General features: G+C 44.4%; 1 protein-coding gene across 1 annotated transcript; it reads left to right on the top strand.

Moving 5' to 3' along the window:
• The first annotated feature begins 17,730 nt into the window (after positions 1-17,730).
• On the top strand, positions 17,731-33,471 carry B3GALNT1 (beta-1,3-N-acetylgalactosaminyltransferase 1 (Globoside blood group)). Its single transcript, XM_069620375.1, has 2 exons — positions 17,731-17,806; positions 32,101-33,471. The coding sequence occupies exon 2, from the start codon at positions 32,175-32,177 to the stop codon at positions 33,147-33,149; it is 975 nt and encodes a 324-aa protein (XP_069476476.1). The 5' UTR covers positions 17,731-17,806; positions 32,101-32,174; the 3' UTR covers positions 33,150-33,471.
• The last annotated feature ends 38,618 nt before the right edge of the window (positions 33,472-72,089 follow it).

Genomic DNA, 72,089 nt, shown 5'->3' with positions numbered 1-72,089 from the left:
ACAGTCCTTGTGGTACACCTATTGGGACTGATTTAGGATCAGCTGCCTCCTCGCCAATGGCTACTCTGGACTTGCATTTAATCCATGTGGTTGTGTTTTGTGAAAAGGGAATGTTTTCTGATAATGTTAGGCATTTGTCATGGTCCACTAAGTCGAACGCTGCGGACAGGTTGAGTAGTAGGAGGATGCATAGGTTCCCTGGGTCTCTGATGGTGTCCATCTGGTATTTTAGGTCAAGTACTGCTGTCTCCATACTATGTTTGGGTCGAAAGTCAGATTGTCTGTCGCCTAATAGGTGATTATTTTCTAGGTGTGCTTGAACTTGGATGTAAGCAACTTTGTCAATTATTTTAAGGAGGAAGGGGACTGTAGTGGTGGCAATGGTAGGGTCCAGAGTGGGTTTTTTCAGTAGGGGCGTTACCCAGGCTTCTTTCATGTCTGATGGGGTGGAGTTGGTACTGAATGATGCGTTTATGAACTTGGTGATAATAGGTGCTAGCGTAGGAGCACAAGACTTGACTAATTTGGCTGGAAAGCTGTCTCCTTTGCAATTTGATGGTTTGCGGGAGGCGATAGTCTTGAATACCTCGTCTTGGGTGACCGGGTTGAAGCTGGGTTGCTAGTACTTTGTTGTTAGTCAGGACGGAGGGACCGGTCTCAGCAGTGTGGACCAGTAGTTTTCTTTACGTTATGATTTTGTCTTGGGGGATCTTGATTTTAGTGGCTAAGGCATTCTGTATGATGGTACACCATGTCTTACTAGCGATAGCTGGGCTTGGGGGAGGAGTGGAGTAACATCAAACTGTGTGTGCCAGTATTATTTTTAAGCATTCTTCTGATATGTATATTGTGCATGTAAGTGAATTCCTGTTGTAATTAAAATAAGACAGATGTGTGCCCTTACATCTGTTCCTTGCACTTACATCCTGTTAAAAATAAGTACTTACAAATGCAAATGTTTTGGCTTTGGTACAGGTATTATGTAATTAATGTAAGTGGTCATATATAGTGCCCATCTGCCACTATTGGTGTATTCACTGCGCTTGGCTCTGTAAGAAAAAAGTGGTGTGAGGGTTCATTAGTGAGACAGTGGGAAAGGCAGATGCGAAATTTGTGGCGTTCATGGGTGCAGGTCGGAAGTGCCTGGTTCCTGAGTGCCAATTTGCTTTCTATGGTTTGTCAGCCATACCGGGGAGTATGTTACCCTTTACGGAAGAGCCCAAAAGCTGGTAGACGCAGGGCTTTGGGTCTGTAAAGCCATTCATGTGGGAGAGTGTGACAGGGATAAAGAGGAGAGCTCAGTCTTGGTTTGGTTAGTGTTGATGTGCTCACGGCTAGGCTCTGCACCCCCACCACTGGCCTCTTGCCCCTTTTCACAAGCTCACACTGCCTCTCTCTCCCCCTCTCTCCCTCTCACACACACACATACAACAATACTTTGTATCCCATGTGCAAATAAACAAGCATCTGGAAGTTGGCAGAGGAGGCAGAAGGGGCTGTCTGTAAACTCCAGTCAATTATCGTAAGCTACAAGCAAGGGTTATGGGAGGCAAGAACCTTTGCTTCAGAGAAAGCGCTTCTTGGCATTTGTGACCACAGTCCCCCATTTTTCCTTGCTTATTAAACTGGTTGGCAGGCGGAAAGATGCCTCAAACTCACTCTACCATGCTCGGGTTCTTTTCCCAAAGGCCTGCTTGGAATTCTGCCTGTCAGGGCTGGGCCTGTGTTGGGCAGCGCAAGAAGGCCTTTGTCGGACATTTGTCAGGAATTGGTCGGTGCAGAGGCTGAAATCGCTGCTCTTTTTTGGCCAGACGTCTATCCTGCTGCCTCCCTCGGGCCCCAAACTCTTTTCACACAATCCAAAATGAAAATCCCACCTCCACCGTCACCAAAGCACACAAACCCACCAGGCTCTGACATGGTACCAGGCCTTAAGTATCAGAGTGATGCTACGGCCCTGCAGAGGAGTCTTCATGATGAAGCACGGAGCAGAAAAGATGGAGGTTGGGATGTGGATTTTGCAACCAAAAAAGTACTGCACCTTGGCGTACAAAAAAGGGATGGGGAGGTGTGGCGTCTGCAGGATGGTGAAGAGAGGTGTGTTGGAAGTGACAGGCTGGGATTTTTGGGTTGGGGTAACATGATAGTCTTTCCAATAAGACTGAAATCTCAAGTCTGCAGTCTCTCTGGCTCCTTTGTAGCTAAGGCCCTCAGGGGGGTGTCCTTACTTGTCCCACAGCTAAAATGATGAGAGGAGGGCCAACAGACATGCTTTATTCATCCAGATTTTAACAAGGGCTGTCCTTCCTTTAGGTTAGGCTGTCAGGGATTAGTATATGCACAGTAAAGAATGTGTTGCAAAGCTTCGGTGTTGTTATTCCTCAATCTTATCAAATATTATGTTAGTGTTTTGATATGTTTAACTCCTTTCTTTATGTGCATTCAAATTCAACATTTGGAACACTTTTTCCAAATTTCCTTGGGGGAACAACGACCCCCTGCAATCGGCTTGCTCCCCACATTCCCACACACAGTTTAAAATACAGTGACTTTGAAAAACATCTCCAGGACCATTTTGGGTTTCCAGTCCATCCCTGGTGACAACATGACCTAGTCCCTCTGGGCTAGCCCTCAAACCACTGTTTTCAGCCTTGCTTCCGATTTCACAAGCGAAAAGGCCAAATTTCTTTAGGTAAGCCTATTTTTAGCAAGTTGTTTGTAGTTCTTAGAAAGAGGACATTATTCAAGTTCCGCATACATTCAAGACAAGAAAAAGTCCTCATCAAGTAAATATACAGTCCAGTAATTAAATGTACTATCGACGGTGTGGATGAATCTGTCAATAAGGCTATGTAAGAATACAGATTATTATAATAATTATTATTAGCATTTGGTCCTGCATATGGAATTATTGACGGGTACTTGTCAACTACGGTATATGCGAAGATCCTTGAGTTGACTGTGATTTCACTTAGAACCCTGAAGAGGAAAAACACGGAAGTTCAAAGATACCCACTCATAATTGTACGTTCTGCATTCCCCTCCCGCATTCTTTTTCATCCCCCTGTGCTGACTCTAATGGGTCAGCATAACAGGGTGCAGAGGCGTTGCTAGGGGGGGTGAGGGGGCAAGGGGGCTATAGCCCCATGTCTTTTGGCTGTAGCCCCGGATAGAATCTCAGGAGCTCCGAGCTACAACCAAAAGGCTAGCTAGCCCCCAGTCCCGACAGTTCCGACATCAGCCTAGCCCTGGGTCTTTTCCAGGCCTAGCAACACCCCTGACAGGGTGTGTAGACCCGAGGCATTGGAGAACTATGTACCACATAACAAATGCACGTTTCCCTATTTTCTCACCCCACAACAACCAAAAAAGGAAATTAAAAAAACACAGGCCGAGAAAATGACTTCCTACAGAAGCCATACACATCAAATGCTTAATGTTCATGATTCAGCGAATATATGTTTTACACTCATTTTTATGCTTTAACTTCATTAATGAAAACATACATAACCGGCAGAAACGAACATTCTGCAATAACCCCTAGTCAGGTCCCCGCCACCATGAATTCCCATTTACATGTTACAAAGCCAACATGGCGTCCTACAGGCCAGTGTTCCTCCGTGTACTCTTGGTGTTAAAAGTACCCAGTCAGTGCTGTTCATACAACTTTTGTTTATACACGTTTTGACAAGTTTTTATGGCTAGTGAAAAACCTTTCGACTACTTTGTCCATATTTATTTTGGCTGCAACTGAGAATTCTGTTCCTCAAGTCCCCAGATAAAATAACAGCTTTTTTCCTCCTACTGATTTTGTAGATGTGGCTTAATCAGGGCTTCAAGTGGGCTGAGGCTAGCCAGGGCATAGCCCTAGCAGTGTTCTAAAAGTACCCTTGAGCCAAGGCTCTGCCGGGGCTCACCCCACCAGCACTGACCCCTGCAGGCAGCCTTTTCACTGCAAACGCAAATGAGGAGTCAGCGTCTCAACTAAAGAAACAAAGGGTCAGGCGGGTGCAGCAAAATGAATACTAGCAATTCAGCCGACTTTTCCATTGACCTCTATACAAAGCCACGGTGTGACAAGAGGCGTCAGTTCCTCTTTGTAAAAGAGACAGGGTGCATTGTTAGAGTTCACTTTTCTACACTCCCCTCTTCTTTTGTTTCATAATCTGTGGTGCCGATCCCTGTAGGCAGCGCAGATAATGAACCCGTAAAAGCTGTTGAATGGGATTATTTTGACGGCATCAAAACAGTTTTCGCTCGTGTGCTACAAGTGCTTGCAGCAATTCGTTTGCCAAAAAAATGTCAATCAATACATAGAAATTGGTTTTAATGTCTTATAATTGAGTACATTTTACGATTTGGAATTTAAAGGATGGATTGATTGGAAGATCAACAGTATGTCCTATGCAAACTAAGCCACCATTACAGCCCTCCTTGCAACTTGAGGCCCTTCATGTAAGCAAAATTCACTTAGACATCTTTAAAGTTCACAGGTTTTAGAGGCTGCTTTTGCTGTACAGGTTTTAGAGGCCTCGCTGTGTGAAACCAACTTTGCCCAACACTAACATTACATTAGGAGCAAGCGGGTGTGTGTGTGTGAGTGTGCGTGTGCACGCATGAGTGTGTGCATGCATGCATATGTGTGTGTGTGAGTGCATGTGTAGACATGCATGCATATGTGTGTGCGTGCATGTGTGGGTATGTGTGCATGTGTGGGTATGTGTGCATGCATGCACACCAATGTGTGGTGCATGCTTTTGTGTGAGCGTGTGTGCATCTGTGTGTGTGTCCATGATGTATCTGAATGGGCAGAAGCTGAAACCTTCGCTTGTGATGTACTAAAGTGTGTTCCTGCTCAAAGGAGAGGATACTTGTAGCATCACCTTTTGCTAACGGTGCTCTCCCAACCCCAAGTACCTCCAAAAGGCTTTAACTTGCTTGATATGTGTTCACACAATATTTCACATTGATTGTGATAACAGTTGGCGGGAGGATCAAATAGTGTGAACAGTTGACTACTTATCACAGGGACATCACTTCTGCACTCCTGAGCTTTCTTTTGCAAATCATTGATTTCAAGTGCTTAATTCAAATGTACGGAACTGGAATGAGCAAACACTACAATTCCCAGAATGCATTTTTTCGTGAAATGTAACTACAGGTCTTGAACATTGTGCCATCTGGGCACTCTGGGTTGTAAATAAACTCCTTTTTTACGCAAGGCTTGAATAGTATTGGCTTATGTGAATTTAACAAAATTAAAAGAGGAAGACATGAGGAAGGATGTATTACTTTATCTACATTGAATCCTGTTGCACATGTAAAAAAATTAAAAGAAAGCAAACAATATATAGTGTGTTCCCAGGCAAGGGTCTTCTCTATTAGGAGAGAGTCATGGCTCACATGTAGCGGTGCCGTGAACGAGTAAGTGGAAGTTATTATTATTGCTAATAAGGGTATATTTTTTGTATTTTTACGTGCAGGAACCCTGTAGTCTATTACACTCTGTGCATGGGAGGCTTTTTATTTGGCACAGGCTAAACAGGATCACTCCAGGGAATGGCATTATTCACTGCAAGAGATCATAATTTCCCTGATGTAGAGTATTTGCCGCAGTTTCGGATGACCAAATAGGCAAAGTAGGCACCGGCCTGTGGTCCCCACTCCTTTTAGGGACCCCGTGACAATGGTTAAAAATAATATTGATTTGATCTTTAAAGAAAATTACAATCAAGCTTTCTTAAATTGTTTCCAAAAGATAAAAATAAAATGAATCAATTATCAATAATAAACCAGAGACATCAGATCCCTATTCCAGTTTGTCTCTTAAAGGCTCATCTTCTGGCAGCTGTCAGTTTGTAAAGAAATCTGATGCAAACTATTATACGTGACTATGTTTAATGTATATTAGTGATGGTCCTTTTCATCTAGCGGCTGACGTGCACACTACTTCGCTCAATGTTATCCCTCTAGAGAGCTACGTGCGCACAGGAAACCTCCAGAAATGAATCTTTCTGTGATTTAGTGTGCCACGAGAGTTCCCGCCGACTCCAGACCCTGGAGAATATTCGCGAGTAGAAGCTTCGAGAACACAGATGAGGGTTTATACCCGACATTTGCAATACTATAAGTTAGCTTTTTGGAGTTATAATGAAGTTTGATTAACTTAACTGTCTAATTTACCAGAACACATCTATCCTATTCAGGCATTTTTTGGCTGAAACTTAAGAATTCTTTTTTTTTTTAACAAAGCATAAATATTGTTTGTCGTTGTACTTTTGTAGACCCATTATGTTCGTAAAATTAAAAACGTATTAGAAGATCAGTTGCGAGGGGGCCCTACAATTTCAACTGCCTTGGGTCCTCCACAGGGTTTAATCCGGTACTGGTTTTGCACAAGATCACGCATTGGTCAAGTGGAGAAGCTGGGATTTGAGCCCAGGTTTTGTAGTTGGCATTGTTTAGAGTCTTTAGGCTTCAGGCTGCACATTCTTTGTTTCATCATCAGATGTAAGCAAAGATGCAACATATTCTGTATAGTGGTATGTCAAGCACTAAAGCACTAAACTAGAATCCTGCACGGGGGTGGCAACTTCTTTTTTATTTTTTTATGATTTAGCTAATCAAAGTTAGCCTTTCATCAAAAGTATATAATAATATATAAAAGACATTTGAATGCAAAGCATTAACAGACAAAACCCTTAGAATAATATCATCAAAAACCAGAAGAGCCAGGATACATGTTCATACATTAGACCATCCCAAATTCGTACATTGGAGCATCCCATTTCCAGCCTGATCAGTGTATCCATAAAATGACTTATGAGCAAAGCTAGAAAGGTTAATTTCTCTTTTATCAAGATTATTCCTGCAGCTCCTAAAAGTGTGAACAGTGCAATTGTAAGAGTCATTTCGTGTCCGCTTAGGACCGTGTGACAGAAGTCATACGTAATAATAATGATAATTTTGCATCTATATAGCGCTACGAACCCTCAGGCATCTGAGCGCTGCTTATTATTAGCCAAGGTGTGTGGTCCTCATTTATCGACCTCAAAAGGATGAAAGGCTGAGTTGGGCCCTGTCGGGATTTGAACCTGCGTCGGCAGGCTCTCGCATGGCTGTCAAAGTGAGCGCTCTGCTCGCTGTGCTATGTGGTAGTTAACTACTAAGGTCTGAACACATTTACTCTGTTCTTATATCCCACAGACCAAAACAAGCCAACACAATGTGCTCACTAGTGTGCAGCATGTTAGCCTCTTTGCACAATGAGCATGACTTCACTTTCACATCCTTATTGGAGCGAATGTATGCAAGCTCTCTGGGCAGTGTAAGGTTTAGCCTAAAACAGAGAAACTGCGAACCCCAGTATGGGTTGGGAAATCTAAACAGACACATTGGCAAACAACCCAGCGGTTTATCCATCATTGATAAACTGCTATATAACCCATATGTTCGCATTTTTAAGCTTTTGTTCGTCAAGTCCGAAGAGTAATTTTTTGACCTTTACTGCGTTGGGGATCAGAATTTCTGCACATACATTGCACTCCTCCAATATGGATTCGGTAAACCGACAAAAGCGACCAGCTGGAGTAACATTGTCTCTCAATACACAGTCGGCCTGCAAGTCTCTTAAAGGCAAGCCTCTGGGAGGATAAAGTACATTTTTTTGTTAAAAGATAAGATTTTCCAGCGTAACCACCCGTGTACTGAAACCACTTTCGGGACACACATAAGCAACTCTAGGGCTCTCTTCCAGAACAAAGACTCAATGGTGTCCCAGTCCACTTCTCTGGAGAGATGATTTTCCTCTAGTCTGTACAATATAAAAGGGACAATCTTGAGTCTGTAATATTCAATACAAGGTTGGATGGTGGATCTATAATAATGCTTACTGGTCCACTTCAATTGTGATGAGTTTTGGGTCAACTTACTCTTAATCCGCTGAAACAGCGCTCCTCTATTGAAATGGGAATCTATAATTATTCCTAGACATTTATCTTCGGGCAGTGGGTCAGTAGCCGTGCCTTCAATCATCCAAGCATATGGTTTCTTGTATCCATTGGTGAAATGAATGATGTTAGTCTTCTGGGGGTATATAGTTAAGTCATTTTCATTCGTGTGGATGACCATTGCATCGATTAAGCGCTTGAGACCCTTCTGTGTTCTGCCCAGCAACATAATATCATCTGACTATAACAACCATCTTGTGACCACATTTCTGATCTTCAGAGGTGCAAAGGTCACAGGAGCCAGGAAATGATCCAAGTCAGACAAGTAGAGATTGAAAAGACCGGGAGCTAACACGCATCCCTGGAGACCCCTCGAGATAGGTAGGGCCTCCGACCGTGAGCCCTGCCTATTCAACCTCACCTGAACTGTCGACCTATGTGTCTCTCTGAGCCTTTGTTTTACATCTACTTCCATAATTAGAGTCTCCCCTGTTACATCCTAATTCTGTCACACAGTCAGAGTTTAGATCATCGGCTAAAATAATATTTGTTGCAGCCATGTCAACCATAATGCACTCACACAGATCTGAGACATACATTAAAAAGACAGCTAGATCTGCATTTGAGGGGCTCCAGTATATGTTAATTAAGATGAGAGGATTACGTTCATCATCATTCTTTAAGACTACTTCTAAGGGCAGAATACCATAGATATCATTAGAGATTGTTCCCACTGATTAAATAGCGACATTTTGCAACAATATAAGTAAACCCCCCATAGGCCGACCGCCATTGCTGGCGGAGTGCCAGCTGCTGAATAGTGTGGCAACCATCAATATGTACCATGGACATTAACCACGTTTCTTGCAATATAACTATGGTATTATCTAATACTGTGTTCCTGACCACTGGATTATTGATAAAACTGTTGTACCCCCTCGATTTCCAGACCAACAATGTAAGTTGTTGTCCAATCACCTTTGGACTAAAGGCCAGTGCCTCTCTCACCAAGCTTTCCAAATCCCCTCGTTTTGCCGATGGTTTGGGTCTATTTGACCTAAAACATTTTACATAATCACATTTGATCGAATTTATTTTACCTTTTGTTTGGTCTAAAATGCAGGGGAGATCCCCTGCAAACCCCACCCCAATTCCCCTCAAACCAATCTATAGCCTTACCCACCCCATATATATATTTAATTAAATTTCACTGAAAAAAGGTCAAACAAATTCGATCAAAGGTTTTAGGTCCAATGTTTTAGGTCAATTATGCTAATACCTTTACCGATACATCTCCTATAAACAAATGGAATGTACAGTTTAAGATAATAAGCGTACAGAAATAGGTCGTATTCCATAGATCTTAATTGCTCTGTTTCTGTGATCAGCATTCTTGCCACTATTTTCGACGGAATAGTTAATTGTACTACATCAATCCAAGCGTCATCTACAAAAAAGACTCTTTCAATGTCTTTGTAGTGAGTATTCCAAGACATGGAATTCGATGCAACAAACACAGTATATCCCTAATATTTAAAATCACTGGCTCCTCTGTTCTAAGTATCAGTTCAAATAGAAATATATATGGAGGGGTCTGATTGAAAAATAAATCAAAATCTTTCCCAGTAATACTTTCAGATCGATTAGAAAAAGGCTGGTTTGAAGTAGAATCAACAGAGATCACCCCACAGCTTGACGAGCCTTGTTGGATGCTCAGATGTTCAGTAGTTACAGAGTATTGATCCTGTGGTGCTATACTGTCTGGATGTGGCCCACAAGCTAAAGAAGGCCCTAAGGGACAATTGTAACTGCCATTAGTCACCGCAGAGCGTGTTGGATTAGAAGCACTAGGAAGCGGTGCTGCCTGTTTCCATTTGGAGCGTCATTAGGAGCAAAAATGTGCAGAAAAGTCACATCTATTATCGGCGGCAATGGAAGATGTTAAAGGAGCGAGCCCACTCCCATAAATGGTTTCCATAATTTGTATTGCATTAACCCTGCCAGTACCGAACGAATAGCGCCCAAAGTACTAAGAGAGACTGAAACAGGTTAATTGGATGAAACGTCAATGTGGTCCGTTGCTGGTACAGCAGTAATGGGATTTTCAGTGTGCTCCTGTAAAAGTTCAGGGACAGTGGACTTCTTGGGCTCGGGGTTTTTACTTTTTTTGATTCGATCAGTGATGCCAGAAAGTATAGTTTTCGAAAGAAGCTTTTCCCACTCTGCTTCGCAGCTATCGCCTACCGACCATTCTTTGTTTTACACTTAGCTTTTGTTGGAGGGTCGATCTTCCTAAGACTTTGCTGGGATAGGTCTTCCGTACCATCTACAGAGTGTTTGTCGAACCTGCTAATATACCAGAAGGTTGCACACTTTGACTTTCTGTCCTGACCCTTGGCGCCATAGACATTTTGCTGGCAGTTAAAAATTGCCCCACTTTGGGGGACTCCGGAGCCGAAGAACACACCAAGTCATCAGTAGGAAGCCTACAGCCTGTTCTGGCCACTGGAAGACATGTACAACTACACTGTAAAAGTAACGCTTCGATTCCCTCCAGTTTCCAGTATTGTATGTGCCACCAATTCAAATTAGATATTATCGTAGAGCTCCGTGAATGAACATGGAGGTGGAACATTTACTGAGGTGTCAGTCATTTCCACCCTGTCTACCAGTTCACTTAGGGTATTGTGCAAAGTTTGATTAGCCCTCAGCGATTCCTGTGGCGCTTCAGCAATGCCTATCATTAAATTATGCACGGGTGAATATTGGGTCAGAATAGACAACAGTTCATCACCCGACAAGCTTACCTGAGGATTAGCCGTAGTTTGAATGGGGCCGCAAGTGAGCAATTACTCTCTCTATCAAGCATTTCTTTCTCAGAAGATTCACCCTCTACAATGGTCTTGTCGACAATGTAATTACTTTCTGCACATTCCTCGTGATCATTATTAAGCGGGTCCACTCTACTACTTTTAGGCGGAGGTCTAATCTCAGCACTCGCGCTTGTAATGGATGCAGAGAAAAATATCCACAATTTTACTTTGATTCGCTACCAAAGTTACTCTTGCTTTCTTAGCAATATCTTTCATATCACCACTATCTTCGGCGCAGTTTACCCCCTGTTTGTTATTACCAATGATTTGATTCTGTATCAAATCAGAGCAGGAAGGTGGCTAATCTAGAGCAGAAGAGCAATTTGGTGGGACAGATCTTACTTGAGCAACTACATGGTACTGAAAAGGCGTTAATTGACCTCAAGACCTAAATAGATGAACCCAAGGACAAAGGCAAAACAGCCATACTACTCCTCCTTGACCTGTTGGCAGCCTTTGACCTGGTGGACCATGCAGTTCTGTGCAAACACCTAGCATCGGCGGCCCATTTCTCAAGTAATGCAATAGCCTGGGACCAGTCCTTCTTAGCAAATAGAACAATGAGAGTCTTCTCTCCATCGGCTTCGGCCGACCCGATTGAAACTTCCTTTGGCACCCCACAGGGATCTTGTGTCTCGCCCTTTATGTGTAATATATTCACCAAGCCCTTATTTGATAAACTGGGTATAACCTACACTAATTACGCAGATGACACCCAGATCCTCATAACCCTTTCGGGCAATTTTGATAAGGACACAGCCTTGGTGAATTAAATATACCTCCTCATTCAGGCATGGATGGCATCCCATGGCTTCTGCCTGAATGATGATAAAACAGAAATCCTGATCATTGGCTCCGCAGCCAATGTAAAAAAAAATAGTCCCAACTATGCCTCTTTCAACATAGATGGCAATATAATAAAAACAGTAAATGAGGTAAAAACTCTAGGTTTTTACCTTGACTCTACCTTATCACTAAGAAAACAGGTAAACTCCTTAGCTTCCTCCAATGCCTACACAGGCAAACTCATTAGAGCCTGCCGACCTTACGTATCGGAAGCAAGCTGCGTTATCTTAGCTAATGCGCTAATGCTATCTAAGCTAGATTGCTGCAACACTCTGTATGTAGGAGCCAATAAATATATCACCAACAAATAACAAATACTTCAAAATAATGCCCTGAGAACTGCCCATAGCTTAACCAACAAAGAACATATTTCTAAGTTCAGAAGAGACCACCATTGGTTAAATTAAGTGACAGGATCCTACTTAAAACAATATCTCTCACCTTACCTTCAAATTTCTAAACAACTCCGCCCCCCCATCTCCCAGAAAGAATGATTAGAAAAACCTTGACCCGCCCAATCAGATCAACTGCCTCTCACTGTCTGGAGATACCTAGATTTAAGTTAACCAATTCAGGAGGAGGAAGCTTCCCAGTGAAAGCTGCTCAACAGTGGAATGAATTACCCCTAAACCTCAGAACTGACCAGTCCTATCTTAGCTCTAGACGTAACTCCCTAAACTGGCTACGATCCAATGGTATATGAATACCTGTAAGACTTCCTATTCACCTGATCACAAACCTGCCCTTACATTGTATCATTACCACATGTATTACATGCAGCTTTGTAACCTATTGTATACCATTTATGTAACCCACTGAACTGTATTTCCATGCCTGTACTGCACCCATTCTATGTTGTAACTAAGCCTCAAGTATTCTTATCTGTTGCGCCCGGCTTCCTGCGGGTTTGGTGCGCATTACCAAATAAACAAACAAACAACAAACAAACTGAAAGATGAATCGGCCGCTGGAAGCTCTCATCCTTGATCCGCGGCTCTCTCAGGCAACACTGAAGGCACAAGAGTTTCAAGCGCATTCTGTGCAACAAAGGGGCCGGTCCAGGCGGAGCCAATAATATATCCAGCTCCTTCAAAAACACTTCTGGTGTCATAGTGTCTAAATCCACTGCACCACTCATGGCATTAGCTGATGGAGGTGGCATGTTAAAGCGTACCTGGTCTGTAGAACAGCTCTGGTAGCCTCCCGCCTTGTGAAAGATACTATTATGCTATACAACCAACAAAGAAATAGATCCGTGTTGATGTGTTCGGAGGGAACAATCATACTTGACTCCACAATCACAATGTAAAACATCTTTATTTTAATCATTTGCAAAACAAAAACCTGGATACAAATCTACCAAAAACAATCAATCAAATAATCATGTCACACACACTCCTTCAAACATTCCCATACTCAGGATAATAAACAACACAAATAGCTAGATTTCATAGCAACATGAACACATCCTGATGGTTACAATGTATGCATGAAAATACAGGCAAACTTACTTGTTTGCATCAATGCCCAACATAACATGTCATTTTTCAGTTCAATATGCTCTACAAGCTGGCCATTCATCAGGGCATGAAATAAAGTGCTCAAATCAATTGTAGGATGGAAAACACTCTTGTTCTAGATGCTGTTACACCCACAACCCTGGTATTGACAAGGTCTACCATGCGAGCACAAATAGAGCTCAAGACCAAGGCAAGAGTGGTCCAATCGATGAGGATAGGAAGTCGAGGAGCGGCCTTAGAAGCCACAAAGAATGGACGACAGAGAAGGCAGAAGACCCAGGGAAGGTAGTCCCAAACAGAGGAGTACAAACTCTAGAAATGTTTGTTTGAGACTCAGGGACTTTTGGTTGGAGCTCAAGGCCTTTTTGGGACCTGCGGACCTTTGAGCCAAGAAACATTTTGTTTGAACCCCAGAGAATTTTATTTGAACTCCAGTGACTTTCTTTTGAACCACATATATGTGTATTTGCCCTTAGAGGCTTCCGACCATAGAGACTCCATCCGGTACAGTGTTGGGAGGCCTTTGCTCAATATATTTTTTCTCTTGAATGTGCTGGTGGGATGAGCCAGCATGGAGGGGCACTGAGAGTTGCAGCCTCTGTTGCTGCAGAGCTGGGTTATGACTGCTCCATGACTGGATGAGCTGTAGCTGTTGGGGTACTTTCCCAGGCAGGATGAGCTCCTACAGCCATTGAAAAATTATTTCTTTAAAATGGAAAGTTAATGTGGCACCAAAGGGTGCATGCCCATAATTTAGAGTGGTACATCCTGAAGAATGCGCTCAGCTGTACTTTCTTCTGCCTCATGCTTACAAAGGGCTGGATGATGATAGGTGGCTGATTTGGCATAGGTAGGTGGCGGGCCCATGCTAGTGCTATTCCAGAGGTGGCTTGGTGACAGAAGAGTCTGGAGTACACATTGGCCAACCCAAAGGAAGATGTTTTCTTTTTTTTTTAAACTGTCACCTTGTAAACTCCTCCCCTTGACCACATCCAGTGTGATGAAGGTCTGTCCATCATTTGGGTGAAGACTTTCTTGCAGGGGCCCACTTCATGCAGCCTCTGCTGGCTATCTTTCAGGAACTTTCTGGCAGCAAGTGAAGAGACTAGAGCCTAGACTGGAACCTTACACTGGAGGAAACAGAGACACCTGCTTCATTGCATTGAAAAGATAAGTGAAACAAAAAAACTGTGTGCTCTGATTTGAGTGTGTATGTGTGCACGTGCGTGTGTGTGTGCGTGTACATGTGTGTGTGTGTGGGGGTGTGTGTGTGAGAGAGAAATAGAGAGAGAGAGTTTGTGAGAGAGAGAGAGCGAGAGAGAGAGAGAGAGAGAGAGAAAGAGAGAGAGACGGGGGATCAAAAGAGTTTGGGTATGCAAGTGAGAATCATGTAGGGTTTTAGTGGGGGGCATGTGCCAAACTGAATGTGCATGGCAACCACGAAAGGCATCATCATGAAAGAGATACAGATGCATATATTACAGGGGCATTACTGGTATTATAGACAGAGTCCCAAGGAGTGTGTTCTTACATTGGCATACTGACATATATTGGAACAGGCAGTATGCTCATGTCTTCCTAGAGGACCAAGATTGGTATTAGAGCCAAAGCCAACATAAGTGTCTTTTTTTGGTTTTTTTTTTGTTGGAAGGTTTGAAGTGGCCAACACCTACTGCACAAATGGTTTGCATACTTGCAAAAAGGGCTGCAAAGCATCTTGGATATTTCACAAAAAAAGTGATTGCCAGAACCAGTAAGATGGATGCCATCTCTGCAAGAAATGTTGGTGCTCCAAAATGTAATGTTTTCGTTGTGGAAGGAGTACAAGCCAACATCTTGCAGAAAATGCGCAAACAGCCTTGTTGACATTGAGCCTGGCTTTCTCCAATTGCGGACCAACGGAAAAAAAGCGCAGCCACATCTGTCTCGGAGCAATGCGCAAAAAAATTACTCGGGTATTTGGAAACATGTCCATGGCTTTCCCAAGTGCCTCCTTCATCGCAACCTGCAGAGAGATTCTGGTAACGAGGTCTAAACTGTTCCCTCCAAATGAACAATAATAATGGCTGGATGATGCTGCGTCACCAAAGTGGCACAAAGGGGAACCACATCCAGCCACTTCATGCCATGCACTCCATACCAGTGCACATCCACATGAGGGAATCCAAGATGTGCAGCCACTACACAGTGCTCTGCATACACCTGCAACCAATGAATCCAAGAGTCCCCCAAAATCCAGACACTCTGCCTCCTAAAACACAACCATAGCCATCTGTACTCCTCTCAGCAAACAGAGCCTCTGCCACACTCTCTCCTTCAACACCACACCCAGGGAACCTTATTGGCCAATCCCCTGGCCTCCACAGTTCAATTTCCATGCCTGCCATCCTTAAAAGCCCTGGATGTGGCACGTGCGATCCACAAACTACTGCAGTGTTTGCAGATAAAGCAGCCAAATCAAGGGGTTGGGGAGAGGAATTTAACCCATGGTAGGAGATTTCCTCTATTGTGGTGGCTCTAAAAAGAGCCCTTTTTATGTATTTGTTTAGGTGCTAGTGCTAGTAAACAAACGCCTTTGGTTTCTATTTTTTGGGGATTCTCTTCTTTTCTTCCTTACTGCCTTACATCAACCTGTGCAAAGCATTCCTTAGATTGCGAAAAAAATTAGCATTTCCAAGAATGGACAACGAAACCCTGCATGGGGTAAAATAGTGCACACTAAGGCAGTCAATGTTGTTTTTAGAGAAAACATACATCTCAGCATGTTGCAAAACTACACCCATGCCTCTATTAATGAGGTGCCTTCCAGCATTTTGCTGGTGATTAAGGACATTGGGGTTGTTCCACTGTGCCTTATGTGGTATTTTCGAGAAAAAAAACACCTTTGCAGTAGGGAAAAGCAGCATCAGTTCTTCCACCAACAACTTCAGTACAGCAACCAAACTTGGAGCACTAATGTAGCCCAAATGCTCTCCTCCACAGTGCACCATGAGTACAAAAGTACCCATGTCTCTGCAAAGAGCAGGCAGTGCCTGCAAATTGCGGCCAGGCACACTGTACCAGAAAACCTGCAGGCCTCGAAACCCAAGATCACCAGAAACACCTCTTGCCAGGGCATACCTCTCCAGATCAAACACAAATGATTCTCCCAATATCCATACAATATTTCTCTTCCTCTCTCCAACACCAGCCATCTTCACTTCACAACCAACAAAGCAATAAAAAAGTATTGCCCTCCCTTCCTGTAAAGCACAGCCTGAACACCTGATTTGCTAATCCCCACAGTTCCATTTCCATGCCAGTCATGCTGAGAAGCCCTGGATGTGGCACACCCCATCCGTGAACTACTGCGGTGTCCGCGGACCCCATAATACAGGGGCAGCCCTTCTTCCCTTTCCACTTCACTCTTTGCAGCACTCCATCATTGGCTACTGTTAAGCAGTCACACAACCGCCCACCAACCACAGGCAAAACTCTATATCTAACTCTGTCATCAAAGTTCAACACTTTAGATGTACTGTTGAATGCTTAGAGTACAGATCTCCTGTAATTCAAAAGCCCCTCCATCAAAAAGTACTTAAAAACTCTCCAAGATTTGTGCTTCCAGATTCATCCACCTCTGCATCCATCAGCACAAACTACAGGTATGCATATATTTTGTAGAGTATGTTTGCGAGTACCTTTGCAACTCTGTCACAAATGCATATTAACAGGCTGCCTGCCACTTACCCTGCATAACTTACTGAATGATTGTATTCTCATGTGTTCCATCTCCTGACATCAAGTGGCAGTTACTTACAATGCTGTGTGCTTTCAAAGTTTTCTTTTAATGGCCACTTGCAGAATAGCTGCAAACCACATATTCCAATTTTATCAGCACTCTCTGTTGTAAAACAAAAAAAAGAAAACCACATTGGGAACATTTGCACAGAATATTCAAGTGGCAGATCCTATGTTCAATGCCCAGCATTCACACAGAAAAGGGAAACTGCATGTATGTTAGCAAAGCATGGCAAGTACATACATTGCAAAATTACCAAAATGCACCATTGGAAGGAAAGCAAAGAAATGCATGTGTACATTGGCAACAGTGCTATCTGTAAATTTGAATAAATAAATGCAAGAATAGCAAAGGATTTCTGCACTCATGTAGCAAGCATCTATGTGTGTGAAAGTTAATCAAATTCCACACATGGTAACATTCCCTTTCTAATCCGTACATCTTTCTGGCCCTTTTTCTCCCCCCTACTAGGACTTGCACTAATCAATTTTCAAAGCAAATAGTGCAACAGCATCTCACACACTTGCAAAGGTGCCGCCCCAATAGGGCACATTTATCACTACACCAATGGCCCCCATAGCAATGATGCTGATGCTCCCAAGTCCCCACTCCTATGCAGTGCTGTACAATTGGACACACACACTCACTCTTCCTGCCAACAAATCCTCCTACAATTTAAAATAACGTGTTCTCCAAGTGCCATTACTTTGTCATTAACACACATACCCACTAACTTCCTTGTTTCGTAATTGCAGTGAAGAACAGCCTCCTGAAAGCCAGTGACGTCTCTACTGGAAGATAAAACCCAGAAGAAACCTACTCTTCAAATCTAACAAAGTAAGTGCAGTCCTGTAGTAGTGTTCTGCCTGTTACTCAGACAGTGCAATGTTGTTGTATTGTACCTAGAAAATTCAATCCAACCCAACAGCACTTGCTTCACTCTTACTCATTGCACCTTAGCAGGTCCACTCTTTGCATTGTCATCTAGACATCAGTATGGTAATACCCACTAGTTTTGTGAAAACATTGTAATGTCCTTACTTATTCAGGCACAGTAGACTGTCATACACACTGAAGCAAACCTTTCCCACAGCAACACACACCCATACCAGTACAACCTTACCAACCAAAAGTAACAGCCATTTCCACAATCACACACTCCTCTATGTATGCCTACCCTCATATTCAGACACTCATGCACAGTGCACACAAATACAATGCACAACTTACAAACCCACACTTTCCATTTTTCTCTAACAGACACAAGAGAATGCCTATCAAAAAGCAACTCCATAGAAAACAATGCAGAAATAGAGCAGATAAAACTCAAAGCATCCAAAATAGCCATCCGCCTCCAGCAGAGTCTGTACGAAAAGTTCAAACAAAACAGCTAATACAGTCACAGAGAAAAACTGAACACAGGTAGCAGGAAAAAAAGTATGACCCCTCATCCAAAATTTAAAACTAAAAAGAAATGTATTAAGAAGAATGTAAATACCACTAGTGCTAACACTGCATCTATCTATGTAACGTAGCCACAGGTAAGCATTCCAAAATATTAATTTTACAAAAAATGTTCCACCATAGAGTCCTTCAGAACCTCATAAAAACAGGACAGAAATCACACGCAACCCTTAAAACTTACCGCAGAAAACTGATCCTGGAAGCTCTCATAGACAGTGCAATGCTCCTCAAAAGGAAAGTGTTTACATTCATTTTAAACAGAATGAAACCACTAACAAAATTAATTAGTAAACTACAAAAAGTATTTCACAACATACGCAATAACAACATAGATAACTTTGCAAACTTTTGTGCAGGTGAGTGGATTCACACAACCATCACAGAGCCATATTTCAATGAAGAGCCATACAAGCAAGAGCAAACAACCCCAATTGCCATACATAATAGTGGCTGAGGGTATGACACCACCATTATGGCAGAAGAAACGCTGATTGAAAGAATAATCCCAACAAACTTACAATCAACTCTCCATTGCACCGAACCAATCTATCCCGTCTACATATGGCGGTGCACCTCGATGTGTAACGTACAAAAACAATCCTTCAAATCTTTTTACGGCAATTCCTCAATCAGTATTTGAAAGCCAAAGACCAATTAAGAATGACAATAGTGAACAGCACTTACAAAATCCAGTAACTTTACAACAGAGTCACAACAACCTTGCAGATGACAACCTTCTATTAAACACGTACAAAAACGAAATAGCAACATTTAGAAGCACATCTGCTGAAGTACCAAACCAAGTTTGTCTGTGTTGTCGCAGAACTTTTTATACAAAGAGCACCAAAACTGTAGATATAACATACAAAATAGAAGAAAATTAGGAATCCGAATGGCTCCAATTAGCTCTCTACCTTATAGCAGAAAACAAATAAATTACTAACCCCTTAATACTTTGCTCATACTGCATGGCAAAGCTTGATAATGACCAAATGCCTTCACGGGCTATCACTAATAACCTGGAAATATTTCCACTTCCAAAACCACTCCAACAGCTTAATTTGTATGAGAGTGTTGTAATCCAAACAGTACACCCATTTCAAGCGATCATATGCCTTCAACCGAAAACAGCCAAGTTGCCTCCATCTGAATTAGTGAAAGGCATTTGTGGCAAAGCAGTTTATTTGCCATTAGATTGTAAAGAAAATGTAGAAACTCTGGGAGTGCAACGGCCAATAGATCAATCTCTAATTATCCTAGTGAACGGTGTACCTACAAAAGACAAAATAAATTGGCAGCAACTAGTAGACTTAAACAAAGTTAGGGAAGCCCTACAATATCTTAAAGAGAACAATGAATACTACAAAGAAACAAACATTGAAGAAAACCTGAGAGAAACCACCGAAATAATTCAGGATTCCTCATCAACTGGCCAATTTGAACTTGTAGACCCTACTATAGCATCTAATATTTTAGACCAGTATACAATTCACCCACTGTACTGCAAAGACAGCATAGATGATGCACTAGAAAAATATCAAAAGCGGCAAGCCACAGGATCTCCAATCAGCATATGGGGGAAAAGTGTAGAAGCACAAGCCTTTCCTCCCTCTACTCTTTCCTACTGGAAAATGTGGAAGGTATGATGAAAATGCCCAAAAATAACAGCATCAGAATACTGCTCTTTACGAATGTATTCTGAAGACCCCAGATTCAGACAAAACGTTGAATACATATTCCACCTCCTGTTTGAAAGTGAACTAGCAACTCTATGTTACAGAGTTGCACACATATTGAAAACAGGTTCCAATTTTTTAAAAATGTCTGCTACGCAGCTACTTCAAAAGGTGCAAGGCAAAGATTAAGTTTTGCAGTCAATTTCCACAAATCTCTTGGCAAACGTATGTGTTACGAAACAATACTGGTTCCAACGTCATGCAGATGTACGGTGCATGCTACGCAACCTTGGCCCACCCACATGGTTTGTCACTTTAAGTTGTGCAGAGTATGCATGGGATGATTTGCACGATTTACTATGCATAGCAGGGATAGACATGAAAACACCAGGAGAACTCTGCTCTCTTGACCCTGTAAATGTGTCAAGGTACTTCCATCACCGCTTTATTGCCATGCTGCACTTCTCCATAATAAAACAATTCCTCCCCACTGAGAAAAGAATATCAATCCAGAGGAGCACCACACATCCACATGCTTTTGTGGATAAAAGATGCTCCTAAATTTGGTCAGGACAGTGATGCCACTGTTTTGCTGTTCATTCACAAATATGTCACTTGCTAAATCCCTTCAGAAAGCGCACATAGTGAGCTACATGCACACATTTTGCGGTTTTAAAGACATAAATGTGGCAAGTATTGTCGATGCAGATATCAAACCAAAGGCAAATACTACACCAAATGCTGCTTTGATTTCCCTAGACCAGTTTCCCCAAAAAGACAAGTAAACAGCTTCATGTCTTCTGTTAGACACAGTATGAAAGGCAAATCGCCTAAGAACACATACTGCATTAAAAGAAGCGAAGCATCAAAGTACATCAATGATTACAATGCAATCATTGCCCTCTTGTGGAATGCAAAACTAGATGTGGAGTACATTGCAGACAATTCCACTACAGTTGCACGATATGTCACAGCCTACTTAACCAAAGCTGAGAAAACAGACCTGAAAGACCTTTGGGATGACATATCATCTGGCAAAACACTGTAAATAAAATGATACAGCTTTGGTATAAAAATCGTCTGCCATAGATAATGTGGTTAGTACGAAGCCGCGGACCATTTACCCAGTACAGCCTTATATGGGAAATATGAGATCATAGTCTTGCTAAGCCTTGGTCGTGCTGCATCCAGAAAAAGAGTTTGCAAATCATACCATGACATGGAAACAATAGCCAAAAACGATCACAACAGCCAGGACATTTTGAAAAACAATGTATTGGACACATACTACCCAAACAGGAGTACTGCTTTGGAAGCCATGTGTCTATACCACATAGCCCAAAATTTCTCATACAAAAATAATTTTAAACCAGATGAGAAAAAAGGTAAATACATAGTCAAAGGTTTTGAGGGCATGAGGGCAGCCTTGTTAAACTTACCAAACACAGCTTGATTAATCATATGAAGCTATCATTTAAAACTCCTCAACATAGAGAACTTTACTACATGTCCCTATAGCAACTTTTTAAACCATGGGCAAAAGAAAATGTATTGGACACCCATGGCTCCTAAGAAGATGCTTTCAATGCAAGTGAAAGCACTATAACAGATATACATTTCAAGCAGTACAAAAACACGTTGGACAATGAACGCCAACAAGTGGAAGAACTTCAAGCACAACTAAATGTAGACACTCCTGAGAGCAGTCAACCTTCTCTTGCAGGAAGCCAAGAAGCACTTGGCGAGCCACTCATAGTAAATGAAGCAGAATTAGCCACGACTGAAGTAGAAAACACCATGTGTCAATATGAGGAATCTGAAGAAAACATTGCTCTACTGAAATCACAACTGAATGATGAACAGCGTAGCATTTTCCTGGAAGTAACTAAAGAAATTGAACATGGTATGCAGCACGAAACTAAATCTTGTATCTGTCAAAACTATAAACATATGCTCCAGTATGTAAGTGAGATGTGAGCATGGTCTCCAACCTAATGTTGGCTTTGATTCACCTGAGATTGCAAGGTCCTTAAAACAAACTACAAAGAACTCTTTGAGTAAAACACATTATTGTTTTCAGAGATCTTCTTCAATTAACACCAGTGAAAGGTGAACCTATTTTTAACACCTTAGGACACAAACTGTGCCGTAACACACTTGGCAGCATAGGAAATGTAAATCTCTGGCAACATTTCCAATACAGAGAACTAACTCAAAACATGCGTCAGTCTGCAGACCTCACCTATGCTAACATTTTGAAAAGCATTTGATTGGTGTGCTTTCTAAGGAAGCACAGTCTATCTTAAATAACAGACTCATCCATGAGCTACACGGGCATAACACATCTGCTACTGATGTCATGAAACAATTAGCACACAAAAATCTAAAATATTTGTCCTTAATCCCAACCCTAGCAAGCTTTGCACAATTCAATGAAACAATGTTGAAAAAAGAAATGCATCCAATATTGCAAATTAACTCCACAGATAAACTGGAAGAGCACATTATGACAGTGCCTATGTGTCAACAAGCCACAGCACGACTAAATAGCTCAGAAAACTAAATCTCCAACACAGCTGGTTTGGAGAAAATGTTAATATTGTGTTTAAACTGTAGAGTAATACTAAAACGTAACCTTGACGTGGAGCAAGATTTAGTTAATGGAGCACTTTGTACAGTTATTGGCTTCCAGACATATCCACGTGACAACATTCAGTTTGTCAACATCCACTTTGACAAACCTTCAGAAGTTAGAAGGATAGGATGCTCAACAGCCAGATTCCTTATTTTCAAAGACATTTATGTTCGCAGAGAACTGTTTAGTTTTCTCTGTCTCTTGCATATGCAGTCACTATTCATAAATCACAACTGTGAATCCATTCCATTTCATCAGCTGGTGCAAAATGTGACCACAACCCACACACATAATCCACACACCCAAGTCCCTATCCACTTCTGTACACATACTATTACTCTTCTTGCAACCAGTGGGCAGATTGTCATGCACCACAAAAGTCTAGGAGCAGCCCACAAGCATCAAAGCATAATACATCCATGCAGTCAAGATTCTAGGGGCAGACCACAACCATCACAGCATAAGGCACCCAAGAATCTGGCCAGTGCCCACACACACAATGCAGGCACCCGAAGCCCTGCCCACTTCTGTACACATACTATTATAGTGCTTGCACCCAATGAGCAGACTCTAATGCACCCAAGAGTCTAGGGACAGGCCACAACCACCACAGCAAAATACAGCCATGCACCCAAAAATCTGCCCAGTGGCCACAATCCAAACACATAAGGCAGCCACCTGAGGCCCTGCCCACTTCAGTACACATACTATTACAGTACTTGAAACCAGTGGGCAGGCTCTTGGGTGCATGTCCTCAAGCCATGCACCCAAGAGTCTAGGGGCTTGCCACAACCACCACAGCATAATACAGCCTATACAAACATCCTCATATCATCTACATTCCACTCCTCTACCCTAATGAAGCCTGCCCATATCACCAGATAAGATGCTCGCCCGAGGACCAACGCGTGAACTGCTGTGGCGCCCGAGGCCCTATCCACTTTTGTACACATACTATTCTTGCACCCAGTGCGCAGACTCTCATACACCCAAGAATCTCGGGGCAAATTAATAAGGCAGCTGCCACAGGCCCTGTCCACTTCTGTACACATACTATTACAGTACTTGCAGCCAGTGGGCAGCCTATGGCCATGCACCTAAGAGTCTAGTGGCTGGTCACAACCACCACAGCATAATACAGCCATTCACCCAAGAATCTGATCTGCCCAGTGGCCACAACCCACACAAATAAGCCAGCTGCCTGAGGCCCTGTCCACTTCTGTACACATACTATTACAGTACCTGCAACGAGTGGGCAGACTCTTGGCCATGCATCCAACCACCACAGTCTTGCCACAACCACCACAGCATAATACAGCCCATACAAACATCCTCATTTCATCTACATTCCACTTCCTTACCCTAATGAAGCCTGCCTGCAGTCACCAGAAAAGGTTCTCACACGAGGACCTACCCGCAAACTGCCGCCGACACAAAACAGTCTTCTTCCACCTAAACAAATATATCATATGAGCCATGTATCACTCCCTCACCCTTTGCAGCACCTCTTTACAACACCAAAAGCCCCAAAACATGTCTCCCAGCCCTGTTTGCCGCCGCACTATCCACGGATATCCACAGATACAACATGGCAGGCGTTTCGAAAAATATTTGACACACATCTCGCTCCCCACCAGCCAATCAGCAGGTTCAGCGTATGTCCGTGGACATCACGCGGCCCGCCATACCAATCAGGGTCCTGTTTTTGGAGCGAACAGGGAAATGGGTCAGCGAGGCAGACCCAGATATCACTCATTCTTTGGCACCTATATTTTGCCTGTTTTAAAAAAAACATTGGACAGATTTACACCAAATTTACAAAAGCACGCTTTCGGGACCAAGCCATTGCTCCTTCCACAAATTTGGTGAAAATCCGTCCAGCGGTTTGGGCTGTAGGTGTGAGCAAAATCTTTTTCCATTGAGTCTATGGAAAAAAAAATGTCGGACCCCCCACTATAACTTTGCCTCCCTTTAATGAAACCTCACCTAATTTACCAAATAAATTCAGAGCGGGCCATATACAATTTATGCAAAGGTTGGTAAGGATTCGTCCAGAGGGAGCAAAGTTATAAGCCGCCCAAAAAGTGCTTTCCCTATGAGTTGATCAACTTAACCATAACTACACAGCCACTACACATCTATTCATCGAGAGAGAGAGAGAGAAAGGGAGAGAGAGAGAGAGAGAGAGAGAGAGAGAGGCAGAGGTATGTCATTGCCTGGCAGCCTTGAGAACTGGCAAACGTGGTTGATAAAGCTATGTATAAAATAGCACTGCCCTGTAAGACTAAGACAATTTACTGGACCAAAAGGCTTGCATTTAGGCTAATTTGCATACCAGAAATGCCTTGTTGATGTGACTCTTAACTGGAGGTGAATTTCCAGCGATGGCTACTAAGCGGCATTGTGGCATGTGTGACTTGACTCAAATGGATAATTCTGTGATATATGTATATCTAGATATATCAAATATAAAGCAGACAATACAGTATAATTGCAAAGAGCCTGCTTTGTGTTTTGTGTTTCAGGGGCTAAAGCAGTATTGCTAATTCTTTCAGTCATAGCAGGAGCCATAGACAGACTAATCTCTATTTTATTTGCATATCCTTCCTTTCTATACCAATCAATTCTTTCATCAGTAGACAAGCCCTCAGTTATGTCAACATAAATAAAGATTCTTCTAGTGTTGGAAGCTTGCACTTGAACAGAGTTGCTAAGCAGATGACATGTTTTCAGTTTAAAGATCTTCTTTATACCTGATAGGAACAATGTAATGATGCAGTTAGGTGTCTAGACTGAAAATTTGGAGAAGTGTAGCTATGATGGTTTTGTTTGAGAGTGGGAAATCTTTTCATGTGCACATCAACAGAGGAAATAAAGCAGCAATAATGCTTAGCACAGTCTAATTTCTGTAATCAAATTCAATAATTACTTGACTGGGCAGATGGTTCATTCCAACTATTGTTGCAGTGTTGTAGTGAAGAACAGGTAGAGACAGCAGGTAAGTTCTGGTCTTTATTTAGCATCCACCCAGCAGCGTTCCCTCTCTCCAATTGCCGCTCAACTCACATTCAAACTCTGATGTTTCAACATATTCCATGCCCCGAACATTCCATAAACCAACACATCCCACCTCACAACATTCCCTGAACCAAACACATACCTCTCCCAACAAACTAAACACACTGTGAATACACTCCCCTTCTTCCCTCGATGTAACACTATTTACATAATGGTTGAGTTAAATACACACTTAGTCCTCCCACTTCTTCGGTGGAGGAGAGGGTCTGGCTCTCTGTCTATGATTTCTTCCCCCCATTGAGCACTTGCAGGAAATCTAGTGGCTCCCATCCACTCAGGTGAGGCTGCAAGTGTGCATTTCCATTCCAAACATTATCTTCTGGATGCGGCTCACCTCCCTTTGTGCATATGGCTGAGCATATCTATGATCACATTTCACCCACTTCTAAAACCACTACTCCACCCCTCGCAACAGAAATATGCCTATACTATCTGCCTCAACATCTCCTTCCAGGGCAAGCTCACCTTGGGAGCCAACTGGATACCACCCTTATGGAGTCTATTTGCTCCTTCCAACAGTCCATTGACTCAGGATGATATACGGATGTTCAATACTGCTTAATGGAACTTTTTTTAGGAAAACGTCATCGCCTCAGAGGTAAATTGGGTGTCATACCTGCACAAGAGGGAAACAACAAGGTTCCTACACGTGGAGTTGGGGGAAGGTGGATGGTGGTCATTCCCAAAGCAATGCCTGTCACAAGTTTTACAGTTAAGTAAGCACATGGGGTGGTGCCTCACAGAACTATCATTTATTTCAACTATTTTCTTTTCAGAACTCAAGGCAGTAATGAAAAATATGATGGGTCAGTGTACGCTGTTAATTTATTATAAAAATGGTGTTTTATTTTAAAATATGCATTTAAAATTTCAAGAATGAATTACAAATCCATCTGAATTTCTTCTAAACACTTTGTATTTCTAAAACCACCTTTTTAATACATATACAGATACAAAAACCACACTTATTTTATAATGTGCGAAAGATGCAGAGCATACATGTGCAAATACACATATGAAAAAATAGTAGCTATTATCTTCCTGCAATGTATCACTGTATTTGTGTCAAGCTATAACAACTGTAGACTGAAAATCTATTCCATTCTTTATCACAACCGCAACTCATTTCAAGGGTAAGTCAAGTTTTACAGTGTCACAGTGAAGAACAGCAAGGAGACAGCAGGTAGGTTCCTTTCTTTATAGCCACCCGGCAACACACCCGCTCTCCAAATCCACTCAACCCACATTCCAACCCCAAAGTTCCACTGGTATTCCTTACCCCCAACATTCTATATATCTCAACACCTCCCCCTCTTCATGAACCCAACAACTATCTATAGAAGCACAGAGGAAGCACATTTTTTTTAACATGACCATGGGGCAATGTTGTGTGATTCTTTTTTATTTTATCAGTAAATGCAAAGAAATGGTTAGAAGAATCAATAAAATATTTGGCCAACTTAGTGTAATTGACATGCTTTTACAGAATAAGACTGATTGTTCAGTTGCCTGCTTGTACTATGCCTTTTATAAGTCAATTAAGTCTTGACAGATCTCGGAGTCATGGCAAAGATCACATATTAAAACCATTGAGAAACACTCAAGGGAGCATATTTTCCAAAAACATAGTTACACTCAACATCTTTTGGAGAACATTTTTGTATCTCAGAATCAATCAGGCCATTGGGTAGGTGAACAATAGCAATGCATGTTTTTCTATCCAGAATTATAGCCTATACAATTTGGAAGTCATTACTTTTTTCTGAATGTCAAAATACTTCCATGCTTACAAATTTGAGAGTCAATGGGCCTCATTCCGGGTCCGGCGGTAACCGTGCCGGTGATACCGGGCAGTTGCCACCGGACCCGTAAATACTTACTGGCGCCTGACTTGCTGGTAACACCGGGGGATTACAACCCCACTGGCTGGGATGTCAGGTGCCGGTAAAATGTTGTTCCCCATTCCCATAGCGTCCCGTTGGACTCTATGGGAATGGGTACCATGGAAACACTGGCACCGGTAATAACAGCGCTGGTGATTCTGTGAAACTCTGCGGGCGGTTGCCGGTCCACCCTAACGGGCAGGAGGGCACCCACCAGGCAGTGTTGTAGTGTGCCGGTCTAGAAATAACTGTGCCAGTAAGCTTACCGGCACCGCTGTTTCCAGAACGGCATGCTTGTTATGAGGCCCAATGACTTTCAGGACAAAAAGAATGAAAGGAAGTAGTTAGGCAGTAAGGCAAATAGAATTCTTCTGCCTTCTGCGTTTCAGGTCTGAGAAGAAAAACCTGGACAATGTATGAACTGAATATGTAAATGTCTCCATGAGGCACCTGGAAGTGGAGGGATGGACTCTTAAAGACATTCAAGGACAATACAAATATTCTCAGCATGTTTCACAATACTGCTGAGGCTCCACAACTGGAAGTCACATTTTCCTGAACCTAAAAGCATCAAAGGAGGGCTTAACTGAAGAAGTAGGTGCAAGCCCAGCTGTGACTGATCACTTGGGAGAAGACAGTAAAGTTAAATAAATCCCCACTGAAGATTGGTTGAAGGCAAGTTTTGTACAGCCACCTTCTTACCCCATTACTTAACTATGATTTGGCTGATTTGTTTTTGTGAAACAAATCAATTGAATCTTACCAAGCGTTAATTGTAAGCTATATTGAGCCTAATGTGCAGAGATGTTTTAATGATGACAGTCCAAACCAGAATCATTCTTCACAGTTCATTGTTAAAAGCTCAAAAATGCTGCCTAAAACATTGCACGGAATTCAACATATACAAATATAGTCCTTCGAAGGTGGAGGGTGGGTGCATTATGGAAGCTCCTCAAATTGAAAAAATAAAGGTGATAAATCAGTATACCTATCTAGGGATGGTGACCTTGTGATAGCTTTATTGGCTCACACATCTGAACATTTCCACACATTAGGCAAGGACTGTTGGACATGCCCTATGCAGAAACAACTGCACATTTCTGTGATGTATCATTGACCATATGAAGTAACTTGAATCTTCTAGGATTAACATAGGTTGAAGCGGCAAGACTTTAGGTAAGCATGGTTGTGAGCAGACCCGTGTTTAACATCCAAACTCTTAAGAATTTTGGTATTTTTAAGCCATTGCTAGACTGTGAATACATTTAATCTACAGCAGGTTGAAATGCTAAACTCTAGTTGTGAGATGAGAATAGTGGGCTTTTGTAACCTTAGTAATCTATTGAATAAATATGATTGTGGAATACTTTTGAAAATAAAGTTGAAAGCATAGTACATTTAGGAAGTTCACGAAATCCACAAGTGTTCAGTTTGGAATAGAATCTCATCATGATTCGGTATGATGAACATTCATGTGATTCTGTCACATATAAAGAGTTTTCCAAACAGAAATTTACCTAAATGCTACAATCAATCAATATTTATTGTGAATTTATGCAATTTAGATTCAGATAAATTCCAGACTCACTATTGGGTCATATTTCTAGCAATGACCAAAATAACAATTTGAAACAATTTTATGGTGATTTAAAGTTAACTGTTATGTCCCACCTTGAGACTTTGGGCCTTTACTTTTCCCTGTGACGAGTATTCATTTTCTTTCTTACATCATCTTAAAGTTAAAACTTTAGATTGGGATTGTGCCCAAAGTCTAGACAAATTATGTTTTAGAAAAAGATATGTTAAATACTCAGTGCAGTATTTTAGTCTTGGTTTTCCCACTCATATTTGTTGAAACCTTGCTCTATGGAGTTCAGGCATTTTCTTGTTATATTTACGCTTTTAATAGTTTGCCTACTGCTGAATATATTTGTGCATGGTGGGGCATTCCTGAAGAGCTGCGATTATGCTATCTCTGTGGAAAAGCAATTGAAACTAGTCGCCACATTGTCACTGCTTGTCCCACATTAAAGGAGAAATATTATAAAGGATTTTGTAATCTTATTAGCCATTTGAATAATCTTGAGTCTGACCAGTTTTGGGGGACTGTATTTTTAAGCTGAATCTTTGGTAATTTCATCTGTGGCTTTTTGTATTCAGAATGAGGCTCCTACTTTTTTTGATGCATTAGTTTCATTGGTTTAGTATGCACCTTGGACTATACCTCATGTTAATTCTCTATTTTATATTATTGGATTTAAACTGCTTATTGTGGATTTTAATGTATTGTTTATTTAATCATAGTAATCTGATGTTTTGCCTTAATGTAATATTATGTCATATGCTGTGTTATTTTGTTATGCTAATTTTAAACTATGAATTGTGGTTCTGAAATGTATTGTTCATCTGGACTTGAATAGTGCTAAAGGTTTTATTGATAAAGCCAAAATGTAATTAAATAAAAAAAAGATAAGTTCTTACTAAAATAGTGTAGGTGATCTGGTGGCTAACAGGAGATTGTCAGAATGTGTCGCAAATATAAACCAGTAGAGTTGTTAATGTGGGCTGTAATTAGCCCCTTTGTTATTGATACTTTTCAAAGCATACTGTAATCAATGAATAGAGCTTTACAGGAGTTACAATAGAAAGAGTCCAGGCCTGTACTTACTAACCTTTTAAGGTGCTGCTTCTTTGTCTAAAGAGAGCAAACCATGGTGCTGATCAAAAAGATGGTTGGTTAGTTGGTTGTGTTTTATTTTGTCTCTTGTTCCTGAATCTTTTGAGAAACCTGTCAATTATTCATGCTAAGGTTGCCACTTGACAGTTGTGTGACAAATTGAAATTGCTACATGGTAGTACAAAGCCAATGGAAATAAAACAAAAGAGGTTCCTTCATGCAATGACACACATGCCAACAATGCCATTGACTTCTGTTTTTAGGAGTGGGAGTGAACACAGGGTTCAATGTATTTGGTCTTTTATAATTCCTAGTTTTTTCATTTCTTTCATTTGTTCACTATGGCAATGCCAGCATACCTAACCCACTGGTACTAATGATGAAATTAAATTGCCACATGCCACAGTTGAAGCATCACAATTGGTGGGTAGATCTGTGCTCTCAGATACAGATACAGATAATAACAATATAAAGAATTAGATTTTTTCATCAATTCCTGAATGGCACCTTAGAAAAAGGTTGATACGGAGAAAAAAGAGCAGTCCGGTAGGATGGAGGTTTGGGAGGAATCTCTGTGTAAACTTTTCCTTGATCCAGATTATTGAGGTTTCAGATCCATTGAATGCCACCATTTTATATTTAGTTTGTCTAATGTGATGTTATAGTAAATGACTCAAAGGGTATTTATGTTTATAAGTCATTTATACCTATTGCCTTTGCCTGGCACTGGTGAAGTGCCTAATAATAGTCTTTAAACCTATTTTGCATAAACACACATGTTTAAATGCTATGTAATGAAGATGATCAAGTTACTAATAAGGAGTCCCTTATAATTATGATGCATGGCCGTTATTAAGAGGGGTGCCCACAGTTAGTATAAAATGTATGAGAAAAGATTGTGTCTTTTTAAGACAAGTTGATTCTCTATAGGATTATTTATAAATGTATTTTCACGGTTGTTTTCGAAAAAGGTCAATTCTGTTCTGCATTTAATAACTGTGAATATAGATGTGGTTTCAGTTTTCCAGTGGCTACATTTGGAACACTACATGGGTCATTTTAGATCTCTCCATACAAAGCGCAGAGAGGACCACGTAAAAGTGTACTTACATGCAAAAAGCCTGCTCTGTGGTATTTTGATCCGTTTTGAGAAGGGATACAAATATAACACAGACATCCGGACAGACATGGGTGTCTGTGTTATATTTAGATCTTTTACAAAATGGATCATAAATGCTGACTGCCAAGTCCATGCATGGCAGACACAATGTACATAGATTCCTATTGAATCCAGCTGCTTTGTGCAGATGCAAACACATGCTGATTCAATAGGAATCCACACCCTCAGCGCCTGCGACAACATTGCATGTAGGCAGCGATGCTGTTACATTTGAGTGGAAAGTGGATGGGGAATTATGTTCATAATGTTTGATCCGTGCCTACAGCTCACCTCACAAACTATTCAAAATTGCACAGTGTGTACTAATTATGCTTAAAAGTTTTACGCATGACTTTTATGCACTGTGCCTTTCAACAAGGCCATGAAAATGGCTCTTGTGTATTTGTACTAATTACACAAAAAAGTCTAGCCCAGCATTTAGATTATCAATTTTGTAGACTTTGTATTTCCAAAACAAATGAGGCAATTTCCTTTAAGAAATGCATTTAATCATTGTTTTCTTGGTCACAAAAATAATTTTGATTTCTCTTTCTCTTAGAACATCATGTTATTCCAAAATCAGGTGTGATCCAACTGGACATACGGTCTTCAGATTTAAATGGTTTGTTGACTATGATTACAGTGAAATATTTGAAACTCTGCTTTCTATCATGTGTCGTAATTATGTTCACAATTTTAATGTGGTTGGCAACACAGCCCTTAAATCCTTTGGTAGAGCACATAAATTGGATGTTTTTCTATGAATATGAGCCAATCTATAAGAAGAATTTTACTTTTACAATTGGAGAACATGTGAACTGTAAAGATGCAACCCCATTTTTGGTCATCCTGGTGACTTCAAGACCTAAAGATACATTAAGCCGCCAGGCTATTCGGCTATCATGGGGCTCAGTGAACAGTTGGTTGGGGCATAACGTTAAAACACTGTTTTTGCTGGGCAAGGAACCAACAATTGAAGAAGACAGAATAGTAACATCAATAATCAAAGAGGAAAGCAAGCTCTATGGTGATATTATTTCTCAAGATTTTCTGGACACTTATGATAACCTTACATTAAAAACGATAATGGCTTTCCGATGGATTTCAGAATTTTGCCCAAACACCACATTTGTCATGAAAGCTGATTCAGATGTGTTTATCAATGTTGGCAATTTGGTCACTTTTCTTCAGAAGTTCAACTCATCAGATAGTTTATTTACTGGATATCCCTTTATTGAGAATTCTTCACAGAGAGGAGATTATTTTTCAAAAGCATATATTTCTTATGAAGAATATCCATTCAGGTTCTACCCACCGTACTGTAGTGGCCTCGGATATTTACTTTCTGGAAAGTTAGCTCTGAAAATGTATGAAATGATGAGCCATGTGAAACCTATTAGGTTTGAAGATGTCTACGTTGGGATTTGTTTAAAAGTATTGAAAGTGGATGTGCATATTCCAGAAAATAGAGATTTGTTCATGTTATTAAAAATTAAGTTTAACATATGCAGGTATAAGCGTGTATGTGCTGTACATGGACTATCTTCAAATGAGATCCTAACTGTTTGGCAAGCTATACAAAAGAACCCTTCCAGTGATTGTGAATGAACAGCATATTTAATTGAAAGGAACATTACTACAAAAAGCAAAAGTTCCTTATAGAGCATCTTGCTTTAGCTACTATAGGGCATTACAATTAAACCACTTGAATGTATTTTGTATCTGATTAAAGTAGATAATACATTGTTCTTAATACAGATAACCCTTTGCTCTTCCTTGGAGCTAAAGCAAGCATTTAAGAAGCATTTCACAACGGTGGCAAAGCAATTTTTCCTTTGGAAGCTGGATTTGCATCTGTAATATGCCAGGGAGCTAAATTGAAAACTATTAACATAAGATGCATATTTTCAAGAAACAAGAAAATGGAATATGAAACATTATTTTTAATTAAATATTTCAACTTTGTAAATGATTTCTGTACTGAAAATTCGAAATGTTTATTATTTTACATAAAAATGCAAGAACAATATATTTTTCACGTTTGTTTTGTTAATCAGACTAACAACAAAAAAATGGAAACTAAAACTACTTATTTTTAATTAAATATTTCAACTTTGTAAATGATTTATGTACTGATAATTCGAAATGTTTATTATTTTACATAAAAATGCAAGAACAATATATTTTTCACATTTGTTTTGTTAATCAGACTAACAACAACAAAATGGAAACTAAAACTACTCAGACCAGTGTAAGATCAGCCACAATACAATCAATGGTGCCTTAGGAATTGAGAGTTTTATTATTATATTCATTATTATTTAAGCAAAGATTCTCAAACACGTTTGATCCTTCTACTGTTGAAGTTTGATCCTTCTACTGTTGAAGTTTGATCCTTCTACTGTTGAATTCCACATACACAGTGTTTCAATCAGATTGTATGGCAATTTCTCAGTTGATAGTAGTTAATATTGAATAGAAAATCTGGGCAAAAAAACAATATCAATCTATTCTTGTTTCCAGCTATCACCGTTGCCAGAGTTTCTCTTCAAATGCTGATGGCATGATTACATGCCATTATGATATACATCAATTAGTGCTTTTGCTTTCCATAATTTATTAAATGTACATTTAAAGGCCACTGTGCCCTTGGTTCATTGACATCATAATATGTATCTTACATTTTAAACAAGGTGTTGTTCCACAGTTGGGCCCTACAATTGAAAGTCATGCTAAGAGTCTGTAGGACTTTTGTTCTTTAAATAGGAATATTTTTTTGGGTGGACCCCATGGCACCAAAATGTTTGAAACGCTGCCCTTTATCTTGTGCCTGAATTTTCACCATAGCAATCATTTGGCTGGCAATACAATCCTCAAACCCTTGGGATGAACATAGACATTGGGTGTCTTTCTAAGCATTTGAGCCAATCAATAAGCACTATTTCACTTTAAAACTAGGTGAATAATGAAATATCATCCTCATCATCCTTGTGGTTTTGAGACTCAAAGATGATAACGAGGCTCAGAGAACCTTTGGTTGTAACAGGCCAGGACAGTAACATTAATGCTCAAAGATGAATGTACCTGTATGGTGATATCATTTTTCAGGACTTTGTAGACACTTTCTTTAACCTTACTTTTTAAAATCATAATGAGCTTCAATCGGTTTTAGAATTTTCCCCAAACACCAAATATATCACAAAAGTCTATTCAGATGTTTTAGTGATATTGGTAATTTAGTACATTTTGCTCTGCAGTTTGGATATCCAGTTATGCAGTGGACGTGCCTTTTATCACAATGTCCTACGTTCTGTATTTTTCTGAAAGCATATAATTCCTATGAAGTATAGGTTCTCAATTTGTACCCGCCATATTTCAGTGGCCTGGGGTACTTACTTTCTGGAATATTTAGCTCTGAAAATATAAGAAGTGAAGAGACATGTAAAACATTTTAGGTTTCAAGATCTCTTTGTTGGGATGTGTTTTGAAGTATTGAAAGTGGATGTGCATATTATAGAAAATAGACATGTGTCCTTTTATTAAAAGCCAATAATAATACAAGTAGCTACAAGAGTGCATGTGCTGTGCATGGCCTATGTTCAAAAGAGGGAACTGAAAAGCAGGTATCCCTTAAACCCCAGGGTATAGGAATATATATAGAATTATAAGCAGAAAAAGGGTGGTCTTGTGTTATAAATCTGTTATCAAATTATTTTCATTTTACTGTTACAAAAATTACTTTGTTTGAAAACATTTCTACAAATGACAATTATATACATAAAGACAGCACAATGGGTATTAACATTACAAATATAATGCCAATGCATTATTAAAGTGCAGATCCTAGTGACAATCACAATTCCTGAAATACATCTACTAAAACACTATAAAAGTTGCAACAAGTGTGGCAAATACATAGTTAACTAACTGTAAACTTCTACGATTGTGTACATTTGATGTGACATACGCACTGCTGACTAGTGCAAAAATCAGCCAAGGGATGACTTCATGTGATTTATTGAGATGGCTCAACATAGAAATAAATTGTGAATTATTTTATACTTCCATCTATTAGCCATGAAGGATGACCGACTGGTTTCGACATTATATGCACAATTTTGACTGTCTTCATCAGGGTACATACAAACTACATGAAAAAATAGAAAAAACAAATATAACATATGCAAATAACACCTCACCTTTCTGTGTGGGATGTCTAATTGTATAGTAACTCCTCATTTAAGTAGAATACTCACAGTCAAACTGAGCCATAAATTGATTATCTAATTTTTACACTTTTTTTACTTTTTTACTAATTGTTTAGTAGCCTGTGGTTGTATGCTACTCATCCTAAGCCTAGCAGCTCCATCTACTACCTGCTTTCTTTCACACAGGCTCAGCAGACTGGTCTAACAACCACTTTAGCATAAATTGATTGTGGCCTGAAAGTTAACCAAAGAAGAAAAAAAAGTGAATTATGTGTTCCTTGACCGCTAATCCCATCACCACCAATGAATTGGCACTCAGGATACTCACAGATGTACTGGCAGCAGAGAGATGATCAATAGCTGTGGAGCTAAACAATAAATGATGAAATAATTTTGTTTCTGTAAACAATATTTATTGAGAAATGTTGTCAATAAAAATAAATGTCCAAGACAAACTTATAAAGACAACAGGCTCCTCAAAGAGGTAAAACAAAAGTCATACCTTGGATTTAAACATGGCAAAATTAAACTGAGGCATCATTTGCTTCTGGGCAACCACAGCATAATTGTAACCTGAATAACACATGCATAAATATGTGTCATTCACACGGAAACAATGAGGACCAAAGAACTTAGATAAAACACCTTATAAGACAAAATGGCTTATGGAGAGGGCAGATGTTCATGCCCTCCCCGCGCTGGCATGCTTACTATGTTCAAATGAGATCATAAAGGTTAGGAAGGCTACTCAAAAGAACCCTCCCAATATCTTTGAGTTAACAACATATTTATCTCAAAGCAGCATTATGATGCAAACATGAAAAAGAGAGAAATTCCTCACAAACCATCTCCTTTTATTGACTTTAGGACATTAAACTTGATCAACTTAAAAAATGCTTTGAATCTGATTACATTAGATAACCCATTTAATTTTCTGTAGCACATAAAATGGTGTTTAAAGCTGGTGTAACACAAACCTTTGGTGCTCTGAGGCTTTTCATGGTATTTTGTAGGACGGGCACAGAACAAGATTTCCCTGTCACCTGCCCCCTGCTCTCGGTCTGCAAAAAAACACATGGTTTCACGCCAACATGAACCAATAAATTCCTATAGAATACCCCTGTGTTTAGCACTACTAAAAGTAAGCAAATTAAATAAAACTAGATTGGTATTGCTGATTAGCATACGTAAATGGCTGCTGGCATTTACACTTTTTGCAAAACAATGTGCAAAAGAAAAGGTGTTGAGGCTTTTCCACCTGTTTTAATACTTATTTTTTAATATATCTTAGAAATGTGTAAAATTGCATGGAGGGGACCAGTTTGCATGAAAGTGCAAGCGTAGGCAGTTCCCTCAATGCAATTTACTCCTTTTGTAAAATGAAACCCTCAGTAGTTTGTCAGTTTGTCATCTCTTACTTGGAGCTAAAACAGGCATTTACGAAGAGTTTCAGGATGGTGAAAAAACAGTTTTTCTCAACCGAACTAGCCTCTACAAAGGTCCTATTTTTATAATATGTAAAAAGGGTGACTTAAGAAATTCTGTGATACCTTTTTTAAACGGGCAAGAAAAACGTAATAAAAAGTATTTCAAGATTGTAAATGTATTCTGTACAGAAAATCATTTCTTTTTAATAAGCACCCTGGGAGGCGCCGTCAACCAAAGAGAATGCTCGGAATGCAGTCTGTATTCACTAAGGAAAGCCTGCATTCCGAGCATTTTCATTGGTGTTGGGTGCTTCTCTTCTCTCCCCCACATCACCTTCACCTTAGCACCGATGTAGCTCTTTAAACGGGTGCTAATGGTGTCTTTTCAAACAAAAAAATAAATAAACCTACCTTTGCTGCCATCTGCGAAGTCCGTTTTTCATGTTGATGACGTCACAGTCATCAACATGAAACACGGACTTCACGAACAGCAGCACTGCCGTGCACGGAAGGTAGGTTTATTTTCTTAGAAGAAAAAAAAGGCATCATTGGCACCCGTGTAGGGAACTACAGGGGTTTTAATGGCTACATGCCACTCGGAGGTGGGCCGACCCTTTCGGCATCTGAGCCACCTCCCTCGTTAATGCGCTCTCACTGCGCTCAGGCCCTTAACTTAGGTGGCGGACAGTTACCTACAGGATCGGCCTGCCACCTCAGGGCATATCGTCTCATTCTACATAAGGTAAGCTGCAATTATGTGTTTTACCTGTTTGTATAGTTAAGAGCATCAGCCGGACACTGAAAACCCAATTAAGCTGAATCTGGTCTGACAACTTTGAGAACAAGGTCTGTTCGATCCAATTGAAAGTGTCTTAAGAATTACAGAGTTTTGATTTCACTACATTAAGCAGGGATTCTGGAAGACGTGTGTATCTTCTGCCTTAGAACTCAAAATGATGTGTTCTAATCAAGAGATTCTACAGTTTTTCAGTCTGCTTCCACTGCCGGTTCCCACAATATAGCAGTTTGTTTTTCACAGTAAATTTGGAAAATAACCAAATCACTCAGTTATTGAATTCAGCTGTGACATTTTCCAGGTTCTCTTTTAAATCAGGTGCTCTGATAGAGGACAATGATGTAACATAATAATCAGTGCATTCAACAATTTATCAAATGCAAACATTACAATATTTAACAATTGGTTCACTGATTCCTTGACAACATTTGCACTTCCCTTTCTTTTTGAGCTTTTGGTCACAGAATGGGATCTCATGGGAAGAGTCAGCCTCCTTGTGGACTTTAAACAGGAGCGGAATGCTTTTGGTGAATATAATGGCATAACCTGTTTGAAACTCAACTTTTTAGCCTGTATCAGAATTGTTGACATAGTAGTCATGTGGTTGACAAAGCTTCACTCAACTACTTTGGATGAGCATATATATTGGATGTATTTTTAAAAATGCAAGCCCATTCATAAGAGGAATTTCACTTTTACGCTAGCAGATATATGTAATGTAGCAAGACACCCTGTTTTTGGCCATACTGCAGACTTTGAGACCTAAAGATAGATTAGGCAGACAGGCTGTCAGAATAACATGGGGCTCGTTGAAGAGTGGGGGTTGACATGAAAAAGCCATTCTTACTAGGTCAAGAACAAACTTACGAATAGGAGAGGACTGTGGGCCTCATTACAAGAAGGGTGGTAAGGGGTTAACGGCGCCGGTATAGGTGCTGGTCCCGTTATCCCTTTACCGCCCTATTACGAGGTCCTCTTGTGGGACCCGCTCTGGACGCCCGGTTTTACCAGACGTCCTTAGCGGGACCCACAAGCGGGCCAGCTGCTAACAACGGGCCCGTCATTAACAGGCCCGTTGTTAGCATCCTCCCCATTCTCATTGAGCCCTAGGGGGGCTCAAATGGGAATGGGGATGTACCGGGTCCAGGTTCCCTGGATGGGGAAATACCGGGCCCTACAAGGTCAGAATGGCCTGGTATTTCCCCATTCAGGGAACCCGGACCCGGACCCAGACCCGGACCTGAGTTTGGAGGCAGCCATGCCCTTATTAAGGGCATGACTGCCTCCAAACTCGTAATGAGGCGCTGTAACATTAACGATCAAAGATGAAAGTAAACTCTATGGGGATATGATTTCTCAAGATTTTCTTGACAATTAGTATACCCTTATGTTAAAAATAAAGTGCTTCTGATGGGTTTTAAAATTATGTCTGAACACAAAATATATTTTAAAAGTTGATTCCAATTTGTTTACCAACATTTGTAAATTGCTACATTTTCTTTGGAAATTTGAATCATCAGATAATGTATCCACTGGGTATTTCTTTCTTACAATTTACCACATAGAAGATTTTTTCTGGAAATATATATTCACTATGAACAATATCAGTTCACAGTGAACCCACTATGTTGCAGTGGCCTGTGGTACTTACTTTGTGGAAAGTACTTACTTTGTGGTAAATTGTCTCTGAAAGTAAAAGAATTCTGAGCCATGTAAAATCTATTACTTTTGAAGGTGTCTATTTTGAGATTAGTCTTAAAACGATGGAAAGTGGATATTCATGTTCCAGAGAATAGTGATTTGTTCTATTTTTTTTAAAACTATTTTTAATGTATGCAAATATAATAAGTTATGTGCTGTGCTTTGTCCATCATCAAATGAAATCATAAAAGTTTGGCAGACTTCATAAAAGAACATTTTGAGTGAGCGCAACAATACTACACACAAGAGCACAAATGAATAATTCCTTGTGGAACTATATATAATTGTATAATTATCTATGAATGCCTTTGCGTTGGGACCTGGTTACCCCTAACAACCCCTCCTCTTAAAAAAATCAGCTACTAGAGACGTGGGGGCAAATATGGTGGCGAGCGGCAAAGTGCTCCAAAAGTGCATTACCCAAAGAAGCAGCATTTAAACTATGCCTAAGGTGGTACATGACTCCTCAGCTTATACACTCGATCAACTCCAGGTATCCCTCACTATGTTGGCGAGGCTGTGGAGAGGTGGGTGACTTGATTCACATGTGGTGGACCTATCCGCAAGCAAAGACATATTGGAAAGAGATCCTGAGCCACATCAAAGACATAACGAAAGTACAGCTACCCATGGACCCAACCGTGATACTGCTAGGAGAGGCAGTCGGAGGTGTCTACGCAAATACTGGCAATACTGCTGCGCTCATAACCCACATGCTAAGCGCAGCGTGAATCAACCTAGCACACATGTGGAAAAACAAACAAGGACCAGTAGAGGCCATGAGGTAGGTTAAACTATGGGGAGTCATGGCCTTGGAAAAAGTGACTGCGCTGGCTCAAGGCTCTTACACGAAATACCTGAACAAGTGGATGCCGCTACACGAATTCACGAGAGACAATAAACAAAGGTATTTTAAACCCAGAGTATTACGTAAAGTTTCCATTCTGTAACCAAGGGAGCAGAAATGAACTATTTCGAAAACCACATTGATTTGTAAATGAACTGCAATATGAACTCAACCGAATACTATAGAACTGAAGATGAGCAGGGAAGGGTGGGGGGAGGGAAGGTTAGATAAAGGTTTAACTATTACACTCAAGGACTCAATGGAGGAAGGTAATGAGAATCGCAAAACATATGAGATGGAATGTCATTAAATGTACCGTTTATATACAAGTTGTAACCTGAGCTCTTGAGAAAAATATAAAATAAAGTTTGTAAAAAAAAATAAAAATCAGCTACTCTGCTGGTTTTCAAAGACATGAAAGAGAACATCCCTCAAATGGAGTTACAAGATGTTGCAGCCATTTTATCCTCACATCCAAATTCTGAAACTGGTGAATGCTTTTATGTAGTTCTCATTTACGAACACTTTAATGTTAGTTGAGTGTTCTGAAAAAGGAAATGAGCGCCAAGCTCAGTGTGCACTGTGGGCTTTAGATTCAAGGAAACAACCATTTTATCACAGATATGATCACCAAGATCTGTGATCCTTCTAATGTTCCCAAAATATTGTTTAAGTTTATGTAAAACAGCCAGGAATCCTCATTGGGGCGATTTGTCCAATTCCCCTTTCTCAGAGGGTTATTTAGAGGCATCAGGGGTATTTAAGTATGACATACTTAACATTGTTATGTAACATTTGCATTATTACTACAATTTATACTGATAGTGATCATTACAAATGAACATTTGAAAATTTAAAAAAGGAGAATGTTTATTATTTTTTAATATCTTATTTTGCTGAAAATGCACTGCATGTTCTCTTTCAAAAGGTCTTTAAATACACTAACCTAACAAGCCAATGAATAATCAGGTTCTTCTCTGATCACCAAGGCCATATTTAATTGTGTGTGCTGGCTACTGATTGGTTGGTACTGCCACTGAACTTGTGCATTTGTTACAGCATGCACAAACCCTAACAATTACCAAAAAATAGAAAATGTACTCCAGTGTAAGCATTGCAATTTGCTCCTCTGGGTCTATCAAAAGCCCAGCAACCTACGCAGAGTCTGTGCACTTCCCACTGAAATCCCCCATTTGGACAATGTGCCCTAACTGTGATGGCAACATTGCCACAGGACACACACAGTGACAATGTATGTCTTCAAATGCCAGGTTGGTCGCCACCTCTGGATTTGCTCCTATCGCTACTGCTCTAATTCTACATTAAAACATTACAAACACAGCAATGCGCACACCCTTAAAGATATCTGTGATTTGTTCTCTGTTTGCGCTGCTGTCAGCAGTGGATGGGGTGGCTGCACCAATCGGGGAACAGCGGGTGTGGAGAGGACTGGGTGCAGGAGGTCTGCTGAACCTCACCAACCTCCACAATGAGCCCTGATAAGAACTGCCACATGAAATGAATAGGGCTAGTGACTCTCTGACTGCTCATCTCCCAGAAGAACAGCTTGACGGAATTGCACATCTGCACACTTTACATTCAATTCAATGCAATAAGCTTTAGGAGCATAATTTGCAGGTGAGCCAATCGTTTTTGAATTCAGATGCCCCAATTAGCATTCCACTTATGCGATTGCTACCAAACCTATGACACCACTTAAGTGCTGGAGTGGGTGGAGCCTCCGATGATTCCTTGTGAGAATTCAAGCCAAACATAGATGCTCTTAGCAGTAAGGGGTGTCAAATCTGCCCACCCACTCTGCGACTGAAGTTTGGTGCTACTTTTTTTAGGAGCACTTGCTGAGTTGTTATTATTATGTTGGTGGCCTCTCTCAGTTTCTGAGTTTTACAATTTGGACACCCTACGTTTAGAGCCCCGGCACCCTCACGCAGCTCCTCTTTTAGAAATGTCAGCAAGCCGCCTTACCTCATATGCCACACCACAAATGATTACTGAAATACAACAAGATTCTCGTCCATTCTAGAGTACCACTCCACTGTGCAGCCACTCCTTCCCTCCCATTCCAGGATGCCTTTAGTGATAATGGACGGTGGAGGCTCTTGGATTCAATCACTCACTGCGGCCTGGAAGAGATCATCAGAGTGAGTGAGAAGGCGAAAGAGAAGGAGAGTGTTGCATTGACATATGACAACACATAAAACACTATTATCACATGCTAACACAGAAGCAAAGGTGTATCCCAATTGGTCGAGATTAAGCTACGTTCACCAGGATAACATATACATGTTTACTTACAACCACATGTTCTTTTAAAGATAGTTTTATGATTCATACGTGGGTTGGAGAAATGTCCAAATGTCCCACTGCAGGGTAGATTGGATGCAAAGACTGCAGCTCCCTGGAATGCACAACTGACCCATCATTTATCCAACAGCATACCCCGCGCCCCCTTACAAATGACATGAGCTGGTAGCAGAAGCGACCTGGACCCGGAAGTGGTAGCACCCAAAACAACAGCCACTCCCACCGAACTATGGAATCCGAGCAGTGCAAGATATCGGTTGCTGCAACTTGAGATTGATATGGGAGCTCATGCAGTCAGCAAAGTGGTGTGAGGAGAGAGTTGATGAAAGGTGGCGTGAGTGGCCCTTGAAGTGTGGTAGTCACTGGTGGTAGGACACTTGCTGCTGGTGTGTCTTTATTGCCTCATACCCTTCCACCACTAACAATACCTCCATATCATTAGGGTTGCACCACACAACTGCCAAGAAGGTGGGTGCAGATGTCAAACTTCAAGTGGTCCTGAGAATTAGGTCGAGTGGTGTATACAGGCTGCAAACGTAAGGAGACACACCTTTCGCCCCAGTGACAAGAGTATCACTGCAGCTGACTCTGAATATGCCACGGCAGAGTCGTGCAGAATGGTTGGGAGCTGAATTAATTGACACTTGGTATTAGATAAATGCCTGGGTACCTTGAACCTACTTGAAATATGGCAAGGAATAATGAGTTGCCACAAGGATGGATGTGAGGACGTAGTATTGCTACAAAGGTAGAGCATGGTGTTTTGCGGAACCTAAACTTGAACATGGGAATTTGTACTTCAGCAGGATGTGGGAGTGTGACTACAGGTGCAGAATCCAGCAGTGGCTAGGTGGTGTGAACTACTGCTGGTGTGGCAGGACTCTGATAATATGACAAATATTACAATATTACTGTATCTTTTTTTACCAAATTTCTGATGATTGTAGTAACTACAGCAGTCAAAAATAGCCAGATGTACTAACTCTCAATCTCACCCATGCAAAAAAGACCAGGCAAATCTGAGCGTAGGTCCTCATCATCATCACCAGAGATTGCGTCAGAAGATGTGGAGCTCCTTTGAAGGTTATCACCACATCCAGAAAAGCTCCAGAGTGCAAATAGGCTCGATGGTGGTAGCGATTTCTTTAATTAAACAAGATCTTCAGAATATGTCGTCTAGGGTATCTGAGGTAGGAGAGAGAGTAGTAGGAACATATGGTGTGGTACAGATACAGAAGGGTCATAGAGCTACTCCAGAACACTCTTCGACTGAAAGACCATGCAGAGAATGCAAAGGGAACATTGCAGCATAATAAGATGCACAGTCAGTGTGCAGAGCCCATAACATGAACATATTTCTTAAGAACTCATTAGGATATTTATGAACCTGAAGTCTTTTTATCGATAGGTTTTGTGATTGCAAGGGCACACCATGCACATTCTAAGAAATTACCTCAAAGTGCACCACCTCATGCCATGATGCAGGACTTAGAATTTAAACTACGGAGAAAGACATTATACTAAAAGCAACGAGAGAGATTGGACTGCTGTATCTTTCAAACCACAGTGCAAAAAGGCAGATGCTCTTTTTAAAATAAATGTCAAAAGCCAACTGCATGGACTATCCATAAAATACATGCTGATGTCTATATTGATCACCGAAATCAGACAGGGGGCTCAAATCTTGAGTGAGGTTTGTTTGGTAAATCTTTAATCGCAGCATTGTTGGGTGAACACAGGAACATACTTCACACATGTCCAGAGTAATGCCAACACTGTGTTACTCCACCTCTTACAGAGTGACTTTTATATATTTTCAAAATGTCCACTTCAATACGACTGGAAGATTCTAAGGAGGATGTCACTCTTTCCAATTAACACAATGATCTTTTATGTGGAGACAGGCAAGCCTTGCTTTCCACAGTCACTTCTGTCTTCTAGAGATATCAATACAGATGTGCATACATAATTCAATTAAGACTCACATTTCATTTGTTTGAAGCTGCTTTGATAAGTAGTACACAAGCACATTTTTGGTGGTGTAGGCACGGTTATGAATGATTGTGCAAAAGGCAGCAGAAAGAATGTGCATGAGTAAATACTGCTCTGGTGTGCCACGTTTTACATTTTAGAGGCAAGCATATAATTTCTAAAATGGAGTTCTCTAAACTACTCTAGGCCTGGTGCTTAGTAAAAGACCTAGTCCTTCTTGAGCAGTGCACTCTGTTTTCATTTGACTTCATTTAAATTACATTTCCTATCAACACTCTTCAGATATTCATTTACACATATCGTCACTCTTCCTCCACACATGTAAATTAAAAATATTTGATAACGCTTATACCTGGTTCTTTGACATCCCACAGGAAGTAATTAAGATCCGAGATTGGTTAGGAGGAAAGCAGAACAGCAAGCGAAGACTTGCAATGGAGTCGCGGAGGGAGGACACACACACACACATACATTCAGAACTACGAGGTGAAGGTGCAGCCGAATTCTAGGATGTTATGACTCCCACAAAGAGCGTACATTAGAAATGGCAGGGGGCGCAACATGCATCTATATTTAAACTCCTGCCAATTACCTTGATGATTGCTTGTACAATGATGTTGTAAAATTCACCTTTGATCCCTGTTTCCTTACCTCAATGGAGGAAGTTTTGAAAACAGGGGTTATTTTAGGTTATTTTATGTTGTATTTGTATAGGGCCTTCTGCCATTTGTTATGGCGTCAAAGCACTATAGGTACAATGCCCTTCTGTACACCGTAGTCTGATAGGACTAGAGAAAGGAGCATAACAGTGCATGCAGCAGTAATGTTAGTTTAGGAAACTCTCCCTAATTGTTTGGGAAAAGCAGAGATGACTAGTATAGATGCTTTGGAAGAAGAAGGGCGGTTAGAGAAGAGGCGCAGGTTGTATTGAAAGTGTACAGGCTAATGTGGCAGCTGGATCACAGTTCTCATGGGGTTCAGATGTATGCTATGGGACACAACACTATAGGTAGAAAAGTCGTGGGAATAAGAAGTGCATGTAGCCCTATGGCAACTATCTGCTATATTTTACATGAAGCGTACATGCATATGGTAGATATTACTTGACAGGAGGGCTGAATTTAGTCAGCTGTATGTAGCGCAGCACTGTAGGAGGAAAGGTAGGCGGGATAAAGTGTATGAACTGCTAAAGCAACTGTCTATGGTTGAGGGCTCTGCTGTATTTTACATGCAGCATACATGCAGAGCGCATACGTGTGCAAATTGAGGGAACAATTATAGAAAATCAGGAATCTAGGTGAAGCAAGTTTACTTGACTGTCATGCAGAATACATAGAGTAAACTTGGTGCTTACATCTGCTGAAAGACACAGAAATAGGGAGCTAATTTTGAGAGACCTTTATGATAGAATCAATCGAAATAGACATACCTTGTGTGTTGTGTGCATGCTTTGCTCCACTTGAAGCAAACACGAGCTCTGCCCATTTGTGGTTTTGCGGTAGTTTGTGTACTACCTCGCTTAGTAGTTGACCTGGGGGAAAAGTGTATGCAAATATCTCAGACCAGCTCATCAATAGAGCATTGCCTATGGACCACTGTTGAGTGTAGCTGGATGTGAAGGTTGATCATGTTGCATTGCTGTTGTTGAAAAGAGGTCTATCCTCGGATAGTCTGATGTCACAGAAGTGCGTCTGAGTGTGTTTGTGTTCAGCTCCCACTCATGTTCCTATATAAGGTCCCTGTTTAAGTTGCCCACGAGACAACTGCATTCCATTTGGACATGTTGTGCCTCAATGTGAATTTTTCTTTGTTGACAGCAGTGCCAAGGGTTCTGCGTGAGAAGAGACAATACTATTGAATGTGTGCCACCCCTTTGTTGATATAAAACATGGCTGCGGTATTGTCTGTTTTGAGATAGATACTTTTCCTCAAAGTAATTTATGAGAAGAGTAAAGCACCATTTTGATGGTCAAAAGTTCTGGCACATGTATGTGCTGTTGGCTTGCTGACATGACCAGTTCCCCTGAGTAGTGAGGTCTTGACAATGTGCTCCCCCACCGGCCACAGTAGCATCTGCTGTGAAGGTTATATACACTGGCAGACAGATAAAAGGTCTTCTTTTTAACATTTTCTTTTCTGCCCTCCTTTGAAGAACCTTTACCAGCTTTTGTGAGACCAGCACTGGATCGTCACATTTGCCTGCCCCTTGAGACCATTGTCCCGAAAGAAGCTGATGATTTGGGCACATGTTGAGATGCACATGGGAGTGATAATGATACATGACACCATCATGCCCAGGAGTTTCATTACCTTCCTGAATGTTATCTGGCAATCTGTTCTGCAAAAAAGGGATTTGAGCATGCAGTGCTTGGACCCCCTCCTGGGAATGGTAAGCCATTAATTTGTGAGTATCTCGGGTGGCCCCCATAAATGTTTTGTTTTGGCTTGGTACTAGACATTACTTTCTCGTTGATGGTAAACCCTAGACGACGTAGGAGATGTATTGTGTGCACCAGAGACAACTATTTGCACTCTGCACTTTGCCCTGTTATTAGCCAGCCATCAAGAAAAGGGTGATGTGGTTGTGCCGCCGCTACTGCAAGCACCTTTGTGAATGCACAAGGTGCTGAGGTATTCCCAAAAGAACGCACCTTGAACTGGAAATGTCTTTTGTCTACCTTGAAACTAAGATATTTGTGATGACCTGGCAACATTGAAATATGAAAGTATATATCTTTCATGTCCAATGTTGCCAAGTAATCTCCTTTTGTTAAAAGTGGAATGACCTGAGATTTTCTGGTTTGATATATTTGTTTGCTGGCCACAGTTCTAAGACTGTATGTTTGGGTGCAAGACAGTACAAGACAGTACAAGACAGTATAGTGAATAAATCCCCTTGTTAACCTGTTCCTGTAGTACTGTTTCAATTGCTCCTTTCTGAATGGGGCTTTCAATCTCTTCTTGAAGCAGTGTAAGATGATCCTGCATCATCTTTCAGTAGTGTGGCAGCAGATTGCGTGATTTTGAGAGAAGTTCCACTCAGTATCCTTCCTTAATGTGCTTAGTAGCAACATGTCCGATTTTATCCTCTCCCATGCATGGCTGCAAGATATTAGATGTCATCCTAATGGAGAATCGCGAGAGGGACCACTATTGTGGAGTTGTTATTTTTTGGCAGAGGCAGCCACTCCAGGGATATGCCCTCTTCTATAGGCGCATCCACATCTTTGCTGCCCCTGTGTGCCCGAGTAACCTGCTTACTTCATTCATAAACTATGGAACCATGTGTTTCCGTATAGGGAAGTAAATGGGCTTGTTGACTGGGTGTATGTATGTGCCCCGATAGGACCGGCGATTAGCTGAGGTCCACCTCTGCTGATATGCTTTACCTATGATGTAACCTAGGCTTCCGTGCTCCTTTTTCATCTGTTCTAGTGCCTCGTCAACTGCTCCGCCAACAAACCCTGGTTATTCTACTGGCTTGTCCAACTCATTCGCCTGTGGTTAAGATTTAAACGCTGAACTTCTAAGACATGCTTGTCTCTTTACCACTGCAATTCCTACCACTTGATGCCCAGCTGTTTCCACTGAGTCTACTGAATTTTAATTTGTACATTTAGTTCACACAGCAACAGACATTCAAAGCAGGGCTCTGGAAAATATATATATATATATATATAAGTCAAAATGTGTCTGTGGGTTTGTGGAGGGATTTGTGGGTTTATGGGTTGTGGCTTGGCAGAGCATTGTTTCTTATACAATTCCACACTGTTTCACCAATCTGCACCACATTTTGCATAGTTACCTGTTAGGACCCTTTGGACATTACTGGCTACATTACATTTGGACACCCCACCCGTTTCAGCAAAAATGTTACATTGTTTATTTATGGCCTGCAACAAAGCCATAAACTACATTCACCCGGAAGGGAACAAAAAATGTATGAGAGGTGAATGGACCTGAGAGGCAAAGGTGAAGGCAGGTAGCATTCCAGAAGTTTCCAGATTTTTGCTGCATCAGGTTGAATCACTTTCCAGAGGATTTTTGCAAGATGGTGCCTGCCGATGAAGCCGTAAACCATGTTCACTGGGAATGGAAACAATAAATGTTGTTTCTCAACCAGTCCCGACACGAGGAACAAAACCAGTGGGACCTAAAAAAACCAAGTTTGAAGGCCCTAGGATGCACGGTTTCCGAGATATTTGCACTACAATGCACTGCAATGAACTGTACCATGCCAGGGTGAGGCGACAGGTGGGGAGAGAGCACAAAAGGTCCCAGTATGTAGCAGCACACCAACTCTTGCCTTCCCCCAATGTCTGCTCACGGCTATGTCAGCCAGCCACACAAGCCCATTATCGGTGCAGTTAACTTCAGGGTGCAAAGCACATCAAGCAATGAACAAATCAGAACAACGACCTACAGGATCAGTTTTATCTTGTCTGTCTACAGAAGCCGTTCTGAGAACGGGTACTTCTGCAAGTGTAAGAAAAAACAACACAATAACTCTTGTCATAGCTGGAACCCTTCTTGCCTCACTCTCAATTAGACCTTAACTCCAATAATGCTAAAGGAAAACAGGCAACATACATTATGTTCTCTCCCCCTCTTAACTAACAGATATGTCCTCTCCTTCTTTCCCCTCCCAGTCCCCACTCTCTGTGTGTCTGAGCGCCCTAGTGACATTGTATTATCTATAAAAGACATGGGCAAATACTTCTGCTGGAATACTAGGCGCAGCTGGGGATGGATAAACCTTTCTCTTCATCTCATGTTACAAGCACTTCTTCTCTGTCTCCTCTTCATGAGGATTTGAATCTGTTGCATACTTGGCCCCATAGCTTGTTAGGAATGGGAACCATTCTGCTTTCAGGTGTGTTGGTGCATCAAGGAGCATTGCTGTGAGGTTTTGCATCTCCAATATCGCTAGCGTTTTTCGGACCCATTCTCGAAAGTGTGGAGATAGGGTTGTTAACAGTTCATGATCAGACTTACTCTTGAAGCGAGCATTAGGTTTTATATCATTTGTGAGAGAGACCTGAAACAGGCCCAATCCCTTCTCTACCACCCCCCCCCCTAAAAATCAATATTGGACATACTTCTCTTTTGATTCCATCTTGTTCCTCCTTCCAGAATGTCTGGGATAGGGGAAAGCCGACCAACCGTCCCAATCAGAACCCACCTCTCCACAGCCTCCCCAGCAGTATGGGCTTATGTTAGGGTACATTTTTACAAGATTATGAGGGGGGAAATGCCACCTAACTAGTCATTTGTAACAATGCATTTTGTACTATATTGCTATGGAGCAGGATCCCTCGCATAAAGATTGCCATTGATATTTTGTGAACTCCCTGTCCTGTCCCTTTCCCATTGTCGTCGGGAGGGTTAGGACTATGTGCTGAGTCTTGACAATAAGGCATTATACATGTTAGATATTAAGCCCCCTTTTTAAACTTGCTTGTCTAATACCTCTGGAGAGGTTTTCCACCCATTTTGGGCCTTTTATTAATCATTTCAGTTGGAGATACATAAGGATCAATATCGGTTTCATTCCCAGAAATTCTTCTAATCATTCTTTGCCGAAAAATGTACCCTTTTCCCATAACTGTCCAACTCTCACCAATCCTGCTTCGTAAAGGGGATGGAATCTGAGCAGTTCATAAATTGCGTCCCTAACATTGGGGACCCATATGCAGCAAAGAGGTGACGGCCATGTGGTAACTGCTATCGTTGTATGTCTTTTTCTCCACATAACCTTTAGTGTTCAATGGTGCCGCACCCTTCTTAGTAGCTGCTGGATTGGAACACATAGCCACTCTTCCACTGTAACAGGAGCCAGAACTATGTTCTCAACTTACACGCATTGGTTATCTGAGTTGTTCCATAGGTGATCAACCATCCATTTTAGATGCGCTGCACTACGGTATTCTTCTAAATTAGGCAGACCCGCTCTCCCCTCTTCCTTCAAAGATTGCAGTACACGTAAGAAATTCTTGCTTTTTTCTGGTTTCCGAGAAAGTCGAAGAGAGGACCTATTACCTCTTTAATTAAACCTAGTGGTACTTGTATGAGCAATATTTGGAAGAGAAGTAGGAATATTGGTAATATGTTAATTTCTATTGTGTTTAGCCTACCAGACCACGATATTGCAAGCCTAGACCAATGTGCTAGGTCTCTTCCAACTCTCTTCCCTAACTCAGGAAAGTTGGCATCGTATATGTCTTTTAGAGATTTTGTAATTTGGATTCCAAGGTTTTTAATCAACACACTTTCTCTGCAAATGTGTGATATTTCCAGGATCCCATTCAACTCTTGGGACAGGAATCTGAGTAGGTTAGGTGCAGAGCTAGCAGGATTGGTCAGATATGTTAACGCGTCATCTGAAAGGAGAGCTACCTTGTCATCTTGGCCAGCCACCCTTACTTCCCTAATAGTTTTCTCCACTTGTATGGTTGCACCAAGGGCTCAATTGAGAGAGAAAACATGGGGAAGGGGAGCGGAAAGCAGGAATCCCTGCCTCATGCCTGTTTCCAAGGGGACCTCTTCTGATTGTACCCCATTTACCACTATGGTAGCTTTTGGATGCATATGTATAGCATTCACCCCTCACAACCATGCTTGGCTCATCCCTGCCCTCACCAGTACTGCAAATACAAATTGCCAGTTGACCCAGTCAAATGCTTTTTTGGCATCTAGTGAAATTAAGATGATGCTGTTTTCCCCTTTGGTTGCTATTAAATGTAGGGTTGTCCTTTAAGTTATCTGGACCCTGGCGTTCTCAGATAAAACCAACCTGATCACTATTTATTAGTTTTGGCAAATACCTACTCAGCCTTTCGGCCAAGATGTTGGAGAAGATCTTCACATCCACGTTAAGAAGGAACATAGGCCTATAAATGCTGCATAGGGTTTTTTTCCCACTCTTCCTTGGGTACAACAACTATTCTGGCACATAAGAAGGTGTCAGGATACCGTTGCGCGCTCGCATACAGCCTAAAGTTAAGGACCCTTGCCGAGTTACGGGACAAGCTGTTTGCAGAAAGAAAGCTATGTTTAAAAAGCCTCCTATGATTTTGTCTCGCTTTCACCGTCCTCTATTTCCTCAGTGTGTCGGGCATAGGTTGCTATGGTGACTTTGGCGTCCGATACATTCCCGTTCAAACGTGTGACGTTTTCAGGGAGGAGTTTCATTACCATGTCAACCCATAAAATACTTTCGGGTTGCGCAGATCCCTGCATCTGATTTTGCTAAAGATCACGGCTTCGTACTCTTTGCTACCCTGTATTGTATCCTTGTGCTTTGTACCTTGTCTTGTTTTCTAAAAACCCCATATCTGACTCGGACCGTTACTATGGAACTGCCTTTTGCCTGCTGATTTGATACCTCTCTGCCCGCATATAAAACAGACCCGGATCGCCTCTGACTATCCTTCTGCCTGCTGCATTGATACCTCGCCGTCCGCAAGGTAAAACAGACCAGAACACCTCTGACTATCCTTCTGCCTGCTGCATTGATACCTCGTCGCCTGTACGTTAATGGACCTGGAAAGTCTTACCTGCTCCAAGAACTGGATCTGTTGAATACGCTACATTGTATCTTTACTTTGGGTTGGCTTCAGTGAACTTTCTCTACACCGCACCAGTGTATTTCTTCAAGGCACCATGAACTAGAGACTGCTCGTCACTCGGTGCCCAGGTCATTAGGCGTCCTCGGGCCGGCGGGATAGTCCTGGGGCTAGAGACTCTCGTTTACGTCCAGCGTCCTTGTGCCGTCAGGTTAGACAATACACTGGTTGCTCCGTGGGGCTATTCAAGTACAACAAGAATCCATCCTGGTAAGTCATTGTCCTTGGCATCTTTCTTTTCTATCTTGTTTTCTGTAAACTGCACAGGGCTAATCCTGCATCTTGTTATTCATAGTGTGGTTATTGGGGACGTATCTGATGACTTGAAGCCTCCTAAACCAGGATAGAAGATAACATCTAATTAGGTTAGTGTCTGGCTAGTTACTGTCTAATAGTTTATGTCCTGCTAGTCCTTGCACAGTTTGATTTCATTGACCTGTAAACTAATTTGCCATTGTTCCCTTACAGAGCCTGGTCCTTCGTCTGGTGTTCCATCTTTCAACTAATTGACTCATTGTGGGGTTAACCTCGTGTAACCAGAGGGGTACATTGGTAGGAAGAACTCTATTACTTCACTACGAGTTCAACTACCTCGAATTCTGACAGAAAGATTCGGGAATCAGGCCCCATTTTTAGATGGAATTGTACAGCTTGTCTAAAAATGGTATTAGGATCCCTCTGTGTCTTTGTTTAGAAAGATATGTTAACACATCAGATTCTGGGACGAGAACACTTTTTGTTAGTTTATTGCCATTATAACTTCCTCCCTATTGATCTGGGCAACTACGGTTTCCTTCTCTTAACTGATAATCTCGAGAAGCTTTTACCCCCTAAGTAGATAGCCATCCAACATAACCAACCCCACTATAGAAGACTAGGGGCTTACCACACGACACATAGACACTCAGAGAACTCATCTAATGCTCGCACCCAATCGACTCTCTGAGATTCTGGAAATAACCTTAGAGGGAACATACCCCTGCACATAGTCCATAAATCCATTGACACTACACACATGCACACCAACACAATACAAACACCTAACAGTCATCTGCAACTCTGGACCCACCATGGATACAACTAAGCAGTGTGCATGACCGCAACCCCACCCTAACCTCATACGATCCACATACCCAACACAAACACTGGCATACATCTGAGGCACTGAGTCCTATCCATACGGTTACAACATGCGGGGCCTCTCGGACCAACTCCCACACGCAAGACAATGCTCACAGATGCTAGTTCCTGCTGGTTTCTGAACCTATCCTATCCTCACTAACAGACCCCACCCTTTTCTTTCACATTATGTCATCTTCCAATTTGCCTCTCCCCAAAGAAACTTCTACTTCACTAGCATGAACCGACCATTACCTCCTCAGTATGACCTGTTCACATAACACTCCCTCCATTTCACGCACAAAACACAACCCAGAAAATGTCCTTTAGATCACTGAAAAAAATCACCCCCACAAAACATCCGAAAACCTTCAATGATGAATCCTTCTCCAACTCCTTACGGTGCCTCACTGCCCTCCACAGACATCTTGTAAAATATTTACCACAATATTACCACCACACTTGACACCCTCACTCCCATAATAACACACAGGTCCAAACCACCAGAAAAAAGATGGTTCAAATCTGATCTAAACTTCCATAAACATGCACTTGGAAAAACACAGCGCAAATGGAGAAAAACCAAATTAGAAAAGGACACATTTATCCTCTCCAGGGAATATAGCTTGATGCTCAAGAGTACAAAGGAATGCTTCCACTATCACCAAAGCTCAATCCCAGACAGCAGAATTCTTCAAATTCTTCTTCATGGATTTGTACAGCTTGGCTAAAAATGGTATTAGGATCCCTCTGTGTCTTTGTTTAGAAAGGTATGTTAATGCATCAGATTCTGGGACGAGAACACTTTTTTTGTTAGTTTATTGCCATTACGACTCCCTCCCTATCGATCTGGGAAACTAGGGGTTCCTTCTCTGTAACTGGTAATCAGATCACCAACCCTAACTTCTTGAACAACCTCTGCACTCCACCCAAAGCTGGCTGACAATATAAATCTAATTTTCCAAACAAAGATTAATACAATCCAGAACACTTTTGATAATTTCAACCTTAACAATCATTCAACAACCCCGCCGCTCAGCTCCAGCATTGCTCCATCTATATTCAAAGCCTTCACTCCTACTTCAGCAAGGGAATTAGAAAAGATAATAATGAAGCTGAAAGCATCCTTCAGTCAAACCAACCCATGCCCAGCCTCCATAATCAATGAAAATACATCCCTACTAGCCCGCAACGTAGCCCAACTCTGCAATGCCTCTAGCTCAACTTGCTCCTACCCAACATAGTCAGTGGTCGAAGTGGGTGGGAGAGGTTGGGAGTGGTGTACTCTAAATTTTTACATTTTACTGTTCCTATACTTTTGTTTTAAAAATAAACTGTTTTGTTTTAAAATAAAAGTGTAGGAAGCAGTTGAAACTTGCAATTCAGTGCACTGCACAGAACATACCCTTAAACCGCGGGCGCATTTGTTTGGCGGTTTGTATTGCGCTTGTGCGGGGGCGTGGCAATGAGGATTGTGGGGAGCGGGGCAGGCCAGCAGGAAACATAGTTACACTACTTCTTTTCATGCACGTTGTTCACTGAACACATCAAAAAAACAATAGCTAGACCACTCCTGAAAAAGGCAAATCTTGATGAAAAGAACTCAGGCCAATCTCTGATCTACCATGCACAGCAAAATTCATGGACATGCTAGCATGCAACCAACCCACTCAATTCTCAGAAGCACACACCTTCTTCCACAACAATCAATCCAGTTTCAGTTCCCACAAAAGAACTGAAACCACATTTCTATACATGTAGAGAATGGTACTAAGTCAAAAGATATTTTTTGTAAAGATCTTTTGCAAAAAAAGATAGATTTAGAAAGACCGTTCTGTGACCGCGCAGAACGGTTTTTCCAAATCGAACTGTCAGTCGCTGCGACGCACACGGGTGCATGCAGGGGCTGACAGGCACAGCGAGACAGAGTGGACAAGCAGCGGGAGTGTCAGGTGAGTGTGTGTGCGTGTAGTGTGTGTGTAGTGTGTGTTGTGTGTGTTGTGTGTGTGTGTGTGTGTTGTGTGTGAGTGTAAGAAAACCGGAAATGAACATGTATGTGTGTTTGTGTGTGTATGCAGTGGAGAGTTGGGGAGGGGGCAGCAAGGAGCAGAGGCGGGATCGGGGGATGAAACCACACAAATTAAAAAAAAGAATTGGTCATGTACTTTTTCTGTTTTCTGCGGGCCGCACAAAATCGACCAAAATAAATCGGTCTTTTTTTATGTACGTCCTTTGGAAAGTGGAAAAATGACATAGACCCGAGAGAACAACTTTTGCTCGCACTGGAAAACAACACTCGTACCTGCCTGATTCCTCTAGACGGCTCTTCAGTGTTTGACACTGTCTGTCAGCCCACACTTCTGCTTTGCATTCTTTGCATTGGCTTTCTTTTGAAAATCGTTTTCTTTTTAATCTTCTGTGTATTGTCTTTAAGTCCCTTCATAGACTTGCCCCACATTATCTCTCTTCTTTAGTTTCTTTTTACTCTCCAACCTGTTCTCTTTGTTCTGAAACTCTCTTTCTGTTGACTGTTCCTTGTGCTCCATGTACCCCATCATGTTTCTGTTTTGCTCTTCTTGCCGCTAAAACCTGGAATGCTCTTCCTCTTTCTTTGCATTCCATCTTTTCTATGTATCTTTTTAAGTCTTGTTTAAAATTGCAACTTACCATCTTTTGATCTGGTTTCCTACTTACTTGCTCATGTAAATTGGACCTTTGCTACTATATACAGCCCTCAGGCGTCAAGCACTATAGAAATTCAATAAAATACAAATAAAATACAAATACAAGTTAAGCACTTGCATTTCCACCTAGGCACACAGGGCTTTGACTTAAAATGGATTGAGTGTTTTCTCAAAAAACACACCACCACAATAAATGTCTGAGATTTTCCATCAATTCCTAGGGAATTTACTGAGTTAATTAGTACCTCAGGGAACCACCTTATCCCCATTCAATACCTATATCAAGACCATCCTGCACTTTATTGAACAATTCACACCCATATTTCAAGGACATGCAGATGAAACACAGCGTCTGCCTCAACCCTAGCATGACAGAGGTAATGGTCTTTGACACCCAAGGCATTCACCACTTCCTATTATATGGCCCGCTCACCTAGGAACCCTCTCCCATTCACCTACTTCAGAAGCACAGAACCTGAGTATCCTAATAGACACTGACTTATCCCATAAACCATAGAAACCGCAAGCACTGGCATTCCATCAACGTGCAGGTAGTATGTGATGCCAAGGGAATCATCACCTCAGTATATGCCAACTATCCAGGGTCCACCCATGACTGTTTCATTTACAGTATTTCACCCCTAAACCGGGACATAGAAGCTGGGCGGCATGGCGATACATGGCTGCTTGGTGAGTATAAATGCCTCTGCACATGCATGCATGTCAGATACTGAGTAATGTCACAACCTCACTAATGATACCCATCATCACCTCCCCAGGGGACAGTACCTACCCTCTGAGCACCCACATGATGACGCCAATTTGGAACCCCACCACACCACCCGAGGTAAGATACAACACAGCCCATATTGCAACCCGGGGCATAGTGGAGCGCACATTCGGAGTGCTCAAGTCACGCTTTTGCTCCCTTGACCGCTCTGGTGGGCAGCTGCTATACGCGCCCCCATTAGTGTGCAGGATCATAGTGGCAGCATGTGTCCTGCACAACGTTGCAACCCGCCGCGGCCTGCCGGTGGACATGGTGGTGCCCTCACATCCCCAAGCACATGCACGGCCGCTGCGCATGGGAGGGGAAAGGGCACATGGTGAGGCAGCCCGTACGCAGCTGGTGGCTTATTACTTCACCTAAAATCACACCCCTGTGGAGTGCACACAGCCCTGGCACATACCAGCTGACAATCAATGATGATGACATAAGGGACAGTCAACTGTCACAACCATACCAGCCTGAGATTGGTCACCTGGAAGTGTTACATTGTGTGCATCCCGACCTACTGAAAGACAACCAATGCAGTGTCAAAAAAAGACACACATTTATGCTGCATGAATGACTATCCCCTTGCAAAATAGAACATGAAAACAGCGCCATGTCACCCAACCCCTCCCCATCTCCGCTACCCAACACACCATGGCATGTTATGCAATGTGAAAGCAAACAAAGGAATGCACAACACATGACACAAGTGTCACAAAGTACACTGTCCCAAATGGAAACAGGCCACAGACAATATGCTCACAGTAATCAATAACAAACAGCACACATGACCAAATACATACCAGCAACACAATACAGCAACACAGGATGAAACATTGCCAAAATATGACAGTACCAAATCAAAGTAGTGCGGGTTTTACAACCTGAATAAGCCAGCACATCCACCCCTTCCAACTGCAGAGTTTGACATCAGGCAAATGTGTCAGTGTACTGCATACAACATGAACTGCATCCGCAAAGGAGACGGCCTTGTGAAGACATGAAGAATGTACCTGTGAATAAGGAGGAAGACATGGATGCACAAGCACATATCAATACACCATGCAGTGTTCAATACAACAACAATCCCCATTAGGGATGTACACACAGTTTTGACTACAGACTGCCCACACAGCTCATGGGAGCCCAATGTCACTGTGTAAGTCAGTGTCACTTGGTGACACCCTTTGCAAGCCCATGGAAAGGGAAGCAGGAGGATGTGTGTGTCAGGAACCCAAGCATCTAACCCAAAGACAGGACAAGCCTGCATGTGCCCAGCTGGAATACACAGTGGATTCCCACGGGAGCCACACAAGGCAAAAATGTAAAAAAAAATAATAATCAAAAATTGCCATCAGGGGCCGAGGGGGGGGCACCCAGGAGGTTCGAGGACAGGGTGCACACCAACACCCACCTGCGTGGATGTTGCGAGAAAAAAAAATCCTTCATGGGCTTATGGCCTGCACGGCTATGCTATTGTGGGAGAACTGCTGCTGTCGCTCTCTTCACCCTCTGCTTCTGCATCAGGAGGTGGTGGTGCTATGGGTGGCAGCCCACGCAAAGCCCTGGTATGGTCCTCCATGGCAGCAAGCATGCGGGTGTTAAAGGTCTGATTCTGGAGGATGATAGTGCGGAGATCCCCATGCAGCACCTCACGGGTTGCCTGCATTTATGCACGCATGGCCTCGCGTGATGCCCGGATCTCCTTCCGAGTTGCCTGCAGCTCAGCTGAGAGCGAACGTGTGAGCTGCTCCAGCTGCTGTTCTGACCTTAAATTTTGGGAAGCCTCAGGTTCACTTAGAGTCTGCCTGAGGAACTGGAGTTCTAACCTCAGGGCTTCCCTGTGGCCCTGTGACTCTACAGAAATGGCTTCCCGCAGAGTCTCCAGTGCCGCCTGTCGGTCCCTGTTGGACGCCAACATGTCTTCCCTGTGTGATTGGCAAATGGAGTCTGTTGCCTGCTGTTGTTGCTCCATCTGCCTTTCAGTGGGGAGAATGGAAGTGGCCACCCTCTCCATTGCCTGAGCCATCATTTCAACTGATGCTCCCTGTTGTGCTGCTATACCGTACATGGAGTTTTCCCATACAATATTGCCTGGTGGCGTACGGCCACCGCGTCGGCGGGCACCACACCTGTTTGGGGCAAGGCGATCTGCACCCTGCTGTGCTGGCACTGCCTGAGGCTGCAGGACTGCATCCCCCCTCTGATCTGCTGGCCCAGGAACAGGATCAGATGCTGTGGAGTGTGACCCTGCATCCGTAACCGCCAAAGGCGGACTTACCAACAATGACATCCCCATAGAGGGTTCTACCCCTGGTGAAGGTGGGTTGGACAGAACAGAATCCCTGCCAGAAACACTCACCTGCGACATCCGATTCAGCACCTGAATCATAGAGGTCTGGGGAGGTGCAACCAGAGACACCCCTGGACAGTATGGTCTGCAATAAGATTGGGTTTTCACCCACCACCACACAACGTCCTCCACTGGTACCCGGTCGTGCCTGAGATTCCTCCTGGGTCTGCACCATCTCCTCCACCTCAACAGCATCAAGTGCGTCATCATCTGCAAAAACATGAAAGACAACAAATGGAAACAGGCATGAGCACCATAGCACACACATAGGCCTGACAAGCCAGAGATCCAATATATGAATTACACATGTCCCACATGACTATAACCCTGGCATGAATGCACTGTCAATGATTTGGAAGGGGAGGTAAAAAGCAGACACTGAGGACACCAAGATGGACAAGCAACACATTTGCTGCATGCTGGGTAGCACTGGCATTACACATTAGCCTCTGAGTGGCATGTGCAATACACATACATGACACATGCCAGCACATAGATGCCATGTAGCATTGGCATGGTACATTTCACAAGTACAGCCATATGTCAGTGAATGAGTACTTTCACCCATCCATGTGAGATGGACATGATGAGATGAAAAATGCAAAATAGTGTGTCAAAATACGCAAGTGCCACACACTGCAACACATCCAGTGTACAATGATACAGTGATGGCATGCAGATAGATACATCAATGGTTGGTCATTTCAACATGACACGAAAAGACTATCATGTTCCACATACAAACAGGCCCCAAAAATGTTCGTGAGGAGGCCCTTACTCAATCAGCCTGAATGGTCTAATCATTCCCATAACAAGGTAATAAATGTGGCCCAATGTGGGGTGTAATCAATGACAGAAGTATGTCACATATGTGACATTAGGGCTGAAAAATGCTTTTGAAAAATGGGAGAATTGAAACAATCGGGCTGAATGAACACAGAAAAATTCAGAACAATGTTGTTGCAAGATGACAGTTCAAGGGCAACTGCAGTAATGTTGCGCTAATTGGCTACTGTGGTCAGAAGGGATACTGTCATACCCAAATCCAAGGCCGCTGAATGTTTTGGAGGAAGCACATGGGTGACCCATACCACTCAGGACTACACACCCTCACCTGGCACTCAATCTGAACATGTCACCCATGCACATACACATGGATTACACACACATGCATGGGCACTCACAGGACAATCCTTCATAATCAGGTAGGTCTCCCACGCCTTGGATCTGTTCCTCTGTGATGAAGGTTCCAGCAACAGACTCATGTTCAGTGAGTTGGTTGTCCTCTGGCTGGTGGAGACCCACCGCCAGTCACCAGAGTAGAGGCATGATTGGAAGCCAGCTTGTTCTTTGCTCTGCGTTTCAGGTCATTCCACCGCTTGTAGCAATCATCAGCTGTGCGCCTCACAAATCCAAGGGCACTAATGTGGTCCGCAATGGTCTGCCAGTGTGTCCTATGTTGACCAGGTGTGGTCTTGCACCCTGCAGTCACCAACATTTCGCGGCTATGTGCCGACACATAGGCCACAAGTGCATCAAGTTCGGCTTCATTAAAGCTAGGCTTCCTTGATGTGCCGGAGTGTGTAGCCGTGTCTGGGGTCTTAGCCTGTAGTGCCACAGCACCCTTCTTCTTCTTCCTCTTCCAAGGTGGTGCGGATCCTGAGTGGCTTACGCCGCTCTGGTCAGTAGGGGCAGAAGCGCAGGTGGACTGGGTAACAGAAGCCTGTAAAGGCACAATGACCATAGGTCTTGGTGCAGGCATTGGCTGTAGGGTGATGTTGGCAGGGTCAACGCCGGTTTGATGGACCTGGACCGACACTGTCCCAGCTGGGAGACTCAGAGCTGGGGTGGATTGAGCTGCAGCTGACCCTGCAGCCTCCCCACCCTGGCTACTTGGGGCAGCAGATGACATTGCTGTCCCAGATCCACGTGGCCTTTCACCGCCACACGTGGCTTAGACTTGCTGACCTGGAAGTCAGCCTGGGAGTCATCCTGTGCCGGTTCAGGTGCCAAAATGGGCTGGTCCAACAAGGGCTGAGCTGGGATGGTGTCAGCTACGTTTCCCACAACCATTGGGGGTGGCATGGGTGTCCCCGATTGGTCCTCCACATACAGGGCTCTAAGGCAGTGGTCTTCAAACTTTTTTGGCCAGGGCCCCCCTGAGCAAAATTTGGGCAGGTCGGGACCCCCCAGAAATGCCAAATGGACAGTATATATTGCGCGCCGTCACCTGCTCCCATCAAAGTCGCTGGGCTCCCTCATCCCACTCCTACCCAGTCGCTGGTCTCTCCCCACCCCATCACACACCCAGGGCTCTCCCCACTCTGCTCCCATCACTATCCCATGGTTCCCGCCCATTGTGCTCCCACCATAGTCCCTCGGTTCCCCCATCCCGTTCCCAACACAGTCTGAGGGCCAGTGGCGGCTGGTGAATCTTTTTTAAGTGGAGGGGCATTAAGGGGAGGTTCGGGGGGGTTTCCCCCTGTGAATTTTTTTTTAAATAATAGGTTAAAATGTTGCATTGTAGAGCATACTTTTAACAAAAAATGGGTAAATAGCCAAACAGTTTGCAATTGTTGCTGGGAGTCCAGGGGGCAGGCATTGATATTTTATTTCTATCGCGCTCGTACACAAGTGTTTCAGAGCGTGACAAGGCAAGGGAGGGGAACAGAGGAGAATAAAACAGCAATCTTACTAGGCCCAGTGACATTGAGAACGCGCAAGTGTGAGGGGAAAAGTGCATGGAAGGGGGGAGAAGTGGAAAGTGCGAAGCAGAGGAGAAACAGATAAATAACAATAAATAAATAATAAAGGCAACAAACAGTGGTAGTGCAGCCAGCAATTTGCAAGTGCTACGTTTAAGGCAGCAGACAGGGTAGGTCTGATAAGTGCAGGAAGAAAGTTGGTTCTCCTCAAGTTTTAGAGTGGCAGGGCGCTGTTCCAGAGGGAGGCCCCAGCCGAAGACGGAGATCTACCCCCAGCTCGTTTCTTTGATAAACGACTGACCCTGAGGGAGTTGGAGGTAGAGGAGTGAAGAGCTCGAGAGGGGAGGTATTTGCGGAGGAATAGCTGAAGGTATTTTGGACCGAGGCCCCAGAAAGCCTTGTGGACAAGGCAGAGGGTTTTGAATGATAGATGTCCGGTAAAAAGATACCATCCCTGTCCCCTGGGCCCCACTGGTCCTAACACAATGAACATGATTATGTGTATATGCAAGGCGCTGCACATTCATACAGCAATCACTCTATCATTCACATGAGCATCCATCACCATACACTCACTCATAACGCATCCATACACATGTTTAAATAAAAACAATGAACATAAACGTACCTTCTGCATTGGCCTGTGTGTGGGTGCTGCTCCAGCTGCTCTGTCCGTATGTGCGAGGAGGCGCAGGAGCTCCCCCTCGGACATACAGACATGCAGTGCCCCAGCCAGCATTTCCAATGAGCTATGCAATGCTGGCGAAGCAAAACGCCCCAGCACTTGCATGGCTCAGTGAGCATGTGCGGCTGGGGAACTAAACTGAACTGTCAAAGGGAAACAGTGTTTCCCTTTGACAGTTCAGCCAGCCCAGGAGCACTCCATTAGCTGGATAAAGCAGCTGAGGGAGTGCTCACTGTTTCACTGGGCTGGCTCCTTAGCTCCTCCATAATGGGTGAGGGGCCACTATGCAGTTAGTAATGTTGACCATTGTTGCTGAATATATCACAATTTACTTACATTTTAACACAACGCACCCCTTTGGGTACTATTGAAACAGTGGGCTTCATAACTACTCTGGCGGTAGCTGTGCCGGTAAAACCGGCACGGCTGCCACTGGAGTTGCATCCGGGTCTGGCACCCGCGAATGGGCAATTACTAGGTCATGCCGAGTTAGGCGGACATGATAATTGCCCTTTCGAAGGTGCCGGTAGATCCCCATTCCCATTTGAGCCCCATATGGCTCAAATGGGAAGGGGGAGCTCGGATGCACCGGCACCGTTAATAACGGTGCTGGTCATCCGACGAGCTGAGGTCAGACCTGGCGGGGGCTGTCAAGCACCCACGAGCACAACTCTTACTATGGCGGAACGGTAGCAACGGTGCCGGTAGCTTACCAGCACCGTTGTTACTGGTCCGCCATAGTAGTAATGAGGCCCAGTCTGTGACTAAAGGAATGAATATCCATTTACAACTGTGGGCCACTTTTTCATTGTTGCCTGAGACAGTTTCATGCTTCAGCCCGCCCATGTGGGCCACCCCTGCCCATTTCTTCCAATCTAAAAAAAAAAAAAAAAAAATCTTTTTTCATGCTGAGCTCTCAGGGCCCCCCTGGGATGTTGCGACCCACAGTTTGAATACCACTGCTCTAAGGGCACCCTGCAAATCCTGGCCACTTCCCCTACCGCGCCCACCATGCCCACCTTTTGGAGGTCGGCCACCTTAGCCTCCCTTATTGCTGGGTCGCCTCCCAACCATGGCACTGATGATGTTGTGCGTATGGGAGTTGTCCTAGGCAACTGGGGTGAAAGGGGTAGGGTACTAGATGGAATTAGTACCCTAGTGCTCTGGCAAGGCTGTATGTGACCCCTGGGGGAAGATGACGGGTCACGCAAACGCACAGGCACCCCAAAAACAAAAGCACACGTGCACGCAACCCCTGATAGACCACGTGTGTGGAAAAATAAACCCGCACTATGCTGTGGCACCCAGAAACACAAAAATAAGCGTACGCGTGTTACACACAGCCTGCAATGACCTCTGAAGGGGTACGCAACACACGGGGGCAACCGTTGGGAAATACGTGCGCGACTCACCGTCTGCCTTGAAAAAGAACGTGAAACACCCCCGCCAAAAGAAGAAAAGAACGCAGTCTGAGGAAACAGGGAGTACGAACTGGAAACATTGTGGTGTAATCGCGTGTGAACCGACAAGAAGTACAAGATACACCCGCTCGCTCTCCATAAAAAGCACGTACAAGGAAATAGCGTGATACTCGTACCTTTTAAGCCAGCCCACACGTGAAACATCACTTACACGCTTACGCGCTAAGGCCCTTTCCTCCAATAGCACGGTGGCGTGCAGTTTTCTCACATGCTGATTCACTATGCACCCGTGTAGTGGGCAATGCCTGCGCACCTAACGTCACTGACGCGCTTATGCGCTAAAGGCCTTTCCTCGAATTACACACTGACGTGCAATTTATTCACGTGCCAAATCACTCCATATCAAGCTGGCCACGCGAATACACACGGAAGACCACGCTCCTGCCCAAAAGGCCATTTTCCTGCCCCCCAGAGCCCTGAGCACGCTCCCACCTGCCATCTGCTGCTGCCTGACTGCCTGCTGCCCTCGTGCCCTGCTATTTTCTGCCTGCACGTCAGCCAGGGGTGCAGTTGCTGTGACCACCCCTGCTGGAACTGAAGACTCCCGACTGGGATACCATCGCTCCACAGCCCAGCCCCAGGACCCAGTTGCCCACCCACACCTGCCTCTGGGGTTGCCATGTCGGGCACAACACCATCTGACACCACTGGCAACGCCCAGCCAGAGAGGCAGTGGGCCACCAGCTTCAGTGCCAGGGAAGTTGGTGTACTGGTGGAGCAAGTCCTGGGGCAGTATGATGCCGTCTTTGGAAGTTTGCGCGCCGACAATGAAGGACGGACCAGGATCTGGATGGACATCGTGACTGCCATCAACGAGGAGGGGGTGGCAGTCCGTGACATCAAACATGTCCGGAAGCGCTGGGAGGACTTCAGGTCCAGGACCCTCGACAAGGCACAGCGCCTCTTGAAGGCAGCGGATGCCAAGGGGCGCCAGGGCCACCTGTCGGACCACCAAATGAGGGTCCTGGAACGCACATGCCCAGCGCTCCATGTCCAGGTCCTTGAGAGGCAGACCTGTCTGGAGTCGAGCGATAAGTGTACATGCATACTGATTGGACGCTCTGCGTGTTGTGGTGTCCCAGTAGTGTGCAGGTTGCACATGTGTTTTTGTAGGGCCATGTATGGATGTGTATGTACAGGGGCGTGAGGCTGACACATGTGAGTCCTCTCATGTGTGAGACACATGGATGGTGTATGTGTTGGTAAGCATGCAGGCCAAATGCAGGTGTGGGAGTACACATGTTTGAATTACTGTGTATGTACGTTGGCATGATTGTGGTGTCACACATGGATGGTGGTTCCAGCTGCATGTATCTGCACTGTGTACATGTGCATGTGTGTGTATTTGACAAGTGTGCAACTGTGATGCAACATGGATACATGTGACACTGACATGTAGAAGGCTGAATGGCAGATTTGACATGGATGGCAATGTCATCACTGCGACAGTTGGTGGAGATGTACACATGCATGTAAGTGTGGTGGCATATGTGCATGTGTTGTGCACTCCCCGTGTTTCATGTGACATCAGGCTCACCTTCAGCTACTCGTGCTGTTGTTTGTGTATGGATGGTGCTGCCTGGTGCAATATTGCTGTTGAATTGCTCATGTGTGTGAGTTGAAATGACATGTGTGTTGGGGAGTGTGATGCCATGTCTGAAGTTTGACACTGACACTCATGTACAACTGTCATGTGTGTATCAGTCCATTGTCCAGTGCCCTGATGCCTGTGTTCTATCTCTCCCTGTCTGCAGCGTCAACTGATGAAGAGGGCGGAGAGGGTGCTGTGGAGCAAAGCAGCAGGGATCGCACCACCAGCCGGAGACGCAAAGAACGGTTCCCCTCCCAGGTTGCCATCTTGTCGGGGAGTGAGGAGTCTGGTGCCGCGTCCCAGGCTGCAGCTGCCGAGGGTAGATCCAAGAGGCGGAGGTTGGAGGTGGACTCCTCAGCAGCAGAAGGGGCAGCTGAGACCCCACAGGGTCCGACAGAGGAAGATGGCACGGAGTCATCCAGGTTGGTGGGGGGTTTGGAGGAGGAGGAGGCCGTGGAAGGGACACACACGGGGTCTGGAGGTGGGGATTCCACTGGTGCTAGTGGTGCAGTGCAGGGGCAGGGATAGGAGGCAGCACAGGCCGCCGCTGAGGTGCCTGTGGGTAATCCTGACCCTGATCCTTTGACTGCATCTTCCCGCACCAGCAGGGATGTCAATGTCCAGACTCGTTTTCAGGGAGGGGATCCGCTTACAACAACTGGCCTTCCTCTCCCTGCGGACGTGGCTATCCTGGACCGGGTTGAGCTTGTCCTGAGTGGGATGGCGTTGCGTCAACGGGTCATGCAAGGTGACCTGCAGTGTTTTCGTGAAGACACTGCACGTCATCTCGAATGCCTCATTGACCTACTGGGACTGGTCACCACGGCTGGATTCCTCCGTATGCTGGACCTTGTTCTGACCCCCTCCTCACCTGAACACCCTAAGCGCCAGTCGTCCTCCATGCCATCTTCCCACCCATGTATCACCTGGGTACCCTGTGGAGCTGCCTCTGACCCAGCGGCCAGGCTGGTGGGGGACACATCAATGCCACAGTCGGACGTCCAGCAGGGGTGTCCACCACAACAACTGCACCCCAGCCAGAGGAGGACTTGCAGGCAGCAAGAGCAGGGGCACAGGCACAGCAGCAGCAGCAACAAGGTGGGAGCCATGATGGCTCGGGGCCATCGACATCGGAGGGGCAGGCATGGGCCAGAGGGCAGGAGGACCCAGGATTACAAGTGTGTTCCGTGACTAGAGAGGCACAGATCCACCCTACTGATGAGGTCCAACCAGACTGAAACACGTGTCTGGGGTTTCTGTTGGTGCTCTTGTTCAGAGGAGAATTGCATAGCATTTCGGTGCTGGACTGCCCCAGAGCAGGACAAAGACTGATATGTGTGGGATATTTCTTCTCTGTGAAAGATAGTGAGCTAAAGACTCTGGGTAAGTCTTTCGTAACCAGGAATAATGTCTGGCAGAGGGACTCCCAGGACCCCCTTATTAATTTAGCGGTTGGGCCATGCCATAGACGCGGAGCGGCGGCGGGCGGAAGAGGCACGCTCACAATGGTCAGGGCGGAGAACTCCATGCAGAGGGCACTGAGGCGGGCCAAGTGCCTCGAGACAATTCGCAGGGAGTTGGAGATCAACATGTCATCGTCCCTGCGAACCCTCGGGCCATGGAAGAGGACTGCCTCCAGGACATCGAGCAGGAGTTCGATGATGCCCTGGCCCAGGAAATCGGGAAGTGAGCCATTGGACTAGCCCGCCGCCATTGTATATAGTTTGTAGTTTTAGGTTTCCTTTATCTTTTTCATTAATTTGGGGCGCTTGGACTATGCCTGCCTTTTTGTATATAGTTCTTTATTAGGTCGTTTTTTTGCTAGGTTTCATTTCGTTCGTTGGGCTCATGGACCCCAGATTACTTCTTTGTACATAGTTGAACAGTGGATTTATCTATTATTATTTTTCTCACCATAAATCAATGGATTTTACTGTTTCAGTTTCCTTTGGATTTGATTTGTTGGCCGTAGACTTTGGACACATTTTCATTTCGATTGATTTGGATTCAGACTTCATGAATTTCTGTTTGTGTTTTGGACTTGCTGCATTTCATCTTTTTTTGATACTTTTTTTCATGTTTTCATTTCATTACATTATTTTTCTGTACAATACATTTTGTTTTTATTACTTTGATGTGTGGTATTCTCTCATTGGTTTCATTCATGTCACAGTGTAGGTTTTCACAATCACCAACACCCATTTTGGGCTTGTGATAGACATGTGTTGATGTACATTCTTGCCATTTGGGTTGTATCATGTAATGGCTATTTCAATGTGGGGTGGATGGGATACTTGGTTGGGTCTTTGCACAGGGGTGGCGTGCGGTGGGATTTGGGAGGCCATGAGGCACATGATTGTAGATCAAGGATGACATGTTGGGGGACATGAGTCCGGCCCTGAGCCTCACTGTTTGGTGGGTGGGGGTCCAGGGGGACATGAGTTGGGGTCTGCTGGCAGGTGCCTGTCAATGCTAGGTGGGTGGGGGTCCAGGGGGACATGAGTCGGGGCCTGCTGGCAGGTGCCCGTCAATGCTGGGTGGGTGGGGGACCAGGGGGACATGAGTCGGGGCCTGCTGGCAGGTGCCCGTCAATGCTGGGTGGGTGGAGGTGCTGGGGGACATGAGTGTGACCCTGAGCCTCACTGCTGGGTGGGTGGGGGTGCTGGGGGACATGAGTTGGGGCCTGCTGGCAGGTGCCCGTCAATGCTGGGTGGGTGGGGGTCCAGGGGGACATGAGTCAGGGCCTGCTGTCAGGTGCCCGTCAATGCTGGGTGGGTGGGGGTCCAGGGGGACATGAGTCGGGGCCTGCTGGCAGGTGCCTGTCAATGCTGGGTGGGTGGGGGTGCTGGGGGACATGAGTCCGGCCCTAAGCCTCACTGCTGGGTGGGTGGGGGTGCTGGGGGACATGAGTCGGGGCCTGCTGGCAGGTGCCCGTCAATGCTGGGTGGGTGGGGGTGCTGGGGGACATGAGTCCAGCCCTGAGCCTCACTGCTGGGTGGGTGGGGGTGCTGGGGGACACGAGTCGGGGCCTGCTGGCAGGTGCCCATCAATGCTGGGTGGGTGGGGGTTCAGGGGGACATGAGTCGGGGCCTGCTGGCAGGTGCCCATCAATGCTGGGTGGGTGGGGGTCCAGGGGACATGAGTCGGGGCCTGCTGGCAGGTGCCCGTCAATGCTGGGTGGGTGGTGGTGCTGAGGGAACATGAGTCTGGCTCTGAGCCTCACTGCTGGGTGGGCGGGGGTGCTGGGGGAAATGAGTCGGGCCTGCTAGCAGGTGCCCATCAAAGCTGGGTGGGTGAGGGTCCAGGGGGACATTAGTCGGGGCCTGCTGGCAGGTGCCCGTCAATGCTGGGTGGGTGGAGGTGCTGGGGGACATGAGTCCGGCCCTGAGCCTCACTGCTGGGTGGGTGGGGGTTCTGGGGGACATGAGTTGGGGCCTGCTGGCAGGTGCCTGTCAATGCTGGGTGGGTGGGGGTCCAGGGCAACATGAGTCGGGGCCTGCTGGCAGGTGCCCGTCAATGCTGGGTGGGTGGGGTGGCTGGGGGACATGAGTCCAGCTCTGAGCCTCACTGCTGGGTGGGTGGGGGTGCTGGGGGAAATGAGTCGGGGCCTGCTGGCAGGTGCCCGTCAATGCTGGGTGGGTGGGGGCCAAGGGGGGCATGAGTCAGGGCCTGCTGACAGGTGCCCTTCAATGCTGGGTGGGTGGGGGTCCAGGGAGACATGAGTCGGGGCCTGCTGGCAGGTGCCTGTCAATGCTGGGTGGGTGGGGGTGCTGGGGGACATGAGTCCAGCCCTAAGCCTCACTGCTGGGTGGGTGGGGGTGCTGGGGGACATGAGTCGGGGCCTGCTTGCAGGTGCCCATCAATGCTGGGTGGGTGGGGGTGCTGGGGAACATAAGTCCAGCCCTGAGCCTCACTGCTGGGTGGGTGGGGGTGCTGGGGGACATGAGTCGGGGCCTGCTGGCAGGTGCCCGTCAATGCTGGGTGGGTGGGGGTCCAGGGGGACATGAGTCGGGGCCTGCTGGCAGGTGCCCATCAATGCTGGGTGGGTGGGGGTCCAGGGGGACATGAGTCGGGGCCTGCTGGCAGGTGCCCATCAATGCTGGTTGGGTGGGGGTGCTGGTGGACATGAGTCCGGCCCTGAGCCTCACTGCTGGGTGGGTGGGGGTGCTGGGGGACATGAGTCGGGGCCTGCTGGCAGGTGCCCGTCAATGCTGGGTGGGTGGGGGTCCAGGGCAACATGAGTCAGGGCCTGCTGGCAGGTGCCCGTCAATGCTGGGTGGGTGGGGTGGCTGGGGGACATGAGTCCAGCTCTGAGCCTCACTGCTGGGTGGGTGGGGGTGCTGGGGGACATGAGTCGGAGCCTGCTGGCAGGTGCCCGTCAATGCTGGGTGGGTGGGGGTCCAGGGGGCATGAGTCAGGACCTGCTGGCAGGTGCCCGTCAATGCTGGGTGGGTGGGGGTGCTGGTGGACATGAGTCCGGCCCTGAGCCTCACTGCTGGGTGGGTGGGGGTGCTGGGGGACATGAGTCGGGGCCTGCTGGCAGGTGCCCGTCAATGCTGGGTGGGTGGGGGTCCAGGGCAACATGAGTCGGGGCCTGCTGGCAGGTGCCTGTCAATGCTGGGTGGGTGGGGGTGCTGGGGGACATGAGTCGGGGCATGCTGGCAGGTGCCCGTCAATGCTGGGTGGGTGGGGGTGCTGGGGGACATGAGTCTAGCCCTGAGTCTCACTGCTGGGTGGGTGGGGGTGCTGGGGGACATGAGTCGGGGCCTGCTGGCAGGTGCCCGTCAATGCTGGGTGGGTGGGGGTCCAGGGGGACATGAGTCGGGGCCTGCTGGCAGGTGCCCGTCAATGCTGGGTGGGTGGGAGTCCAGGGGGACATGAGTCGGGGCCTGCTGGCAGGTGCCCGTCAATGCTGGGTGGGTGGAGGTGCTGGGGGACATGAGTCCGGCCCTGAGCCTCACTGCTGGGTGGGTGGGGGTGCTGGGGGACATGAGTTGGGGCCTGCTGGCAGGTGCCCGTCAATGCTGGGTGGGTGGGGGTCCAGGGCAACATGAGTCGGGGCCTGCTGGGCAGGTGCCCGTCAATGCTGGGTGGGTGGGGTGGCTGGGGGACATGAGTCCAGCTCTGAGCCTCACTGCTGGGTGGGTGGGGGTGCTGGGGGACATGAGTCGGGGCCTGCTGGCAGGTGCCCATCAATGCTGGGTGGGTGGGGGTCCAGGGGGGCATGAGTCAGGGCCTGCTGGCAGGTGCCCTTCAATGCTGGGTGGGTGGGGGTCCAGGGAGACATGAGTCGGGGCCTGCTGGCAGGTGCCTGTCAATGCTGGGTGGGTGGGGGTGCTGGGGGACATGAGTCCGGCCCTAAGCCTCACTGCTGGGTGGGTGGGGGTGCTGGGGGACATGAGTCGGGGCCTGCTTGCAGGTGCCCATCAATGCTGGGTGGGTGGGGGTGCTGGGGAACATAAGTCCAGCCCTGAGCCTCACTGCTGGGTGGGTGGGGTGCTGGGGGACATGAGTCGGGGCCTGCTGGCAGGTGCCAGTCAATGCTGGGTGGGTGGGGGTCCAGGGGGACATGAGTCGGGGCCTGCTGGCAGGTGCCCATCAATGCTGGGTGGGTGGGGGTCCAGGGGGACATGAGTCGGGGCCTGCTGGCAGGTGCCCATCAATGCTGGTTGGGTGGGGGTGCTGGTGGACATGAGTCCGGCCCTGAGCCTCACTGCTGGGTGGGTGGGGGTGCTGGGGGACATGAGTCGGGGCCTGCTGGCAGGTGCCCGTCAATGCTGGGTGGGTGGGGGTCCAGGGCAACATGAGTCGGGGCCTGCTGGCAGGTGCCCGTCAATGCTGGGTGGGTGGGGTGGCTGGGGGACATGAGTCCAGCTCTGAGCCTCACTGCTGGGTGGTTGGGGGTGCTGGGGGACATGAGTCGGGGCCTGCTGGCAGGTGCCCGTCAATGCTGGGTGGGTGGGGGTCCAGGGGGGCATGAGTCAGGGCCTGCTGGCAGGTGCCCGTCAATGCTGGGTGGGTGGGGGTGCTGGTGGACATGAGTCCGGCCCTGAGCCTCACTGCTGGGTGGGTGGGGGTGCTGGGGGACATGAGTCGGGGCCTGCTGGCAGGTGCCCGTCAATGCTGGATGGGTGGGGGTCCAGGGCAGCATGAGTCGGGGCCTGCTGGCAGGTGCCTGTCAATGCTGGGTGGGTGGGGGTGCTGGGGGACATGAGTCCGGCCCTAAGCCTCACT

This window comes from Ambystoma mexicanum, chromosome 10 (genome assembly GCF_040938575.1).
Source record: "Ambystoma mexicanum isolate Mex_15411 chromosome 10, UKY_AmexF1_1, whole genome shotgun sequence".
Taxonomy (NCBI): domain Eukaryota; kingdom Metazoa; phylum Chordata; class Amphibia; order Caudata; family Ambystomatidae; genus Ambystoma; species Ambystoma mexicanum.
The sequence above is the reverse complement of the archived record's forward strand: the minus strand, read 5'-3'. Positions and strand labels throughout refer to the sequence as shown.

Coding starts and splice junctions, on each gene's coding strand:
- B3GALNT1 (XM_069620375.1), top strand. CDS start 32,175: ATGATTACAGTGAAATATTTGAAACTCTGCTTTCTATCATGTGTCGTA.